The sequence below is a fragment of the Crinia signifera genome, chromosome 3, assembly GCF_055691185.1.
Source record: "Crinia signifera chromosome 3, ASM5569118v1, whole genome shotgun sequence".
NCBI classification, from domain to species: Eukaryota; Metazoa; Chordata; class Amphibia; order Anura; family Myobatrachidae; genus Crinia; species Crinia signifera.
Genome location: NC_139219.1, coordinates 234,156,795 through 234,228,883, shown reverse-complemented (window position 1 = coordinate 234,228,883; position 72,089 = coordinate 234,156,795). Strand labels below are relative to the sequence as shown.

Here is a 72,089-nt window from a genome sequence, read left to right as displayed (position 1 = left end):
CGGGAGAAATTGGGGCACAGATTTTGGGGTGCTTTGTCTCCTTCATTCCTTGTGAAAATGAAAACTTTTGAGCCAGAACTGCATTTTTGTGTAAAAAATGTAATTTTTCATTTTCACAGCCCAGTTGTACCACAATTGGTGAAACCCCTGGGGGTTTGAAATGTACACTATACCCCTAGATGAATTCCCTGAGGGGTGTAGTTTGCAAAATGGGGTCACTTGTGGGGGGGTTCCACTGTATTGGTGCTTCGGGGGTCTTGCTAATGCGACATAGCACCCACCATTCATTCCACCAGAATCTGTGCTGCAAAATCCAAAAATCACTCCTTCCCTTCTGAGTCCTGCCATGCACCCAAATGGTATTTTTTGGTCACATATGAGGCATTGCCGTACTCGGGAGAAATTGGGGCACAGATTTTGGGGTGCTTTGTCTCCTTCATCCCTTGTGAAAATGAAAAATTTTGAGCCAGAACTGCATTTTTGTGTAAAAAATGTAATTTTTCATTTTCACACCCCAGTTGTACCACAATTGGTGAAACCCCTGGGGGTTTGAAATGTACACTATACCCCTAGATGAATTCCCTGAGGGGTGTAGTTTGCAAAATGGGGTCACTTGTGGGGGGGTTCTACTGTATTGGTGCTTCGGGGGTCTTGCTAATGCGACATAGCACCCACCATTCATTCCACCAGAATCTGTGCTGCAAAATCCAAAAATCACTCCTTCCCTTCTGAGTCCTGCCATGCACCCAAATGGTATTTTTTGGTCACATCTGAGGCATTGCCGTACTCGGGAGAAATTGGGGCACAGATTTTGCGGTGCTTAGTCTCCTTCATTCCTTGTGAAAATGAAAAATTTTGAGCCAGAACTGCATTTTTGTGTAAAAAAATGTAATTTTTCATTTTCACAGCCCAGTTGTACCACAATTGGTGAAACCCCTGGGGGTTTGAAATGTACACTATACCCCTAGATGAATTCCCTGAGGGGAGTAGTTTGCAAAATGGGGTCACTTGTGGGGGGGTTCCACTGTATTGGTGCTTCGGGGGTCTTGCTAATGCAACATAGCACCCACCATTCATTCCACCAGAATCTGTGCTGCAAAATCCAAAAATCACTCCTTCCCTTCTGAGTCCTGCCATGCACCCAAATGGTATTTTTTGGTCACATATGAGGCATTGCCGTACTCGGGAGAAATTGGGGCACAGATTTTGGGGTGCTTTGTCTCCTTCATTCCTTGTGAAAATGAAAAATTTTGAGCCAGAACTGCATTTTTGTGTAAAAAAATGTAATTTTTCATTTTCACAGCCCAGTTGTACCAAAATTGGTGAAACCTCTGGGGGTTTGAAATGTACACTATACCCCTAGATGAATTCCCTGAGGGGTGTAGTTTGCAAAATGGGGTCACTTGTGGGGGGGTTCCTAACTTTTAGCATCTTATGGTGCCTAGAAACCTACATGGTGCCTAAAAAATAATCTCATAAAAAGGAGGCTCCAAAATCAAGTAGGTGCTCCTTCTATTATGAAGCCTGTGGTTTGGTCAACGTGCACACTAGGGCCACATATAGGATATTTATGAAAACAAAAGAATTGGGGGAATCAATTTTTAGTCACATTTCTCTAGTAAATTCTACTGTGTTCCTTAGAAAAATGTATTAAAATTGAAAATCTGCAAAAAAAATGAAATTTTGAAATTTCTCCTACACTTTGTTTTAATTCCTGTGAAACACCTAAAGGGTTAACAAACTTCCAAAATGCTGTTTTGAATACTGTGAGGGGTGCAGTTTTTGAAATGGCATCATTTATGGGGGTGTCTCACATACAAGTCCCTCAAAGTCACATCAGAACTGAACTGGTCCCTAAAAAAATCAGTGTTTGAAATTTTCTTGAAAATTTGAGAATTTGCTATTCATATTTTAAGCCTCCTAGTGTCCAAAAAAATTAAAAGGAGGTTTAAATAATAATGGCAACATAAAGTAGACATATGGTCTTTGTTAGTTATTAACTATTTTGAGTGGTATGATTATTTGTCTCACAAGCAGAAAATTTAACATTTTGCAAATTGCTAAATTTTCAATTTTTTTACGACATTTTGGTATTTTTCACAAAAAACCACAGACTGTATCGACCAAAATTTACCACTAACTTGAAGTACAATGTGTCACGAGAAAACAGTCTCAAAATCACTGGGATAAGTAAAAGCAAAAAAAAGTTATCCCCACTTAAGTGATACCTGTCAGATTTGAAAAAAAGGGCTCTGTCAGGAAGGCAAAAACAGGCTGCGGCGGGAAGGGGTTAAGTGCCTGATACTCTATTACCGGCCAGTCAGCTCCTGGCTGTCCATTTTTAAACCCAGCCTTTAACTTACCAGTCAAGAGCTGATTGGCTGGTGATAAAGTACCAGGCCCTTTATCACTACTCCTCCCTTATTACTGCTTCATACATATACCCCTCAGTTAGAATAACCACAGTGATTGATCATTATATGGTCTCAGAAGGAAATGTAATGATAATTTACTGTCAAGTCTCTCAACATTTGCCATCAATGAATGTATTATATGTGCCTAATCTTGACAAAAATCTTTTCTCTGTAAAAAAATAAATAAATCCATGCAAGGGCATATTGTTAAATGTAATAAAAGCATTATTGCAAGTAGGAAACACGTTTAGAAAAAAAAATCAACTATCTAGGTGAAATTGTAATGAAGCTGTTAATACTATGAAGCAGGAACATTCTACCTCTATTCATGTATGGCACCATCATCTAGGGAACAGAAATCCAGAAGCTATAAAAATACTAGCCCAAAAATAGAATGGAATTGGTAGAAAGATTGATCCCTGCACTCACATGATAAAATGTGTAAGCTGCAAAAAGGAAAATGACAAGAAAGAGTTTTCAAAACCCAGTAACTTCAGAGCTAAGACGTGTTTAGCCCTAATTCACACATATGTATGTGGACCTATGAAAAATGTGACCCAAGGACAAAATAAATATTTTATCACATTCGCTGATGATTACTCCAAGTTCACAACACTTCACCTGCTGTATGGAGGTCTCGGAAAAATAAACCTGAAGAATATTTTGTTCAAGTAAAGAACAAATGTGGACGTTTTCCTAAACCCTACTCGTACATGCAGATAATGGGACAGAGTGTACAAGTGGCAAGACACAAGCCATTATAAAAAGAATTATGTTCCAGATACCAATACCATACAATCCAGAGGATAATGGTGTCAATAAGTGAATGAGTCTGACACTGTGAAAGTGGATTAAGCTTGCTCTTTGACGACTGCCTACTATTTTAAAAATCATTTATTGTGAAAAGCAATTGAAAACTGTAAAGTTGAAAGAAACCTGACCTACAACATATAATGTATTTAGAAGTAAAAGACTAGTACACTTTCCAAAACGATCAATGTGTCATGTTCGTGCAAAGGTAGAAATGTAAGATACAGTGGGGTGGATTTACTAAAAGGGTGGTTCTATTTCAGATGGGATGTTGGTATGGGCAAACAATAACATTCTATCTATTATCTTCTAAAATGTGCTAAATAAGTAGATTCTGATTGGTTGCCCATAGCAACATCCCGTCTGAAATAGAACTCCCATCTTAGTAAATTTACCTCAGTAAATCATAAAAGTGTTACAGAAGTCTTCAAAGAAACAAACTAGGTTACAATAAGCAGAAGTTTTGTTCTTGATGTAAATTCAATGTATCAATAATTTCATGGAACTACACAAGTAAAAAAGCATGAGGAATAAATAAAAAAAAAAATGATTTTTTTTTTTACTGAAGATGATCCAGTTGTACAAAATGTTACTGAAGATGATCCAGTTGTTGTTGCTGAAGAGAGAAGATCACCTTTGCCCTCAGTCAGAAATCTTCTAGGTGGAACAAGATTATACCACAAACCGGTATCTTGCTCAAACAGCACTGCGATCTTGGAAATGCCTACCTATAAAAAAAAAAAGAAAAATTGATTAAAGCTGCTTTATGGAGTCTCTCAAACTGGTCCAAACAATTGGATGTGGGTGGGTTTTTTTTTATTTTATTTTATTTTTTTCAGATCAAATTTGGCTCTGTAGGTAAAGTTTACAGATTTGAAGATTAAATTTTAGTGGCGAATGTCCATCCTCAAAAAGATGATGAAAATTATGATGCAACTTTTTGCTAAATAGAGTACTTTCAGAGCATTGATCTCCGTAGCTAAGAAATATGCCAATGAGACATTATGACATAAAAATTATTTTTCTCAATGGTGATATACTGTAGAACAGGCATTCCCAACCACGGTCCTCAAGGCACACCAACAGTGCAGGTTTTAGTGATATCCAGGATTCAGCACAGATGGTTTAATCAGAATCCCTCAGATACTAATTAAGTCACCTGTGCTCAAGTCTGGCTATCTACAAAACCTACACTGTTGGTGTGCCTTGAGGACCGTGGTTGGGAAAGCCTTCTGTAGAAGAACTGGTGATATAGAAGAAGACCTGTACATCGTGCAAATGAAGGTTACAATATATCAAAATTGCCAAAAAAACATAATTTTTGTAAACTCCAAAAAACACAAAATGGCCTTAGAGATATCAGCAAGTGCAAGGAATTATAAAATAGAGATGCATTTGCAGATCCATTTGCAAAAACCAAACCATTGAATAGTTTTTTCCATCTGAGTAAGTCTAAGGCTTCCACTAATATGCTCAAGAACCAGGCTGGAAATGGTCATCGTTAACATCAGAGGCACACCCAAAAAACACACCCAGTAAAAGCATTGGGTGAAATTTAAAAAGATGAAAGAGTCAGAAAGCGTGAGATTTGGTAAGAAATTTCTAGATTTTTTTAAAGCGGCAATCATGTACACTTCAAAATCATACTGGTTTCAGCCGTTCGCTGGACAATTCGTTGCGGGACAGGAGGTCCGGGGTTTGCGAGGGTGCTGAACCATGGGAGCGCCTAGTGTTTTATGGGAATGCGGGTGGGCCGATGCCTGACAGGGGCGGGTGGCTGACATCACAGGACATCATCCGCCTGCCTCGTCTTCGTCCTAGCGCTAGTAAATAAAAGTTAGTCTAGAATGACTTTTATTTGCAAAAGTAGGAGAAATCATTTGATGGTTGGTGACCATCGAATGATTTCTCCTGCTAGCAGAAGCATGGGAAGGGATGTGTTCTCGTACACATCCCCTCGCATGGTACCAAGGGAAGATTCCAAGCATATGGTACAGTAAAAAATGTCAATTAATTTAGCATCAACAGAAGCTAAATACATTTCAATGGCCTATTCCTGTCTAGAAGTTGTTTGGTTATGTCACCTTATTCAGGATTATGGAGAGTCTGACAGTGTTGTTTGTTCCCGAGGACAATCAAAGATGTATAAAGTTTGCAAACACTGAAAAGATAAACACCATAACCAAACATGTTGATTTTAAGTATCATTACCTTCATGATCTAGAGCAGAGGTCCTCAAACTATTTTGCTCTGGGACCCCATTAAACAATAAAAAGAATTACCGGACCCCAGCAAGTTACTGCATCATCACATCACATGTGTATTCAGCAGACAGCACATGCATGGCAGCATTGTGGAGGCACAAAATGATGGGAGGAGTCTAAAATAACAGACAATTCAACAGATTTTTCAGACTCCTTGAATCACTGACTGAGATTAGAAAAGTCATCAGCCTGATGGTCAGCAACATGGAGTCGCGACCCCATGCTGAGAAGGTCGGGACCCACTTTGGGGTCAGGACCCACAGTTTGAGAACCGCTGATCTAGAGGGATTTTGCTACATACAGTGAGACTGAAAATAAATTTGCAAAATTAAATTCCAAGACCAAAGTTTGAGGACAATATATCTACATGTGTCATTTTGATATTGCTGTGTTCATTATAAATGCTGATGTCACTCATAACCGATCTGCTGATCCTATAGAGTGCTAAGAAGGTTCCTCTGCATCAAAAACTCAGATTATAGGAACATAAAAATAGCACAGCAGTTTTATACATGCTCCTCACATTATTGCTAGCCTATATTTGTTTCTGAGGCATAATGTAGTCATGCAATTCATTGTGCTGTCCCTCAATATCTACTTCTTTGCCTTTATTACAATGGAATCTCTGTTTATTTACTGATATATTTTATAAGAGAAGTAATCAGTCCTATCCATGCTAATTGTCAAAGTCTCCCAGTGGGCGGAACCGGTAACGCCGCAATATCCATTAGTCTACCCAGCTTCTCTGGGTGCAGCATGTAGAGTGTGAAACTTGAGTTCCACCTTCCAGCTCCCTTATGGCATGTAGAACAGTGGGAGCCAAGAGCAGTTGAGGAATGTTGCAGTAAGGCAGCCGCCAGGTGAGTGATCCTGTGGGAGGGTAGGTTGGCTTAAAGTGCAGCTTCAGTATTTTGGTATAAAATCACAAGGAAACCACCTGATTTGTAGCACACACCTGTTCTGACGCACTTTCTGATTTCCAATAGCGAACATGATTTTATCATCTTGTAAGTATTATATCTTCTGTTTCAGCCTTGTTTTAACTCGTCTGGTAGTGCATTTAGTATAGTTCTCTGCCGCTAAGCAAATGTCTAGCTATACTATATAAAACTGTCAGGTCCATGTACAGTTTTGTTTATCCCATCCATGAGCATACCAGAAAAGGCAATAACGTTGGGCTCTCTACGAAGATTACACTGTGGGAGGTGAGCCATAAAAGGACCCAAGTCATTTGATGGAAAACATACACTTGTGTAGTAGTATTATACCCTGCACAGAAAGATCCACTTAAAATATATCCTGCCCGTAGATGAACCATCCAAGGCTCCATCTGTAGTGCACTGCGCAGGTTGCTACTGGCAGGGTGTGCAATCAATGGAGGTACACATTACAAGAAAATCAAATCACATGGTGGGACAGAAGTATAAAAGCAAGAAAAAATGTCGAGCTCGCCCTGTATAGGGAAGGGATCTAAGGGGGCGCTTGGTAGGTGTGGCTTCCCAGCAGATGCTATGTGACAGGTTAGTTACTCCTGTATAGGTATAGAAACAGAAAAACAAAGGTGGTAGCAGCGCTAAAAAATAATTTAAAAGAGTATTGGATGATCTTTACAAAAGTTTTACTTGAATTAAAAACAAACACACGAACACAATAAAAATAATTGGCATGTATACAATATAATTGATAATGAGTGCCCAATTCCACAATATAGCAGAAATAGGACAGTCTGTTCCTAGTATGCCCAGGTTTAACTAGAGGAAAACATAGTTACCGCTCCATATAGGTTGGTTATGGAAATGTCCTGGTATCCACGTGGTCGGCCCAAGATGGCACAAATAACTGCAATCCACTGGAGTTGATCTAGGACAATTAGATGGATAACCTCAGGTACCTGGGTGATGAAGTTTTAGAATGGTGTGCGGTAGTGTTCCAAGTTTTTAGTGTCCCAAGATGTTGGAAAGGAACAATGGGATCCTCTGCTGGGCGGGTCCAGACTGCAATCCAAAGTAGCGAAGGTGGCAAATGGGGCAACAGCACCTCTGACACGTTTCGCTGCTACTGCAGCTTTATTAAAGGTTTAGTGCTGTTGGTGCATGGCTGGGTATATATACCTTTTACAATAAGGTTACATGACCAATCAATCAAGCTTAGATCATCCGATTAGCAAGTATAATAAAAATAATAGTATGATAAAATAGGAGGCAGACCATATAATACAATAATAATATAATGATATTAATAGATAGACGAAAGGGACAGAAGTATGCCGTAAGAAAAAGAAAAAAACATGGTAGTCCAAATCCAGGCTAAACTCCAGTTTTAACTCTGCATCATTTCACCTCTCGGCATGGTGGGCGTCGGCATGATAGGGGGGCAATATTACAGCATGAATTGCATCTTCTCGTCCCCTGACTAGGGGCAGTTATGGGGTACTGCAAGGATTTCTGGAGAGTTGATCTTTCCGAGGGTGGGGGGACCCAAATTGCAATAGTCTGTAGGAAATTAGGTGGGTCTCTGATGTCAGAGTTGACCACACCCAGCCTGATTCTGATATAAGATTGGTGGAAACCTTAGACTAGTGCAGATGGAAAATACTCATCGATGTTTTGTTTTTTGCATACACATCTGCAAATTTATCACTATGTGCGATGTACATGGAATTTTGCAATAGACATTCATTCATTTTTTTTCCTTTCTTTTATTGAAGCGCAAAAAGAAAAACCAATACAGTAATTTTGCATACACAGTGCAATATTTGCTTGAAACAATCATACTGTATGTGAGAATAACTCATGTCAAAACAATAATGATTCAGTGGTCGTGATTTAGAAAGGCATGACAAATAAAGAAAAGAGTAGACAAATATAACAACAATAACGTGGTGGGTCTAGGTCCACAGCCAAGCCAATAATCCCAATATGTATGGGCCTAAAAGAGGGCATCAAGTACTAATGCTACGTAGCATCAACAGAAATCACAGAGTCTTGCATACAAATTCGGGTTTCATACCAAAGCGTGTTCCGGAAGCATCTCCACATCTGATCCTTGGGCAGCAACTTTTGGATCATAGGCAACTGCTTTTTCTCTTAATAGCGATCCATGCTGAACAAGGCCCTATAACAGCTGCTCAGGGGGAGATGTGTTCTTTATCAATTTACTGTAATTAAAAAGATCTATAGACCAAGAAAGGCAAATACAGTAAGTATACGGAGTTACATTAATATTTTGAACCAATTAGTAGCCCAAAGTGTTGTACATGTGCACCTGTTAGCTGCCTTATCCAGAGAATATGATCTTCTGCAAAATGAACTAAAAAAAAACAGTAATTACAGTTTAAATTAAGTTAACCCCGTTCTCTAGATTAATTTTGTGAGATTTAGGTACATTTATTTATCAATCTGTTAAAATTGCCTAGTACTTTCTACTGCACTAATTGTTGTTGGATTTAAATTTTACATCCCGAATCCACGTGTTTTTGCCCATCTTCGGGCAAAGCTGTGGGCATTTTCACCTGGTTTTTAGTCATTTTTCACCCATGCCTTTTTGCCCCCAAAAAGAGCACAATAAGGCATGGTTGAAAATGACTATTAAAAGGCAAAAAAAAACCACTTGTAATTGAATACACAAGCATCAAAATAGTCACCTAGGTGAAAAAAACAGGACAATTTGAATACCCACCTGTCTTGAAAAATATACCGTCCCCTGTAAGCAGGCCTTTAACTGCCATTCCCCTGAATGCTGAATGTTTTTTAATCTTTAAAATAATATTTAAAATGGAAAATGATCATCATCAATATCACATTGAGCCATTTCCAATTCACCATGAACTTGTAATAGGAAAATAAGAGAAAGCCTAATTTCTGCCTTTGCTATCATTACACTGCTCTCACATGCGTTCAATCACTTTTACCTCTACAACTGGCAGTGACATCCCTAATGCATCTGAACAGCCACATATTATGTGAACAGAACGTCTGACCTGATTTTCATGGGTGACAGAGCAATATACAAGGAGGTCAAACCAAGTCATCCAGAAATGCTAGCATTTTTATGGCTGAACAGTACACTATGTATAAGAAAAAAAACTATTTTAAGACGCCAACTGCTTAGTTAATAAGGCCTGATCTGGAGTCAGCCGCAGTAGTGATGGCACACACACAGCTGGCTGGTGCTTTTAATCTGTGCATGCGTCCCAGGCGCACCCAGGTGCACAGAGCATGCTTCCCGATTGCCAGAACTTAGAGACACAGTACATAATAGGACACACTGTGGATATTAGTAGGTGTTCCTCGGAGGTAACAGGAGGTGGCTAAGCCCAAATGTGTGTGCTACTTAACCCAGAGGAGTAGCTAGGTGACATGGTGCCCGGAGCAATGCTATGTCCCCCCCCCCCCCCCCAGTAATTTTTCCTCTCGTCCCCCAATCGCACAGATTGAGAAACTGCAGCTGCAATAGGACTGGTGCATATTCTGAAATTGCTGCAAGTGGGTGTCTTGGTTTTGTAAAAGTTGGACATGTGTCCAGCTTCATGTTATTGTGATGGTGACTCAACTAAAGCTTATATCAGCAATTAATATTGCCAATCAGACATATCTCCATAATTACTAAATGGAGGAGCAAAGCAACATTGTGCAACACCAAGTTTATTATCTAGCTTGAACCTGAAGACATTTAAATAAGTCTAAGGTTCCTTAGACTTTCCTTTCCCCAGGAAAACCCACCGCTCATGATTTTTGATGAGCATGTTGCATTGAATTTGCTGTGACACTGCGCCCCTGCGGTGCCGACTGCCCTCTGCCACCACTTGAGCCACAGTGGTGTTTTGTGAGGTTTGGACACATTTTAAGTTTTGCTGCATCCTAACCATAGTGAAAAAGTGCAGCAAAGGTACCGCCGTGCAGCCATTCAATTCTCCGGGCATGCACCTTGCCATCTGTACAGCTTCTCAGAGCATCTTAAAGATGTTCTTGGAAAGGCTGAGCTTCCCTGTGGGCACAGTCTAAAGGAGGCTCCAGATGTTATGGTTTCGGGAGTTAACCCGCAGCCGTGACTGCTGTTTAGGACAGCCACAGCGACACCCTACTCTACCTCTGTTGACCCCCAAAGCCAGGTAACCGGTTCCTGCAGGAGCTAGGCTTCGCCTGTAGCCGCCACGTTTGGAAGGGCGAGTTAAGCCCGCCCTGGCTCCGGTGCAGCCAGGAGTTATGATGGTACAAGGAACCGGGACCTCCTAAGGGTACAGCCAAAAGGAGATCTAGCTACGGGACCTAACTGGTATTTTAACAAAAAGGCAACTTGCCAACCTGGCTACGCTGCTAAGCGCCAGCGACCTAGTCGCTAACCACCAGCGACCGAGTCGCATACACAAAAAATACACCACACAAAAAGGCACACCACACGGAAGATACAATGGGGGTGACGATAGAACGACACCTATAAGGAGAACTGAACTGGGACGAAGGCCCAGGGCACCTCTTAAGAACTACAGAGGATGCCCCCAAAACTAAGGATAATCCCAGGGCTGGGAAGCGAATGCCAAAGAATAAAGCAGGGCCCCAAAAAGGGGTACTCACGCGGACCAGAGGGGGGTCCCAGACTGGGAACTGACAGGACAGGACTCAGTAAATGCTGAGCAGAAGGGAGACCGGAAACCACTGTGACAGGTGCTATAACCGGCAGGGGTATGCTGGGCTGGCCTCCTTATAAAGGAGTAACTACAGCCCAGCCCGCCCAGCCGAACGAGAGGCAGCTGTAATCACAGGAGGACTTCCTCCCCTGTATCTGTTAATCCGGAGGCTTCCGTCGCTGTCCCCGGCGGCGTCCACCGTTGCTAGGCAACGGAGCTGCAGTATCCGGCTGCCTGAGCTCCCCGGCGTCCCGGGTTGCTAGGCGCCGTGCTGCTGTATTAATCCTGCGCCCGGCCGCCAGAGCGTCTGCGGTTGCTAGGCAACCTGGACGCCTGGCGTTGTGACGGGGAGGACGTGCGGCCGTGGAATGCCGCCGCCCCGTCACCGCCGCTGCACGCCCGCTGCGTGCAACAGTACCCCCCCCTCGAGGAGGGGTTAACAAACCCCTATAAACAGCTTTATCGGGAAATTCCCGAAAGAACTCTGCTTTGAGTCTTGGGGCATGCAGATCTCTGTTCGAGACCCAAGACCTTTCTTCCGGCCCATATCCTTTCCAATGGACTAGAAAGCGGAGAGACCCGCGTACCACCTTGCAGTCCAAGATTTTTTCCACCAAAAATTCAGAGTGACCATGGACATCCACTGGTGATCTACCCTGCACCAACCTCCGAGGAAACTTCTTGGAGCAGATGGCTGGTTTGAGTAACGAGGAATGAAAGGTATTGGCAATTTTAAGAGATTTGGGGATAAGAAGTCGAAAGGCTACTGGGTTGACCCTCCTTATAATGGTGTACGGACCAATAAACTTCGGGCCAAACTTGGTGGACACTTGTCGAAGTTTAATGTTACGGGTCGATAACCACACCCTATCACCCACCTTAAAATTGCACGGGCGTCTCGAACGATCGGAAAAGACTTTTTCCCGAAAGGCAGCTCCTTTGAGGGCTACGTGAACTTGCCTCCATATCTCTCTGAGCCGGGCCGTGGTTGAAGAAACGACAATACGACCCTCTGGGCCCAGTGCATTAGCCTTGGGATGAAACCCATAGACAGTAAAGAACGGAGACATCTTTGAAGAGGAATGATACGCGTTGTTATAGGAAAACTCAGCGACGGGAAGAAAGTCTGCCCAATCATTCTGAGTCTTAGAAACAAACATGCGCAGATACTGCTTCAAGGACTGATTAAGTCGTTCCGTTACCCCATTGGATTGGGGATGGTAGGCTGAGGTTAGACTCAGTTTAATCTTAAGTGCCGCACAAAAGTGCTTCCAAAAACGTGCAATAAACTGAGGGCCTCGATCCGACACGATGTCAGAAGGCAAACCATGGAGCCTAAAGATATGGAGAAGGAACAATTTGGCCAGACCACTAGCTGTTGGTAATTGTGGCAATGGGACAAAGTGAGCCATTTTACTGAAGCGGTCAATGACTACCCAGATAACCTGGAACCCGTGAGACATGGGCAATTCAACCACAAAATCCATGGCAATATGTGACCATGGTCTGGACGGAATGGCCAAAGGAACCAATTGCCCCGTCGGAGTTATCCTGGGAATTTTATGTCTCGCACATACCGGGCATGACAAAACAAAGTCCCTCGTGTCACTAGCCATGCCGGGCCACCAGACACTGCGAGAGAGGAGTTCCGAAGTCTTTTTGACTCCCTGATGTCCTGCAATTCTACTCTCATGAAATTCTGCCAACACTTCTCTTCTCAAGGCCTGCGGGACAAACAGACACCCATCGGGTTTCTGACTGGGCGCCCCATCTTGAACCCCGAGAAGTGAATCCTTCAAGGTCTGGGTAAGACCAGAATGTATAACAGATGGTGGAAGGATAGGCACTGGGGAAACCCTTGATTCTTGTCTGGGTATAAAGCTGCGGGAAAGGGCATCCGCACGAATGTTCTTTGATCCCGGCCTATAAGAGATAAGAAAATTAAAGCGCGTAAAAAATAATGCCCACCGGGCTTGTCGGGCATTTACACGCTTGGCAGACTCCAGATATTGCAGGTTTTTATGGTCAGTAATGACCAATGTCTGGTGGCTAGCTCCCTCCAACCAGTGTCTCCACTCCTCAAAGGCCCACTTAATGGCCAGCAACTCCCGATTACCCACATCGTAGTTGGCCTCTGCCGATGAGAATTTTCTGGACATGTAGGCACATGGGAAGAGGAATGAGGAATTGGAGCCCTTCTGAGATAGCACAGCACCTGCTCCTACCTCCGAGGCGTCAACCTCAATGATAAAGGGTTGCTCTGGATCTGGGTGTCTGAGGATGGGAGCTGTCACAAAAGCATCTTTTAGTGCTACAAACGCCCGCTCCGCTTGCGGGGTCCAATTGGAAGGATCCGCTCCCTTCTTTGTGAGGGCCACGATGGGAGCGACTACATCGGAAAAAGACCGGATAAATCGTCTGTAATAATTTGCGAATCCTAAGAATCGCTGGATGGCCTTCAAGTTGGAGGGACGAACCCATTCCAAGACTGCCTGCAATTTTTTGGGTTCCATGCGAAAACCGTCTGAAGAAATAATATACCCTAAAAAGGATATCTCAGGCACTTCGAATTCACATTTCTCCAGTTTAGCGAAAAGATGATTTTCGCGGAGTTTTTGCAGGACTTGACGTACCTGGGCACGATGTTCCTCTAGCGTACTAGAATAAATCATAATATCGTCCAAGTAGACGACCGCAAACCTTCCTAAAAAGTCCCTGAGGACATCGTTGATAAAGTCCTGGAAGACAGCAGGTGCATTGGATAACCCAAAGGGCATCACTAGATACTCGTAGTGCCCTGTTTGGGTACTAAAGGCTGTCTTCCACTCGTCCCCGGCTCTAATACGTATGAGGTTGTACGCTCCCCGAAGATCAATCTTGGAAAATATCTTGGCGGAGCGCAACTGGTCAAAGAGAACCGAGATCAATGGTAAGGGATAAGTGTTTTTTACGGTGATTTTATTGAGGACCCTGTAATCAATACAGGGCCTTAAAGACCCATCTTTTTTAGAAACAAAGAAGAACCCCGCGCTTAGAGGGGATTTAGATGGTCTGATGAACCCTCTATCCAGATTCTCTTGAATGTACTCGTTCATGGAACGAGTCTCGGGACCCGACAATGAATAGAGTCTGGCTTTCGGGTATTGTACTTCTGGCAAAAGTTCGATGGCACAGTCGTATGGACGGTGAGGTGGTAATACCTCTGCCTGTCCTTTGGAGAATACGTCGGCAAAATCTAAATAACTGGGGGGAATCCCCTCCAAGGTAACGGCCGCCGCCCGAATGGGGCAGTTAACGCAGGACCCAAAACACTGATCGCCCCAGCGTATAATCTCTCCTGTTTGCCAATCAATATGTGGATTGTGGTTCTTGAGCCAGGGGTATCCTAGAACCACCGGGACCAGGGAACAAGAGGTTAGGAAAAAGGAGATAGTCTCCTCATGCAAAATTCCCACACGAAGCAGCAATGGTGGAGTCTGGCTTGTGATGGTTCCACTAGGAAGAGGGCCGCCATCTAGACCCCGCATAATGAGCATTCTATCCAGGTCTAACTGGGGAATTCCCAGCCTAGAAGCAAAAGAAATATCCAAAAAATTTCCAGCCGCCCCGCTATCAATAAAAATGGATACGGGGTGTTCAGTGTTATCTACTTTAAGGCATGCTGGTACCAATAATGCATTACGAGAGGAAATAAGCTGGAGACCAAGATGAACCCTCTCACAATTCACTTGGTCCGTGCGTTTCCCGGTTTGTTCGGGCAAGTACGCAAAACATGTCCCTTGCTGCCGCAATAGAGACAAAGTCCTGCTGACATCCTGCGGGCTCTCTCGTCTGGAGTAATTCGGAAGGCCCCTATCTGCATGGGCTCTTCTTCCTCTTCGGATGGCACGTAACCGAGAGAGGTGGGTCGGAGAGTAGAACTTCTCTCTGACTTCCGTTCCCGAAGGCGACGGTCAATCTTTATGGAAAGCTCCATAAGCTTATCAAGAGTGTCGGGAGAGGGGTATTGAATCAGGCTATCCTTGATTACCTCTGACAATCCCTGCCTGAACTGACTGCGCAAGGCCGGGTCGTTCCAACCGCAGTCGTTGGACCATCGGCGGAATTCCGTGCAATATGCCTCCGCAGGATTCCTTCCTTGTTTTAAGGCCCGCAGGTGACTTTCTGCTGAGGCCTCCCTATCAGGGTCGTCGTATAGTAACCCTAAGGATTTGAAAAAGGCATCTACTGATCGAAGGGCCGGATCGTCGGGTTTAAGCCCGAAGGCCCAGGTTTGTGGATCCCCCTGCAGCAATGATATGATCAATCCCACCTGTTGCTGCACGGAACCTGATGACCTAGGCCTGAGACGCAAATAAAGCTTACAGCTTTCTTTAAAATTAAAGAAATCTTTCCGGTTACCGGAAAATCGGTCCGGGAGGCTCATCTTAGGCTCGGGAGCCGGAACTGAGGGACCCTGAGCCAGCTCTTCTTGGGACTTTACCCGTAAGGACAGATCCTGCACCATCTGGGTAAGGTTCTGTAGCTGGTTGGCGAAGGCCTGGGCTGGATTGGATGGAGTAGGATTCATGATAAGGAGCTAAAGCAGAGAGGCACAAGGCGGACAATGCTAACAGAATCAATCCCCTAATACTAAACCCTCCCTCTTTGACTATGTTTTTAAGGCCGGTTATAATGTTATGGTTTCGGGAGTTAACCCGCAGCCGTGACTGCTGTTTAGGACAGCCACAGCGACACCCTACTCTACCTCTGTTGACCCCCAAAGCCAGGTAACCGGTTCCTGCAGGAGCTAGGCTTCGCCTGTAGCCGCCACGTTTGGAAGGGCGAGTTAAGCCCGCCCTGGCTCCGGTGCAGCCAGGAGTTATGATGGTACAAGGAACCGGGACCTCCTAAGGGTACAGCCAAAAGGAGATCTAGCTACGGGACCTAACTGGTATTTTAACAAAAAGGCAACTTGCCAACCTGGCTACGCTGCTAAGCGCCAGCGACCTAGTCGCTAACCACCAGCGACCGAGTCGCATACACAAAAAATACACCACACAAAAAGGCACACCACACGGAAGATACAATGGGGGTGACGATAGAACGACACCTATAAGGAGAACTGAACTGGGACGAAGGCCCAGGGCACCTCTTAAGAACTACAGAGGATGCCCCCAAAACTAAGGATAATCCCAGGGCTGGGAAGCGAATGCCAAAGAATAAAGCAGGGCCCCAAAAAGGGGTACTCACGCGGACCAGAGGGGGGTCCCAGACTGGGAACTGACAGGACAGGACTCAGTAAATGCTGAGCAGAAGGGAGACCGGAAACCACTGTGACAGGTGCTATAACCGGCAGGGGTATGCTGGGCTGGCCTCCTTATAAAGGAGTAACTACAGCCCAGCCCGCCCAGCCGAACGAGAGGCAGCTGTAATCACAGGAGGACTTCCTCCCCTGTATCTGTTAATCCGGAGGCTTCCGTCGCTGTCCCCGGCGGCGTCCACCGTTGCTAGGCAACGGAGCTGCAGTATCCGGCTGCCTGAGCTCCCCGGCGTCCCGGGTTGCTAGGCGCCGTGCTGCTGTATTAATCCTGCGCCCGGCCGCCAGAGCGTCTGCGGTTGCTAGGCAACCTGGACGCCTGGCGTTGTGACGGGGAGGACGTGCGGCCGTGGAATGCCGCCGCCCCGTCACCGCCGCTGCACGCCCGCTGCGTGCAACACCAGAGGTGGGGCTGCAGCACAGTCCAAAATTCAAATAGGGAATACCAAACCAACTGCCAGTGAGTCAGATTGGAAAAAAAATTGATGGCAGATGGTGTGGCTCCCCTCTTTGAATTTTGAACTGTGCCGCCTCATCTCTGAAACCTCCCCTGGGGCACACTGCTGCACTGTTACACTGCTGACAGATACTTAAAAAATGCAGCATATTTAGAATCCATAGGTGAGCCACTGAGTACTAGTTTCAGGTTTATATCTAAATTATATACAGTTTGAACTTTTGCGCAAAGATGACCAGGATAGGTATAGAGGCCCTTATTCTGGTCCGCATCAGGGCTGCGTTTGCACAGGGACCGATGTTTCTGTACTGCACATGCGCATTTCTGTACATGTGCATATGCAGGGTGCTTGCACCCACAACGAACAGACTGTTTGGCTGGTGCACGCACCCAGGACAGCGAGCAGCGGTGGAGAGGGGCGGACGGGAAGACCCAGCATTTCCTGCGCTTTCCCACCGGATGTCAGCTGCCAGCGCATTTCCTTCCCAGCATGCACACATATGTAAGTGACTTGAGAGTCACTTTTATATGCCTGCACCTTCCACATCTTTCGATGGTTGGTGACCTTCGAAAGATGTGGGAGGTTCCCCCTGCCCTGCGAATGGATGTTACTGTGTAACATCCATTCGCAAGCCTCTGCAAGTGATTTGCCCTTGCGAATAGGTGGCCCCAGCCAACTATTCGCAAGGCGGGGTTCGCAGCCTTGCGAATCAACCAGAATAACCCCCAGACAGTGTTTAAAACAGCCAGAGTGTCCTCCGTAATTTGAAGGCAGATGTTACGTTAGAAATAAACAGCACACAACACCTGCTAATTGATTTATTTGTACTTGCAGTCCATGAACACTGGCTTGTAGGATGAAGGGCAGCGGTGAAGAACATGAGCATGAAAACGAGAGGCAGCTGAATGAATGAATGCATCCATAATTACTTTGTCTTCAGAAGCCCCTCTTAAAGCAATTAGGTAGCCCTGATGACCTCACTGCACTCACAGTGGTTTCCTTAATTGCCTGCAGCTATTTTGTATCAATAGCTCCCTTGGGTATATTTTAGTTTACAATGTTTGTTTAGCTAAACTTCCATAGCCCTAAATAGGGAAAATAACAAAATAACAAACATTTTATTATTTATTATTAATAATAATATTAATAATAATACTTATAATAATTTAAATCTATATATAATCATTGATTAAAACCTATTTAGGCATTGAATAAATTAGTCAATGATTGGCAGATAGAGGGCGAGATGGACTAAGCCTGGAAAAGTGATAAAATGGAGAGTGATAAACCACCAACCAATCAGCTCCTACCTGTCATTTTTCAAACACAGCCTTAACATGGCAGTTTCGATCTGATTGGCTGCCGGTTTATCACTTTCCATTTTATCACTTTTTAAGCTTAGTACATGTGGCCCTATGTCGCCCAGCTAACAAATTGCAATAAGTCATAATTATGTCTGCGGATAGTACGGGTATTGTATGTTGAACACAATTCCAAGCGGCCCGTGTAGTCACGCTGAGTAAAATGAGGAAGCAGATCATGAAAAGGGTTTTCTCCGTTCTATAATTATAGAGGTTGAGCAGTTTTGGTTTCATCCAAGAGCATTGTATGGAAAAGCTGGCCACAGAATTGTGGTTTCCATTGCTGCCAGCTTTATTTGTACTTGCAAGTTGACAACAGCAACCAGAAATGGCAGAAAATATGATGGTCTATGTAATAGATTGCTGATAGTGAGCCAATTTTTTCATTAGGAGTTGCTGATGGGTAACTTGGGTGCAGAATGTAATGATTGTCCGATTAACCCAGGAATAAGGAAAAAAGGTTCGCTAGGGACATGTGATTGTTTAATTGCTTATCAAAGCTATAGGAAAACCCCTATCACTGCAATGTATTATTAAATTGTCTCTGAGGAGCCAAATATCACTGGCCCTGATAAACAAAGGTTCATCTACCATGTCACTTGGCCACTCTCAGTAAATATACGCTGTATAAATGCTTCACATATGTGCAATGAAACTGAATACAATAGCCAGCAATACGTGTTGAACACTATCACTGGCTAGCCAGGGCGTAACTACAATAGGTGCAAAGGGTGCAGCTGCTATGGGGCCCAGAGCTGAAGAGGGCCCATCTTTGCTGTCTGAGTAATATGTTTTACATACATTTATCACCATCAGTCGCTCAATAGGGGGCCCTTACAAACTTTTGCAATGGGGCCTACGAATATCTAGGTACGCCTCTGCTGGCTAGTTTTAGTTTTTCAATAGCAATGTTTGATGTACAGTATAGGGTGCGCCCATTAGTCAGGTTCAGTCTGGCTGGGCAGGAAAATGGGGATTGGCCCAGTGTGGAGGACTTGAGAAAAAGTACCTGAAAATAAAAATCAGTGCACGCACCTTTACAATTGCCTGCTGTGCTGCCAGGCACCCCAGCTGCCACACTCACCGTCACAGGTGCAAGACACACCTCTTTTCTGCTTTTCTGCTGCTAGACATCCCATCTGTCTCACCCCTCTCCTTTCTACAACATTGGTCCCTACTGTCAGTATTCCACATACTGTATATAAAGTATATTAAATAAAATAAACTTTTTTCTTATATTAGCTGACAATTATACAAACACCAGCTGTAACTCACCAGTGCTACCAAGCCATCTATTGCTGCTGGCTGCACTCCTTTGGTGGCACATTTTCATGATGGGTCCCTATTATAGACATATTTTCTGTACACAGCATTAATGTATCTATAATGAGTGTAGTGTGTATGGTACATGGGTCTCTACGATCCATGGAGGCAAACACTGCATACATCTTTATTCATAAAAGGCTAACTACTCCTCGCCTCTATGAGGTGAAGTACCGCCATTTCCCACTAGAGGCCACGCAATGGACCAAATTACTCCGTTGTGTGTTAAAAGATGTCATGGCAGAAAGTGAAAGCAATTTTTTCAGCGACATTGATCAGTTTCGAACTTGCTGGATATGGAAAGAGGGAGCTGTGAAGACAGAGGTTGGAGGTAGGAGCAGATAAAGACTGGTGGTGGGGAGTTTGTGGGATGAAAACTGCCACAGCTCAAAGTGAAAATAAAAATGATCACAGCTCAAAGTGAAAGTACATTGCAGAAGCCGTCTGAGACCCGGGAGTCCCTCTGCGCATGCGCAGAGCACCAGGGCTGGCCACGGGGCATGCTGGGAGGGATCCGTGATGGATCCCTCACACAGCTCTGCGGTAAGAAGCCCATAGGCTTCTACAGGGACTTGCCAGCTTTTGCTGGAGATTCCCACAGCAGCGCTGTCCCTGCGGAGGGGGGTTAGAGAATACGGAAATGCGGTAAAAACCCAGATAACAGGGATTTTACCGCATTTGTTTTACAGCTTCCACCCTATATCTATTATCTACTAGATGGTGCTAAATAAACAAGAAGAAGAGGGCGGCGAGGACCAGCGGACAGCAACAGGGAGGGGGCGGGGACTGATGGGGAGCTCCGTCTGAAAGGGACGTCTGAGCATCTCGTGCGCGCACATCCCCTTCCGGCGGCTGGCGGTTGGCGTTTGACCGCCAAACCCCCGCTAAACGAGAGCAGCTCCATCTGTATATACCAGCTAGTGTCAGAACTTGTAAATGGTTGGCCCAGGTGCAAAAATATAATACCTTCCTCCACCCCAACCCAAATTCACAATATACGACACAGCAGTGGTTGACAGAGTGGGCTCATTACTCCCCAGGGGCACTTACTGCACCTATAGTAGTTCCGCCTCTGATACCAGCATTATTAATGGTGGTATGTACCTGATAAGTGGCAGAGTGTATTGCATCGAGGCTGCTATGCATAGTACGCCCTGCCTTTTACCGGTTACTCAGATGAGCAACTCTATCTTTAATATTTCTCATTCTGAATCAGATTATTACATTGCTGTATGACACCGGAAATTGGAGGGCAGTAATAGAAATATGAAGTAATACTTATCTAATTGTGCACAATTTGTCAGTTTAAGGAGATGATTATGGTATGTGGCTCCCATTGGGTTGGTATGAATGGGTTGCATTGGGGTGGCACACTATAACATTTATTTAGCAATTTTTAACAGGATTACATTTTCAACTAAAATTACACATTCTAGCATTTTTAACCCTTTGAGTGTAGTGAATAGGTCAAAAGGTGTGAAAATTGCCCAAGGAAACTTTTTTCTTCATCATAATGACCTGTAATGTTTACCTTATATAGGAAATGTAATCTTTTTTACACACATTTTTTTTATTTTAATTTATATAACAAATGTTAGCAACAGGAGAGAGTCTTAGGGCATGGCCAGCAGCTCCCAGAGTGCTGGGCATGCCCCAACAGTGCCGGCAAGTGGAAGGTATGGCTCGTGAGCATGTCATTCATGGAAAGCCACACACCCTTTTGCAGAGGCCACACCAGTTGGATGCAAGCAACTTTCTGCATGGAAGAATCCTGGTAGGAACGTCCATAATGTTGGGAGGATTGCATACACCAGTTGGACAAAAGTTATTGGGTACTGACAGCAAATTGATCAAGGAGATTTGGATTTATTGATATCAGTATGTTGTAGGTCAGCCAGTTGAAGTGATTACTGCAGGCACCCTTTCTGGCAAACTGTCCCAAGTTCTTGGACAGCAGCAGGTTGTGACACTGAAGAAAGTTGAGTCTGTCTAGAACACAACTGTAGCTCCAATTCATCCTATACATTGTCAGTGGGAATAAGATCTGGACTCTGAGTTGGCCAGTCCATCTGGGATACCAAATTTTCTGTAAAAACGGACACATAGCATAACACCATGCTTTACTGTATCTACTGTACTTTCTGGCATCAGACAGTCTCCTGGTGAAACACATCCATCTGATCTGAAAAGTTTTATACCTTCACGAACACGTTTCTGCTGTAGGGGCTTGTGTGGGAGTGTCCAATCAAAGTAATTAGTTTGTGCAGTCTAGAAGTCAAAATGCAAAACCAAAAGCTTTTATGGAATCACAGACAAATACTGAATAGAATGTCATGCTTTGCAACTGCAGTATCCAGTAAAATTTTACAAGCAAGGCTAGAACAGAACATCACTGGTACCCATTACAAAGTTGGGTAGTTGAAGTTGCTTTAGGTCCAGGTTTATCTACACCCCTTGCATACACTGCAGTTCTACTCTGAAGTACAGGTTGCTGGCATCAAATAAAGGTTCCTCTGCTAAGGTTATTTGCTTGGTTGCTAAGTATCCACTAATGCAACATATTCAGAGAGCAGTTTAAAGATTGGACAAGTTTGTAAAGCATTTTACCCTTATCTTCTAAGTCCCACTTCAAGATCCTTCTAAGCCAATCATTCCTTATCAATAACAAGTGAAAAAGGATTGTTATCTTGTACTGTTCATATTCACAATAATGTAATTGATGTGTACATTGTGATTGTGTCTCCATGAAAGAATCTGGGTTAACACTTTCCTAAGTATTCTCTTATTATATAAATAATTACCATACACTGTGGTTTTATGTCTATGTATGCTTACATGTGATTATCCTAACACATCTGATTGTGCCTTTCCTTACCTTACCTTTCCTTACCTTTGCAATCAGTCAGAAAGTAAGATCTTTCAGATAGGCTACAAGGGTTATTTATGAAATTTGGCACATGGAGAAGAGTGGATAGTGTGGTAGGGACAGTATCAGCAGGATCTCAGGGTTTAAAGCAGCAGCAGCAGCAGCAGCAGCAAGACTGGGTACTTGTTTCCTAGCACGGCCACAACGATCATAATCGCGGTCATCGGGGGTAAAATCGGGGCCATCGCGGGCATCGCGGCCGCTAAAAAATCGGGTGCGATGGGCCAGACGCGATGCCCGCGATTTCCCCATAGAGAACAATGTTAAATGCGCTCGCCACGCTTCGGGCTCGGTGGCTCGCTGCGCTCGCCACACTATTCTATTCTCACTCCACGCCCTAGTGGATAGTAAGGCATGAAAAGGTCGGAGGACGCGTACCGCCGCCCCTCGCGGGCTCGCTGCGCTCGCCACGCTTCGGGTTCACGTTGATGGCGGGGTGCCGTCAACTACTTTTGGGGGGACATTTCAATGTTCAGGGGTGTTTTTGGCCCATTTACTATTGTTCCTATGCTGATTTGGGTAAATTAATCCATTTAACATTGTTTCCTATGGGAAATCGTGGTTATCGCGGGAAAATTGAGGCATTTAACATTGTTCCCTATGGGGAAATCGGGGCATCGCGTCTGGACCATTTAAGCATTTTTAGGTGCACACGACGCGACCGACCCGATTTTTCACTGTTTTCAATGCATTTCAATGGAAAAATCGGGGGCATCGCGTCGGTCGCGTCGCAGGCCACTCAAATTACCCCCGATGGCCAAGATTTTCATGGCCGTGCTAGGAAACAAGTACCCAAGACTGATAGGTCCATTACATGTTTTTCCTAAGATCTGATGTGAATCAGTGTTTGGCTAATTAACAACACCTAATTAGTGGCTGGGCAATAGGTTTGGGCAGTACTATTTTTCTGGAAAAATAGGTTCAGGAACTCCAGGTCTGGGGGTGGATCAATTAAATAAAAAAAAAAAAACATATATAATAGAGAGAGGGAGAGAGATATATGTATATATTGTATTTAGAAACAAAGGCACTCACAGGTGACTTTAAAATAAAACTTATCGGTACTTGTGTAATATCTGAAAAAATCGGTCTCATTGCATGCGACAAAATCGCAAGCGATGCGATGCGATGCGACGCGACCGACCCGATATTTACATTGGACCCAATGTTAAATGGCCCCTCAGACCCGATTTTACATTGGGTCCGTTTTTACATTGGGTCCAATGTTAAATGGCCCCCAGACCCGCGGAATACATGTTAAGTAATCCGCTGCGCTTGCCACGCTTTGGCCTCGTATTCCGCGGCCCCTCGCGGGGCTCGCTGCGCTCCCCACGCTTCGGGCTCAGTGGCTCACTGCGCTCGCCACACTATATAAACTCAACTCCGCACCAACGTGGATAGTGGGGGTATGAAAAGATCGGAGGACGCGTACCGCTGCGGTTGGTGATCGTGGCGTGTCTTTAACAATGGGGGCCATTTGACATAGTAATTACCCATCAGGGTGGGTAAACAATTAAAAATGGGGTCTGGGGGGCATTTAACATTGGGTACAATTTAAAATTGGGTCTCAGGGACCATTTAACATTGGATCCAATGTAAAAATCGGGTCGGTCGCATTGCATCGCATGCGATTTGGTCGCATGCGATGTGACCGATTTTTCCGACCCGATGAAAAAAACGGGCGCCCAGTTATTACACAAGTACCAACTTATCTTATGAAAAGTAAATTTTCCGTTCCTGATGATGTCATATTTAATTGGAGGTTTCCTGCTGGTTCCTGCTGAAAAATAGCACTGGGTTTGGGGTGTGAGGACTATGCTAGGAACCTCTGGATTGTTTTACCCACTTGTGAAGCCTGTGTATTGCCTGCTGTAAAACCTGCCCAAACTATAAGATCCTGTATGCTGTCTACCTGCTGGAAAGAAAGACTTCATGTTTTGTTTTTTCTTATCCATTGTATAGGTATCCTTTCACATTACGTACTGGAAAGTCCAGGCTACAGTCTCTGGCAAAATCACCTTAATTAATTATAGCTTTTCCAAATTTCTCGTAAAATTCAGATTTTTTGCCTCATTTGTAACTTAGGGCGGGATGTACTAAGCCGAAAATGTGGTAAAACCCCCATTTTACCGCATTTTCATATGTACTAAAACCCCGCCGATGCGTCAACGCAGGGCAGGGTATTGCCACCTATGGGCTTCTATCGCCGTCTGCCATCCACCGCAGCCTCCCTACCCTCAATCCCCGGCTTCCGTACTGCTCCTCCTCCCCCAGCAGCATGTTACAGCCAGCCGAGGATATCCTTCTGGCTGCAGGGGAGGAGGAGATGCCACATAGCCAAGGAGGTGATGGAGACCCCCCCACAAACCACATTAATGGTATCGCTGGGGGCCTCCGTCACCGCATTGCGATGCCAGCTGCATATGTTAGTACATATGCGCTGGCATCGCGGCGGCCGGGCAGCGAGGGGCGGAGATGTATATTAATACATCCCACCCTTAAGGTAAACATGAGACTAAAAGAACATTAAGATTTTCTTCATTACTTGTGGCACTTTTTAACAGCATCTAGAAATCCACCCTCTTGTATAAGGCATACCTCCCAACTTCTCCGACGGTCGACATGGAGCCAGAAGACGACACAGGACCAGAAGACGACACAGGACCAGGACATCAGGGCTACCTACGGGAAGAAGATAGGTAAGTATTAGTATGTGTGGGCTTTGTATGTATTAAAGTTTTATTTTAAAAGTGTGTCAGTGTGTTTTGTGTACTATTTTTTTAACTGTGGAACTACAAGTGCCAGCGGGCCCTTTAATGCCCAGCAGGCTGGGACTTGTGGTTCTCCAAGTCCCAGCTTGCTGGGGAGGCTTGCTGGCACTTGTAGTGCCACAGTAAAAAACAATAGTTTAATCTATTTTTTACACCATAATCAGCCCGATGCCCACCGCACAGGGGCATCGGGGACAGTACCAGGCTTCAGCCTGGTCAGGTAAGTCCTGGAGGGGGGGACCCCTTCATTAGGGGGGTCCCCACTCCCCCAGGGCCCCTGGCCAGGCTGACTGGTCGGTAGGGTTAATGTTTTGGCCGCGGGACCTTATATAATAAGTGTCCCCCGGCTGTGACATTACCCTGCTGGCTGGTTGTGCCTGGGACTGGTTCTTGAAATACGGGGTCCCCTAGTCATTTTGTCCCCCGTATTTTGGGAACCAGCCCCGGACCTGAAGCCTGGGGCTGGTTGTTAAAAATCAGGGAACCCCTATTTGTCGGGTTCCCTGATTTTTAATTACCGGCTCCAGGCTCCGTCAGCCTGGTGCTGGTTTCGGATGTGGGGGGGACCCCACGCCGGTTTTTTTTTTTATTTATTTAATTTTTCTATTTTTTTACACTGAAGCCTGCACGGATCTGACTGATCCGTGCAGGCTTAAAGCAAATAGAACAGGAAAATGGTGTTCTATTTTCCTGTCGTATTTGCATGCCTGTTTTACACCACTAAGCAGCCGTATTATCAGTACGGCTGCTTAGTAAATCAGAAACCACCATTCTTTTGAATGGTGATTTCTGTCGTATCCTATCGATGGTGTAGGACATTCGTATTTGTAAATACAAATACGAATGTTCCATCTTTAGGACTACGAATTGTTGTATTTTTGGGATTGTAAATCCCGAAAATACAAATTCGTAAAAAAAAAAGGTGTATTTCTGCCTACGAATACACCTTTTTTCTACGAATCCATTTTGGTAAATGTCCCCCATAATTTCAATACACCACCCTCACCACAGCCAGTTTTAAAATACACACCAACCTCCCAGAAAGAAACGAACATACTGTACCACTCCCCATTAAAAAGATATACCACCTCCCTCTATAATATTAAAACATGTTCATGCCTTTACTAGCACTTGTCTAAAGAGTGACAGAAATAGCGAAATCACAATCCCCTTGCATTTTGATGGACGCGGTCATTTGGAGGTGGACACCTACCATTTTCTGGGAGTATCTGAAAAAACACAGACATGCCCAGACATTTTAAACAAGGGTGTGTAATGTCAAAGCCAGCCTCCATCAGCCTGTCTCAGTCGCAGAGTTGTGCAGGGGTCAGACTTACTCACATCTGCACAGACTGGTACATACTGTATCATTAGATGGCGGGTAAAATGCATGTGTGACAGTATTTTCCACAAATTACTCGCAGATTTGTACATGGCGGTTTTCACTCTGTCTAGGAGGTGGCTAAGTACTCACAGTCATCTGCAAATTGTCAGATCTGAGTCCGGTATAATTTCAAGTTTAGCTGAGCAATAATCTAGCTTGCTCAGTGTTGTATCTTGGTGAACAAATATAAGTGACGGTACAAACATTATAAGTATGGGAAATGCAATTTGCTTGCTATAAAAGAATAGTGAAATTAAAGGGTTTGAAGAATTTCTTTAAGAAAACTGCTCCAAAGGCCCTTTAATATATTTAAGAGAAACTACACGCTCCGTCTGTCCGTTGGACTGCGGGTGGTAACCCGAAGACAGACTTAGGCTAATTTTCATTTGTATACTGAACGTCCTCCAAAATACCACCACAAACTGAGGACCCTGATCAGATATGATATCTTAAGGCAGCCCATGAAGTCGGAAAACCTGCTGCAGGAAACGAACAGCTAGTTCTTGTTGAGGGAATTTCTCCAATGGTACAAAAATGCGCCATTTTGCTGAAATGATCAACTATAACCCAAATACAAGAATGCCTGGAAGATCTAGGAAGATCCACTACAAAATCCATAGAAAAATGTGTCTACGGTTTCAAAGTAATGGGTAACGGTTGTAATAGCCCAAGTTGTGGTCCCCGAGGGTTCTTACTTCTCGCACACACTTCACAAGAAGTGATAAATTTTTTCACGTCCTCCAACATGGTTAGCCACAATACTGACAGATAAAGTAATTCCATCGTTTTCGCAATACCAAGATGACCTCAAAACTGAAATCTAAGGGAAGACAAGATGAAAAATAACTTAATAAAACTAGGTTACCTGGAAAAGTAAGCAATAAAAATGCACACAAAAAACAGACCTCGTCGCAGACAAAAGAACAATAGCAATCTCTTCACAAATAAGAACCAGAGGCAACCTTGCCGCTATTACGCAAGTACCAGAAGCGATCTCATTGCATACAAAAGAAAATCAGTGACCCTGTCGAACCCTTAATAACGAGAAAACATAAAATAAACTCAGACACCAAATATACATAGAACAACAGGATACAAACAGAAGCCCCAATGTGCAGAAGGCCCGCAGGACTCATGACACCCCGGAGTAAGTGACTCATGGACCGGAGGTACAGACGACCAAGAACACCAGGAGATGCAGCTTGCTAGGAGCTCCAGCTGGGAAATGCACCAAGGAGCTGCACTGTGTGCAGCTAATGCTAAACATTCACTAGGAGCTCAACATAAAGTAGCACCGGCATGGAAGAGCTGATCAGAATCTCTAATGAAGGGTAACCAGCTAAGGAAATATCCAGTGCAGGTGGACTGCTGCACACTGAACCCAGTCCTGGTTGCTGAGCAACAGCTTCATAACAAAACCAGCAGCAGCACACCTGACATAATGGGTGCAGGGTATCTGGTGTACTACACACTATGCACCCATATATATATAGTTATATTTGTCCTGGGGGCCATTTTACCAGTGATTTCTGCATGTTCTGTAGAGAAGTCCCATATGTGCAGTAGACCTTGGCACAAAGAGGAGGCAGTCAGCATGGAGCCTGCACACTGGCCATCTCTTTTATAAAAAATGCCCCCTATCAAAACAAAAGTAGAATGGTTATTTGAACCTAAACCTTACATAGAGAATGGAATATGTTCCAATCTTCTGCACATGCACATTAATGTTTGTTTTACCTTTATACAATATATAATACTGGGGAAAATGTTAGAGCTTAAATACAATGTTCCATCCAACATGGAAAAGCACATCAGACCACTCACTATACCTCTCAAGATAGATAATTGCACAGGTTTCCTAATGGACCCAGACACTTCACTGTGATAGACATCTGAAGTTCCATATATTAGCGTAAACGAATAATAACAAGTTAGATTCCGGGGGTGTTCATTTCCATCTTCATGTAGACCATGTGGGAGCATCGACTCTACGTCTGTTGTTATGTTCCTTTTACACCAGACACCATATTCAACAATAAAATGAAAACAGTCTGTTAAGATTGGAAAAAATGTTTATTTTACAATGGGCCTAATTCAGAGTCGATCGCAAATGCAAAATCTTTCTTAAATGGGAAAAACCATACTGCACTGCAGGTAGGCCAACATATGGCAAAATAACAAAAGTACAACTTTATAGGTTTAATGTTATATATATATATGACCCTCTTATCCATTTATATGTTTAAAAATAATGCAAATTAAACAGCTTTTTCTTACCTAGTTTTTCCTCCTGTTCTGTATCTGCTTCACCCTATTATATTACAACATGGTATTCGTATACAGTATAATAGCACAACCTAACACCCAAGATTGGTATATACATATATTGTTGTGCAATTATATATGAATACCATGTTGTGATATAATAGGGTGAAGCAGATACAGAACAGGAGGAAACAATAGATAAGAAAAGGCTGTTTAATTTGAATTAGTTTTAAACATGTAAATGGCTAACAGTGTAATGCTGCTTTCACACTGCAAAACCTGCTTAGACTAGGTATTTAAAATGTTTTTTTTTTTAAATGGGTCAGAGCAAGTTTAACCCCTTTCACATCGCATGTAAACACCTGGTCTAAAGCAGGTTTGCGGTGTGAAAGCAGTGATGGGCAGTGACCTCTTGGAGGTACAGAGAGAGGGGATCAGGCACCAGAGCCTGCACCTAAACTGCCAGCAGGAGCTCCCGCACTGCAGGCAGGAAGGAGAGCTACAGGATGCTGGAAGGGTAAGGGTAGGGGGTCTGAAACTGAGCATTAGCTGGTCCGCTCTGAGCCAGCGCAGTGCATATGTAATGAGCCGTCCACTCATTACATATGCGCATATGTAACGAGCGGCCGGCTCATTAAATATGCACTGTGCTGGGGATCAATAGTGCTCACTGTTGCCTGGGTACCATTTTAGACCCATTCAGACAGCAAAAAAAACGGGTCTGAAATGGGTAGAACCCTGCTTTTTTACCTTTCCCCAAAACTTTTTTTGGAAATGGTAAAATCACTCTGCACCTTTCCGCACATATTACCGTTTTAAAATGGTTAAAAATCTGCAAAATACCAGTTTTTTAGTGCGGTCTGAAAGGGGCATAAGTGAATAAGTCGTTTTTGTGTAAAAAATGTGTGAGAGAGTGATGTGCTGCCATCAGTGAGGCAGGCATGGGCTGCTGTCAGCGTGGCAAGGGTGGGCTGCTGTCAGTGAGGCAGGGATGCACTGCTCTGTGTCAGTAGTCTCTGTATTACTTATACCCTCTATACACATGGGGCGATCCTGCTTAGCGTTTTGTCCTAAGCGATATAGGGCAAGCAATTTCCCCGGTGTCTAGATCACCCTTACACACGTAGCAATGTGTGTATGGGTGATCTGTGCTAACTCTAGGCAGATCGCTTATAAATTTAGGAAAAATAACCCAGTGTGTATGCCCCCATACTGCTGGGTTTGTTTACAGATGGTCATGTGACATTTGGGGGTTACACTAGGATCTGCGTGGTCATTGGGAAGTAATGCATGGTCATGTGATCTAATGGGCTAATAATGTTACTGAGTTTTCTATCATTATACCATGCTATTTTAGCATTCAAATTTTACATAAACACACAAAATATACTGTAATACTGTAAACAGAGAGAGAGGGCCAGATGTACTAAGCTTGAAAAGTGATAAAATGCAGAGTGATAAACAAACAACCAACCAATCAGCTCCTACCTGCCATGTCACAGGCTGTGTTTGAAAAATGACAGGTAGGAGCTGATTGGATGGTGGTTTATCACTCTACATTTTACCACTTAGTACATCTCGCAAAGAGAGAGAGAGAGAGAGAGAGAGAAAAGAAATGACTGTGGATTTTATAAGAGGTCAGCACAAAGTTGGGACAAAAGGATAGGAGATAGAGGATCCTCACAGTAATATATTCAGGATCAAAAATACAAAGGACAAGGTCATAGAGGTTGTGCAACAAGTCAGCCCCGCACTGAATGTCTGGTTCTCTAGTATGCACCACAGCTAAATCTTGGTACACGCTATGTGATGTTTGTCCTAGCAGATGGTGTGATGTACCACAAGACAACAAGATGTGGATCTCCACAGCGCTACCTCCAGAAATGTTCTTGATCCCCTAAATGTATGTGGGTGGAGAGAAGAAAATCTCCAATTGTGTGGGGAAAATAGAACAACACAAATTTGTATAAAACCACAACAATCCCAGTGTCACGGCTAAAGGGCTGGATGGAGTCGTGTGGTGCACAGGAACTGGAGACGGACCAGGAGGAGTAGGATTGAAACGTGCCGGTTTAATAACGGATTTCATAAATGATAAACTACACTCAAATACTTCTTTAAGTGACAGTTGGATAACTTAAATAGAGTCCAGCACAATACTAATAACGGGCAGGTAAATCTGGAAACGTATACTTGATGAGCCAGAGTACATAGAGGAAGATCCGGAAAGAGGTTGATTTGATGATAGAAGAAATGGATCCGGATGACTGAAAGATGATGGAATGAATGAGTTGAATGAAGGAGGACAGCGGAAAGCTGAGCAGGGTAATTCTGGGACACAAGCAGGAACAAGCACTAGGTAGGACTTGCAGCATTGGTGTCAGGAGAAAACTTCCTTGTAGAAAGATGCAGGGAGCAAGGCACCAGAGTCAGGAGAGAAAGAGTCAGGATCCAGGAATCAACTAGGAGTTGTGAATGACTCCAAAGACTTATTGCACTGACACTGAACAGCCTAGGCAGATCCCCTATATCCCCAGGGGGCGGCTGCCATTGGCCGTCAGCGCAGGAAGAGGAGGGAACCTCCACTCTGGGCCAATCTGTCTCCTGCCCTCAACCAAGATGGCGACGCCGGCCTCCCGACGCCGCTATCTGCAAGGACGCCGCTACCCGACGCTCCCCTGCTGCCATCCCTACCTGGAGCTGCCCCTACCGGCACGCCGCAGCCTGGGACCTGCACCCGCTAGCCGGCGGCGGGCGCGGACGGGTGAGTACTGTACCCGCCGCGCTCCGTCGCGGCTACGTGTGACAACCAGCGATACATTTTCAAAATTAATATTCCTCTAATATTGAAAATGTATCGCTGGGATTGTTGTGGTTTTATACAAAATGATTTTTACCATTGAAGCCATGTTTTAGCAAAGACCGGGACTTGTTAGGTATAAATACCCCACTGGGTGCACTTTGTATTTATACTCTTCACCCTGAGGAAGAACTTTATTAGTTCGAAACGCGTTGGTGTTTTAAGGATTATTTTAACTCTGGACTGACCCCCTATCCACTTGTGTGCTGTCATCTACACTACTTGGACTTTATCTCTTCCATTCCGGGTGGGAGAGGAACGTTCTTGTGTAGTGGGAGGGTGAATGTCCTGTTTTTAAGGAATAAATATCGGTGTTTTGGATTGTCCATATGGTCCTGTCTTTTTGGATGAGAAAATAAAAAGAAACCTTTGGATGAAAATAGGGCATTGCCTTCTGGTGAGTTCTCATTTTTATATATGTTGACAGCCTATAAAGAAACCGTTATGGGAACATCTCCTAGCTTGACTAGGTGAGTCACTCCGAGATTCGGAATTGGTGGAATCTAGTTCACAGACCTATACTAATCAGAAAATTTTTGTTGTTCTATTTTCCCCACACAATTGGAGATTTTCTTCTCTCCACCCACATACATTTAGGGGATCAAGAACATTTCCGGAGGTAGCGCTTTGGAGATCCACATCTTGTTGTCTTGTGGTATATTTTTTTGGGTGTGGTATCCCAATCCTTGTGGTATTTCCAGTAGCAATCTCTTTTGTGAGCGCAAGTAACTTGTGTCAATTTTTTTGTACTCAGATGGTGTGATGTGATGTAAGGATACATACTGTAGCAAGTGCCATACATTCTGTCCCTGGTTAAGGGAAGTGCAATGTATTATTACAGCATGCATGTAACCGCATGCTGTATTTCATCCAGTTATACAACTTGACATGCAGAACATCAGATGAATGAGCAACCATAGTAAAAATGCAATTGCGATTACATACTATATGACAGTGGTCTCCAACCTTTTTTGGAGTGTGAGCTACTCGCGGCAAAGTAAACCACCCGAAGAGCTACTAAAATTAAAAGAATTAAAAAATCTGCCTAATAACCAAATAATGCCCTTTACACATTATGGCACACGCTGTAATGCCCCTGACACACTATGACATATACACAATGGCGTGCGCGCGCCAAAAATTGGGGGTAGCCACATGGGGGGTGCGTCCATTGATAATGGGGGTGTAATACACATATGCCCCCAATAGTGCAGTGCCAGATATATATATGCCCAAATAGTACCAGATACACATTTGCTCCCATGGTGCCAGGTATGCCCCCACAGTGCCAGAAACAGGAATACCCCCATGGTGCCAGGTATGACCCCATGGTGCCAGTTATGCCCCCACAGTGCCAACAATGCCCCCACAGTGCCAGTTATGCCCCCACAGTGCCAGCAAGTATGCCCCCACAGTGCCAATAAGTATGCCCCCACAGTGCCAATAAGTATGCCCCCACAGTGCCAATAAGTATGCCCCCCACAGTGCAATGCTCTCTCCTCCCCGAGGGGCAGATTTACTAATACCACGTTCTCATTGCCGCCCCTGCAAAAACCCAGGTTTTTGTTGCTGGGTTTTTGGCGGGGCACAGATCATTGCTCACAGTTCATAATGCACCTTAGACCCAGGAAATTCCTGTGCCTGCCCCATTCACACTGCTTCCCCTGATCTGCCCTGCCAACAAGTGTGAGGAATCTTATGCTGCGTTCTCATTGCCGCCCCTGCGAAATCCCGGGTTTTTGTTCCCCTGTTTTTGGCTGGGCATAGAGCATCTCAGCTCTACAGACCCCATTCATACTGCACCTTAAGGCCCATACACACTGGGCGACTTTGAGCTGAAAGTCGCTGAAAACAAAGGGGGGTTTGGGTACAATCGCACAAGACCGTGTATCTTACAATTGTGTTGGGTTGTTGTGAGATACAAGAGTGGCCCCCTGTCCATAGTTATAGCAGCCTTGTTGCTTGTATAATTCAGGGGTGTGCTACCACTGACAAATAGCATAATTCACAAAGAGAAGAGAGAAAAGATTTGTCTTGGTGTGGTGCACCAGTAGAAGAAAGTGAGTCCTGAAATCTAACTTTTATTGTTTTAATTGTAAAACACGTGAAATATATAAAAAAACACATATAAAACATACAGATGGGGGAGGTCCTTTAGAAAAAAGCACATGCGAGCGTGCCGCGTGTGCTTAAAATAATTTTAATTATGTTGTTAGACAAGTATGAAGCAGCTTAATTCCTGCAGTTTCACTGCTAAGTATTTGTGTCAATTTGTAACAAGAAAGAAACATGTTACCATTTGTACAGGATGTTACTGTTTATCATTTATCCAAAGAAAATGAAAGTGCATGTTCTGCAAGCACCTCTGAGAAACTTCAGTCCTTATATTCCTCTTAGCTGAATTTGCATGAGGGAACTGAGACCTTATTGCGTATTCTGTCAATCACAGTATCACACACAGTCAGTATATGGGCTCAACTTTATCACGGTGATACCTCTTTTTTATACACAGGTCAAAGTTCAATACTGATTATACTTGCTGCAAGAGCTAATGGTATCCCGCAGCAAGTGAGTGGATGATACACATATATCAGTGGTAACGATGGTCATATGCAATATTAGTATATTTCTCAGGGTGCTAATGTATATATTTCCTGCGATTAGGGCTGAGCTCAGAGAGTATCAGGGAGCGCTGATTTGTAATTTATTGATAGCTGACAAATTGTCTTGACACATTGGAACAGATATATCTCCTGGTCAGCATCCCTGATTACTGTATCTGAAGCCCAGAGATAGGATGTTATTTAACACTCGTGCCTCTGTTGTATTACACAGTGAGGTATATACATTCATTGAACAGGAGGCAAAGGGTTATCGAGTTGGACTATTCATATGGCAAACTGACATGCTTTTATGTAACTAGATAAAGGACAAATAGTTAGCCCTGAAAAGGGCTGAGTCTGGCCGGGTTGTCAACATGTGTATTATCGCATAACATATGTAGAAGCACACGGTAAGTAAACGCTCGCACGGCTAGGGTGCCGATTGCGCGTTTTCGCTTATCCGCTTCTTGCCCTGAAGAAGCGGATAAGCGAAAACACGCGATTGGCTATACCAGCAGATGAGCGGCTTTCAGGACGGCTTTGCATAGTTCTCCGCTATGCAACGCCGTCCTCCCCCCGCCTCCGTCGGCCCTGGGCAGGAGGAAAGCCGCTCAGTGTGTTTGCACTGAGCGGCTTTCCCCGCAGCGATGACATCGGTCATCGCTGTCCATACACGCTGAGCATAGTCGCCCAGTGTGTATGTACCTTTAGACCCGGGAAATTCCCATGTCTGCCCCATTTACACTGCTTCCCCTGGTATGCCTGCCATCAAGTGTGTGGCATCTAAGAGCAGCTTTGATTGGATGTTTAAAAAGTATCTTTGATTACTTTTGGTTTAAAAAGCAGCTTTGAGCAATGCAATGAACTTGCTTTTTTGCATTTTGTGAGAAAAACCCAGGTCTAACCTGTTCACACACCCGTGTATTACCCAGGAAAAACACTGCAAAAAATCTGTGTGTAATTCCCGGGGCATAACACATGGGAATTTCACAAAGACCCTTTCACACAGAGACGCGACATGGGAAATTACTGGTCGCCCTGGCAAATACCCGGGTTTTTGCGGCAGTGAGAATGGGGTATTAGAAGCAGCTTTGATTGACTTTTGAAAAAGCGGCTTTTACTGGCTGGCTAAGATGATGTAATTTAAAGGGGACTCTTTTTCCCAGCACACTGAATTGCTTTAATCATGGCCGACGAGGTGCTACTGAGTAGCTTGGAGTTCCTGGTTTATTGCACTATTTTGCAGTTTCATACAGCAAATGAGAGCTTGCTGCAGCTGCTAACATTGTGCTACTTTGCACAGTATACTTTGAAGAGGAGGAAAGCGCAATTTATAGCTGAGAGAGAGAGTGCTCAGCTTCATTACTTGTGCAGGAGAAGAGCTTTCATCATGTCCAGCATTACCTCCATATTGATAGTAAGCACAGCGACTACCCGGTGAACATGGACCAGAGACCGCAGTCATGGCAAAGTGTTTTGGTCTACAGTGGAGGGTTATGAGGATGACCAGTGGATCGAACACTTTCTCATGTCACGTAAGACCTTTCAATATGTGCGGGACCTTATCACCCCTGCACTTTCTAGGCAGACCACAAACTGCAGAAAACCCATTTCACAGAGAAAGAGACTAGCGATAGTGTTGTGGTGGTATACTACCCCTGGAGAATACCGCACAGTTGCCTGCTTGTTTGAAGTGGGAAGATCAACGGTTTGCACTTTAGTGCATGAGGTTACGCAGGCTTTGCTGGAAGGCCTTTACCATCGCTTCATCACCTTACCTCAAGGAATGCGACTAGATGACATCATCACTGGTTTCCTGCATCGTGGATATCCACAGTGTGCTGGAGCTATAGATGGACTCACATACCTATTATTGCCCACACTGACCATCATGCTGATTACTTTAACCGCAAAGGCTGGCGCTCTATTATTCTACAGGATGTAGTTGACCACAACTATTGGTATAATTTTTTTATATATATATATTTAACTGATTTTTATAATGTTTATTGTAAGACAATTCTAAACACTTTTTATTTTGCAGTTTCACTGATGTCTTTATTGGCTGGCCTGGTCATTCGCATGATGCAAGGGTTCTGGCCAATTCCGAACTATACCTTAAATTCTGAGGAGAGGCAGCATGGCTGGTTGTTTCCTAGGGAGGTAAAGATATATGTTTTTGGAGTTGACAGTTTTTTGGGTTAATGTTTGTGTAAGCAAAATACCACGTGTTGTTACTAACTTTCTGTCATTATACCTGTTCGGTAAGTGGCATTATTCTCTGTAAAGCACCACCAGATGGCCATACTTGTACTCACACAATTACATATTCAAACTCTTCTCTCACTTTACAAAAATCCAAGATCATCGATGGGGTAGAGATCCCAGTACATATCATCTGGGATAAGGCTTACCCATTACGTTGATGGTTACTGAAAGGGTTCACTCAGCGCCATCAACTTACTGCTGAACAAATTCACTTCACCCATACCCTCAGTTCTGCAAGGATAGTGGTTTCAAGGCCATTGGCATTGGTTAATGAAGCAAAATGACATTGATACCAGCTTCATGCCTCATGTAGTTGCTGCCTGCTGTGTGTTGCATAACATTTTGTGAGTTTCAGAAAGAACAGTTTGGACTCGAGTGAACTGTACTGGAGTCTGAGCTATCAGACCATTCTGCAGACTCTGGTATGTATGAGGGGACAAACACCTTTGTTGATGACATTCGCACTACCATCATGGCAAACCTATTGTCATCAACCCAGTAGGGTTATTATTGTAAAAATCTGCTAAGACATTTCAATGTTTTTGTACATATTATATTCATATGTACAATAACGTGCTTTTCTTTGAACAGGTAGTGAACTGTGTGAACATAAATACACATTTTGTAAAAAAAAAAAACTTAGGAATATAAAAAAATGGTCAAGCATTATCAAAAAATAAAATCGCTAACATGCCATATATACAGGCTGGACAGACAGGCAATAAAATGCACCTTTACATAGTGTAACTAGATCTACAACTGTTGGTAACGGTGGTACTAAAGGGTTTGTGCAGCGGCATTTTGCTCCTGATTAAGTTGAGCAGCCACATACTCATAGCAATGTGGGGGAATTGATGGAGGGTGATGTGATTTAGCCGCATACGCAGGGCAATTCATTGGTGCTGTGTGGCAATGTTTCCTGTGTTTGGGGGTCCAAAATTTAGTTTCCCTCTGAAAAATGGCTATTCTTCCTTGTAGGGGTCCACGACCCCCATAGAGGGAGAATAGAATAGGTGGCGAGCATAGTGAGCCACTGTGCCCACAGCGTGGTGAGCACAGCAAGCCCGCAAGGGGCTTTGTTGCGCTCGCCATGCTGTCTGAATCCTGCCAGTCGGGATCCCGACATCGGGCTAATGACTGTCGGGATCCCAACTGTCATAACCCTATACCACACCCGAGAAAAACAAACACAACACATTAGTCCATCAAGCTACAATATTTTTAGTTCTCCACCTTTGAAAAATACATTGTTGGTGTCCATACACTAGCAACCTACCATAAGAACTGCCAGGCCATGCTGCGACAGATGTGTATTTAATTTTTTTTTTTTTTTTACTGTGTAACATTGGTGTGTGCCAATGAATAAACTTATACTTATAAAGTATTAAATAAACTTACTGTTGGAATGTAACTGTGGATGATATGGAATCTCAATTTGTTGCATCGCTCGAGGGTCTCCACTAGCTTCAGGTGTGGGTGACATTCCAGACACTGAGGCGCTGGGGATGCTGGGGACGCTGGACCTGCTGAAGAATGTTGAGACTGAAATTACGTATTCAGGATATCATCTTGCACTGAGTAGGAATCCATGTCACAACTGTCTGAGGCCTCAATATCAATGGGTGATGCTGCAGCATGTTCATTGCACTAACTTGCTGCACTGCCAGCAAAACAACTAGAGGAGGACAGTGAAATGGGGTTAGCCAGGGCTGAGTTCCCACAGATGATGTTGCACTGCTCATAAAAGGGCCGTATGGACTGGCCCTTTTATGAGCAGTGCAACATCATCTTTGGGAACTCAGCCCTGGCCAACCCCATTTCACTGTGGCACCACCGCTCTTCCTCCGATTAAGGGCATGGAACTTGGAGTACTGCTTATAAAGTGCTTTGAGTTTGTTCAATACCTGTTGCTGGGTTTTAATGATGCCAAGGGCAGACATGATTTTGGAGATGTTCTAGAACACTGTCGAATCCTTGACAGTGCCAGTCATTTGCTTTTTGATCTCCTCCTCCCCTCTCACAGCCAGCAGCTCCAAAACTTCCTCAACCCTCCAGTGCACATCTCTCCTCCCCTCTATGCATTATTAAATGGATATCACATGTAACCCAATCTCATTCCCCCATCAGCGTGCTTTTTAGCATCCTGTGTGAAAAACCCAGATCTCGCCTGTTCATATTGCCGTACACCCGTGTATTTACCTGGAATAACCCTGCAAAAACCCGCGTGAAATTACCAGGGTATTACGGGAATTTCACTCACACTGAGACACGACACAGGAAATTACCGCTTGCCCTGGCAAATACCCGGGTTTTTGTGGCAGTGAGAATGGGGTATTAGATGAGAGTGCTATTGAAGATGGGATGTTGCCCATAGAAACCAATCAGATTCTATTATAACTTACTGTATAAGGTGCTAAATAACATCCCATCTTCAAAAGAACTCCCATCTTAGTAAATTCACCCCGGAAAGTCATGGCTGCACCATTATCCTGTACTTTGCTCTTACTCATGAATTAGATATTGATTAAACATGTGTTTCTGAATGTAAATATAGCAATAGGCTTTTCGATACCTCCCAACTTTTTAAATTGTGTAATTGGGTCTCCGGTGAACATGTTGTCCCGAAAAGTGTAGCCTCAGAAAAACAGGGCATGGCTTTGTGGCAATGTCACATTCGCAAGCCATGCCACCCTTTGCTGTCACTATGGGGGCATGCCCGGCACTTTGGGCCTGATTCGCAGCAGTCATTCGCTGCTTAGCGAGCGGCTTAACACCGCCCTGACTAGCTGGGAGGTGGGGAAGGAGCCCGGAGTGTAAGACAATACATGCTGGGCAACAACACACCCCCTCCATCCTTCCAAATGTGGCCCTATCTCCTTCCAGAAAGGGAAGAGACCAGGGAATTACCCAGCTCCTCAGCCTCCCAGTCCAGGCCTGCAATCATTGCACCCCTCTCAGTAAAGCTCCACACTGATATAATCCATCTTCCATTGAACTAATCAGAAAAATAATTGATGAGTCTGGCATTGTTGTAAGGTAAGCTTCTCCTTGATTACAGCCTTTGTGAAGCTAACTGGGGGTCACGGATTGAACTATAAGATTAGCACTTTCCCATAAAGGGAGAGCGTGCTGAAATTAAGATCTCTACTCAAAGTGGAATTCCGAGTATTAGGAAGTATTCCCCTAAGGTAGGTACTGGTTGTCCCATGCACTCTACTACTCTGTCTTAAAACTCAGTGTAAACTGTTTGTAGGCCCTGCAGGTGTGGGCCTGCCTTGTAAGATTTAAAAGCTGCCAATAAGAATGGAGCAATTGAAGCATCGCCATTGGCAAAGAAGGTGAAATAACTTATGAGGCCATTAGGCTGTAATATCTTTCTAAACTTCTACATAGTATACATAGTATAAGGTTGCTAAGAGGATTGACATTCCATTTTCTGTGAGTGGGATATAGTGGTAGTTACAATGGTACAGTACTGCTGGTGTGCGATGTTATAATGCACTGGGGGCACTCTAATATAGGGTTGTGCACCCGAACATTTTTCAAGTTTTGTGTTTCGGCCTTGGATCTGGATCACCTCCATGTTTTGGATCTGGATTGGTTTTGCGGGTTTTGGTTCTGGATCTATATTTTTTTTAATAAAATCATAAAAAGAAAAGATTATAGAATTTGGGGTATTCTTTGTTCCTAAAGTATTATTAACCTCAATAATATTAATTTCTACTCATTTCTAAGCTATTCTGAACACCTCACACCTCACAATATTGTTTTTAGGTCAAAAGGTTGCACCAAGGTAGCTGGTTAAGCAACAGAAGAGGACAGCACAAACACTAGACCGATACTGCACACTTATACCCCTTGCAGACAGAAAAATCCTCAAATTCCTGGTTATTCCCGGATATCTCAACACAGGAAGGGGTTTTTGCTTATGACCTTCTTTCACACAGCACATTAGACCCAAAAAATTCTGGTGTCGACCCCTTTCACACTGAACCTGGGTCAGCCCTGCAATGTACCTTGTGTCATAAAAAATAGACGTTTTTTATGGCACACACAGATGAGGTCATGAAAAGTGGGTGGTGACTGCACACTGCATTGCATTAAACATGGCTGACGAGTTGCTGAACCCGGAGGTCATAAGTGCTCTGTGTTTTTTGCTGTTTACAGCAAATCAGAGCATTATGCAGGTACTTACACTGTGCTTCCAGGCACAGTGTTATTCCAGGATAAGAGAGGAACAATTTCTGGTGGAGAGGGCTTCCACTCGACGCAGGAATTTGTGCCAGAGGAGAGCCATGATTTTGTCCAGTGTTACCTCCATACTGAGCCAATCGCGCAGCGCCATGCTGCACAGCTAATAAGCACATTTTAAGAAGATACAACTCCTGGTTCGGAGCCTTTCACACAGCCGGCAACCCGTGTTGGACCCGGGTTGTTTTTTCTGTCTGAAAGGGGTAGGAGCTGCACTTCTGGACTGATATGGCACACTCAGCAGAACCCCTGGGCCGATCCTGCACATTAAGCAGCACCCCTGTACGGATGCAGCACACAGGGCAGCACCCATGGACTGATATTGCACACAGGGCAGCACCCCTGGAATTATACGGCACATTTAGCAGCTTCTCTAGACTGATATGGCACACTTAACAGCACCTCTGGACTGATGCGGCACACTAAGCAGCATCCCTGGAATGATACAGCAGACATACCAGCACCCCTTGACTGCTTTGGAACAGGGCAGCACCCCTGGAATTATACAGCACACAGGGCAGCACCCTTGGAATTATACGGCACAAAAAAGCAACACCCCTTGACTGATAGGACACACAGGGCAGCACCCATGAAATTATACATCACACTTTACAGCATCCTTGGAATTATACGGCTGGCAGCACCCCTAAAATAATTTGGCACACTTAGTAGCAACCCTGGAATGATACAGCACAAAGGGCAGCACCCCTGGAATTATATACGGCATACTTAGCAGAACCCCTGGAATTATATGGCACACTTAGCAGCACCCATGGACTGATATGACAAACTTAGCAGCAACCCTGATATGGAACAATACACAGCACCCCTGGAATTATACAGCACAAAGGGCATCACCCCTAGAATGATGCGGCACACAGGGCAGCACTACTGCAATGATATGGCACACTTAACAGCACCACTGGAATTATACAGCACACTTAGGAGCACACCTGGATTGATATGGAACACAGAGCAGCACCCCTGGAATTATATGGTACAGTTGGAAGCACCCCTGGAATTATATGGCACACTTATCAGCACCCCTGGAATTATACGGCACATTTGGCAGCTCCTTTGGAATTATAATCCATATTTGGCAGATGGAATTATACGGCACACTTGGCAGCATCCCTGCAATGATGCAGAACACTTAGCAGCACCCTTGCAGTAATTTTTTTTTTAAATAAAGCAGTCCCCCCACAGCCTCCCCCTAAGTAGTTTCCCACAGCAGCCCCCTTAGTAGTGCCCCTTAATAGTCCCCCATAATAGTCCCCCATAGCAGCCACCTGCAGCAGACAGCACAGACAGGTCCGTGCTGTCTGAAACCCAGAGATGGAATGAATATGGCGCAGATCACGGGACTTATATAGAGTTTAAATCTTGTGAAAATCCAACAATGAGATGATTGTGTTCAGCCTTGCTTTGGATCCCGAAAATGGCGCAGAAGATTGAGTCTTTGTTGAGTCGGCCTTGGATGAGGTAAATTCAGGGGGATTGATTTCTCTAGGGATCAAACAAGCTCATCTCTACTTTAATGTGGCATAATCCTAACTGGGGCACTGTAATGTTGTATAATGCAAACTGGATGACAAAGGAAGTGCAACGCAATATGAATTGGAGGATTTTACCATATATGCTGAGCCATGGTTATATTTAACCGGGACTGTTGCGGTGCCTTGAGGATCGTGATTGAAAACCTCCACACTTCAGCCAATAAACTGGGCTGGTTGCAGTAATTGCCGGTACAAAGCCATAATCAGCACTAGGCTATGACAGGCAGGTCTAGGGATAATTAAATAAACAATATGTCAACATTTACAAACTTCAGCATGGTTGGATCATGTCAACACTAGAATGTTAACATTTTTTTTTTCAAATTTTAGCCATAACCTACCCCTAAAAACAAGGTGCAGTTCTGGGGTCGACGTTCTGACTACATCCGCACAGGCACTAGTATGCCCTAATCCAGACCCCAACGGAACCTTTAGTGCCACAGAAACTGCAGAAACTTAAGTTACTGGTAATTCCTCAAACCAATTTATTATAGAAGGAGGGTTTCACCTGTTGAGATCCAAGGTGTAGCTCAAACGGGAGACCTGCTGCTACTAACCAATACATAGTAACTTCCAGGGGCAGATTGGGAATTAAAACCAGCCCGGGAAATATCTTGAAGCAGCCCTAATGGGGGGGTCTCTCAAAAATCTATATGCATACCTCCCAACATTGTCCATAGCTAAAGAGGGACTATCCTGCGATGAGGGCACGCACCTGATTTTTGGGGGGGGCATGATGTGATGATGTGGGATCATGGCTAGCGGCTCTCTGAGCTGCTGGCTATGTCCCCAGCACAGCATCTACTTTGCGGACTGTGGGGCTGGGGAGATAGAGACAGGGGGACTCCCAACTGCGTGCAGCTGCGCATGTGCAGCAGCGCCATTTTGAAAGCTGTAAAAGACAAGGCTGGTGGTGGCCATTTTTGTTGTGGATCATGCGGTCGTGTGGTCCATGGCCCAGCCAGGGGGGTGAGCGGCCGCTTCATGGCTCTAATAGGCCGGGCCCACTTGAAAATAGCCCACTTTCCCGCCCCCGGTAGCTTCCCTATGACTCATCCGGGACCTAGGAAGATGGCTAGCAGTGATTGGATGTACACAGTATGTTATAGTGTTTTGTTATGGTTCCAGGCTTGAATCACTACTTAGGCAAGCATAACCTGCCATTGCTGTACTTCAAATACATTTACACAATGCTTCTGTACACTGTTCCCTTTCAGATGCAAAGAACAGGTAAATACAGAAAGCATAATACGGAATCAGCAATATATATTTATTAAATTAATATTTTACCTTCAAAAACAGGCTTAGGGTTCCAAATCTAAATGATCCCCATTGTATTTTATTTTCTTAGTCTTTATTCCTATGAAATGACAGAAACACAGAGTCATAGTTTTAAATGCTACTTAAAGAAGGAGGTAAGAGGGGCTGCTAGTTTAATTAATAGATGATCCACTAGAATCACAGGGAAAGGTTTGAGTTGTAGATAGTGGCCTCCCTCTGAGCCTCTCCTGGATATAATGACAGAGCTGTGCTTCATTACTGGCAGCTGAGGGCTAGGGTCACTGGGAATGGATTTGCAAGGCCCTCATTGAGGGATCACTACACGCTGAGAGGAGCTGGCCATGCTCAGGGACACCTGGTCATTAACATTGCTAATTAGCAGCCATTAATCAGGACCCTCGTTTCTTATTCTCTGTATGTGTGTGCGTGTTTTGCTGGCTCAGGCCAACCAACTGAATAGGAAGATTGTTTCTGTACCTCAGAACGAGGTGGAATGAAACTAGTTCCCATCAACTGGAGATGAAATGGTTTAAGGGAAAAGGTTAGACAACAGTTTAAGATGAACCGGGGGGAGACTGCAAGGCAAAGAGACCAGAGCATGACAAAATTAGGCACCTTTAATTAGCAGCATATTCTCCCCATCTTGCCATTGCTAATCAGCGTGTAAGCTTCTGGTTTGTTTAACAGGAGTGTCCTCATTTCTAAGTTTATATATGGAGTAATCTGGCAGGCGATTTTATTTTCTGTCAAACTATTTCCCAGTTCGTGTTTCTGGTTATTTCCCTGCGTACATAACAAATAGAGCAATTATCAAAATAACAGTTTGGAATCAATAATGAAAACCTGCCAATGTGATTTTTTTTTCCCTTTTCCACTGTGGTTGTTTCTTTGAACAAATAAGTATGATACACAATGTATCATTTTTTTTTGTTTGTGCTGAAAAATTATATACTAGGATTGCATGGCAAATGGCAAATGTAGTTATTATTACAGCACAATAGTGAATACATGAGTGGAATGTTAAAAAAAAGCATGTGCTGTATGTGTGTTTGTGTGTATATATATATATATATATATATATATATATATATATATATATATATATATATATATATATATATATATAGTTAGTGAATAGCGATATACAGTTAATATTTATTTCCACTTTAATTTTGTATTCCCCAGATGTATTTATACAGTACCACAGCAGATATTTGTTGCAGTCTAATTTAGGCCACGAAAGTAGCCCCCCATAGAATTTTATGGGCACTGCAATATTTAAGCTTACCATACCCCATACTAGATATATATATACTCAATATCATTAATGATGCGCGCCCTTGCGCTGATCTAAGCAATAGATCACTTAGAAATTAATCAGTGATCGCTTTGTGTGTATACCCCTGAGCGACTGTGATGTGTAGTCCCGTGCGCCACCATCGCCTGACCACGTTTATACTGCATGCAGTATACTACAAGTGTTCTATCCAGAGAACACAGGTCAGCACAGATCGCTGGTGCATCGCATGTATGCCAGCGATGTGTGTTCAGCGATCTGTGCTTAAGTACATCGCTCAGGATGGGGCTCCCATTGCCCCGTGTGTGGGGGGCTTAACTCTGATCTAAAGGTGCCCATACACTGCCTGCGATGTCTCGCAGCAGTGTACAGACACCCGACAGCCTGCGAGCCGCTGGGACCTTCCCGGCGGCAGGGACGCATACGATCCATTGTGATGGATTGCGTGCATCCCTGCTTCCTGCCCGCCCCAGAACAGGTGGTCGGACGGCCAGCCGGTCTGGCCACCTAGTCTGGTCCGATGTGCACATCACCTTGTATCTCAAGGAGATCTTAACGCTCTTCTTCAGGATTTAAATTTGTCTTAACAACAAGCTGAACTTTTAAGTTCCAGGCTCGAAGGATGGTATCTACTCCTCAAACTCCTCCAAGATGTAAGACTATGCAGTTATTGCACCCGTCATAGTAGTTTCAAAGACTACAGGGTGAGATTTAATAGGATGAGAGATTCAAAACATGAGAGATTTGGTAAGAAATCTCCAGTTTTTTTTAAAGCGGCAATCATTTACACTGCAAAATCATACTGGTTTTGCAGTGTAAATGATTGCCGCATTAAAAAAACTGGAGATTTCTTACCAAATCTCTCACTTTCTGAATCTCTCACCCTATTAAATCTCACCCTACGTCTCTGAAGAAAAAAGGTGTAGCACATGCCACTGATATAAAAGAGATGTATGAAAATATAAATTTGCTGTTAAAAAACCTCTATGCGATCTAGGTAGATCGCTTAGAAATAAGGGAAAAATAACCCATGTGTATGCTCCTTAAGGTCATTGTCTTATTGCTTGGTTTGCAATTTTGTTGCACTAAATTCAGCAGTTTCCTGTCTGAATGGGACAGCAGGGATAGAGGATCTTACTAAATTAATAAACAATGGAAATTTTCGGGGCTCAGCTACATTGCCGCAGCGGACTGTCCCGGAAAATTTCTGGGCTTACCACTAATATAGAATAGGTGCGCGCTAGTGGTGTCCAGGTGTGCACCACTGGCGCAGCACCTCTAGAGCCCCAGTCCCCCACCCCTATCACCGTAGCTCCGGCGTACGCCGGAGCTCCCCTGAACCAGCCGCCATGCTGCCATATGCCACTCATTTTACAGCAGCAGTGACATCCGCAGCAGGCTCGGATATGTTCAGCGCGGCTCGGGGGGGACTCGTGAGCGCTCAGGCACCAGAGTCCTCCCGAGCCGCCGCAAATATCCTTCAGCCTGCCACCGACGTCACTACTGAATGTGACAGGCAGCGGGGGGAAGCTCCGGCTTTGCGGAGGTGAGAGGGGATGGGGACAGGGGGGCTTACAACGTCCTGTGGTGGGTTTTGCTGGGCCTGGTAGGTTTGTCCTGCCCCAGCAAAACCCACCACTCAAGGGGTTAAATACCTCTTTAGTGGATACTTAAAAAGTGTATTTACCTCCACAGCATATTAAATTTGGACTCCAATAAGTTGTACAAGCAATTGATAACTCTGATGCAAATATACAATTGAAATCGAAATTCCCTTAACCCTTTGAGTACCAACATCTCTGGGAGAGATGCGCAAAATATCCACTAATAATGCCAGCATTGCTCACATTTGTTACATAACTTCAAATAAAACATGTTGTGTAAAAAAGTTTATATTTCCTATATAAGGTAAACATTACAGGGCATTATGATGAATAACAAAAAATATTGGCAATTTTAACAAATATTTTGACAAATTCACTTGCCACTCAAAGGTTTAAGTACTGTAAGTGATGCAAATATGAAACAAGGAATTTTTAGGGCAACAAATAAGGTCCATATTGGATGATGAAAAAATTCAGGATCTATTAAATCCACTGGAAAAAGGCAGCCTGGTTGTCATTCAAAAATATTTGTTTTGTTGGACATCATAAAGCAGAAAACTATACCCAAAAATCATCATCTACATCAATTGAGAACTTTTTAGGTCAGCCAGAATGAGGTGTATATTTATCATTTAAACTTACATAAGTACTAATCAGCAGCGGACTGCGGACTGGACCGCCGAATCGGCCATAGCATTTGTGCACACATCCATGCACGGGCTGCCTCTCTCGGCTTGCAGGAGAGAGGGGAATAGCGGTATGTGATGCCCCCCTCTCTCCTGGACCTCAGCGACACACAGAGGGAGCTGCTGGACTCGCCGTGGGAGGTGGAGCCTCCACCTTACAGAAAGAAATCGGCCCACCTGGCCATCGGCCCCTCTGGCATTTACCAGTTTGGCCCTGGTACTAATTCAGTGAAACTTTAAGCAGATGTCAAACAAGCACTGGCTTGTGGGAAAAACACTGACTGCATAACCCAAATCAGCATGAAAAATAAGTTTAGATTCAGTTTAGTTAGTTCTTGTGAAAGACACAGTTTGTTCTTATTGATCAATGTAATGGGTACTTTGCAGCAAAGGGTGCAGTAACAACTGATCCTGAGATAGGCCTAAATTCTGATAGCTTTTTATTTAGTATGTATGTATGTATCAGAATCAGAATCAGTATCTGCTTTATTGGCCAGGTATATTTGCGTATACTAGGAATTTGTTTTCGGTTTGTTGTGCAGCAGCCAGGTGGGTAACAAGTATACAGCATACAGTAAAAAAACAATAAACAATATAAACAGGTGGGGGAACATGTACAGTCATATATAAAGTTATTCTGAGGGGACACCATGTTAGATTATGTGCAAAGGGTTATGGCATGACTAGACAGTGAGGAGTTCATGAGTTCATGTGTCAGCAGGTAAACCGCTTGAGGAAAGAAACTTTTTAGGCTTCTGGTGCACCTGGTGGGAATAGCCCTGTAGCGTCTGCCTGATGGGAACAGGTTAAACAAGCCATGGCCAGGATGTAGTTGGTCCTTGACTATCTTCGTTGCTCGCTTTTTTGCTCTGGACCGGTACAGGTCCTGGACAGAGGGAAGGTCTGTCCCGATTATCTTCTCCGCAGTTCTGACTTCCTTTTGGAGTCTGCATTTGTCTCTCTCGCTGGCGGAGCTGTACCAGACCAGTATTGAGGAGCACAGTACAGACTCCACAATTGCGGAGTAGAAGAGGAGCAGAAGCTTCTGTGGGATGTTGAACTTCCTCAGTTGCCTAAGGAAGAATAGCCTCTGCTGCACTTTTCCAACAATAGTATCAGTGTTGGGCCCCCATTTAAGGTCCCGGGAGATTGTGGTTCCTAGGAACTTGAAGGAGTCCACTAGCGACACCACACTGTCAGCAATTATTAGCGGAGTAACTTCAACAGCCTTCTTCCTAAAGTCCACTACCATCTCAATGGTTTTGAGTGGGTTGAGCTCTAGATGGTTGCTGCTGCACCACTGGGCCAATTGGTCCACTTCTTGTCTGTAGGCCGATTCGTCCCAGTCCTTGATAAGACCAATGACGGTAGTGTCATCGGCAAATTTTATTATCTTTACTGATTGCGCCTCTGAGGTGCAGTTGTTGGTGTACAGGGAGAAGAGCAGGGGTGAGAGTACACAGCCCTGGGGGGCTCCTGTGCTGATGGACCGCACTTGGGAGGTGAATTCCCCCATTTTCACAACTTGCTTTCTATCATTCAGAAAGTCCACAATCCAGGAACACATAGCTTCAGGGACTCCTAGGCGGACTAGTTTGGGGTGGAGGATGTTGGGGATGATTGTGTTCAAAGCCGAGCTGAAGTCAACAAACAGGACCCTTGCATAGGTACCAGGCATTTCCAGGTGCTGCAGAATGTAGTGCAGGCCCAGGTTGACTGCATCCTCAACGCATCGATTAGATTGGTAGGTGAACTGGAGGGGGTCTAGCTGGTGGCCAGTCACAGCTTTCAGGTGGTTCAATACCAGGCTCTCAAATGTTTTCATTATCACAGACGTCAGAGCTATCGACCGGTAGTCATTCAGGTTTGTAATAGTTGATTTCTTGGGGACTGGAACAATAGTGGAGCTTTTGAGGCAGGAGGGAACCTTGCGTAGCTCCAGTGATTTGTTGAAGATCCTGGTGAATATGGGGGCAAGTTGACCCACACATACTCTCAGGGAAGATGGTGACACCCTGTCAGGACCTGGCGCTTTCCTTGGTTTGGCCCTCTTGAACATCTCCTCCACCTCTACTTGGGTGACCTGGATTGACTGGAGTTGGCTGTCGACATTTGGGGCAGCACAGAGGGTATGGTTTGGTTCACAGTGGACTACTTTTTCAAACCTGCAATAGAAGTTGTTCAGCTCATCAGTGTTTTCTTGTCGCTGGTTATAGATTGCATTCCTTTGCACACAGATACAGGGTCATTACTATGTATGTATGAGAATTTTTTTTTTAGCTTTTTTGTTTGTTCCCTTAAACTGGGTCACACCTATAGATTTTATTTCCAATCTGTCTGGTGGCAAAACAAATCTAATAATGTATGGGAGCATATGACAATCAATTGTTGGAAAATGACAAAAACTATTGTTCTGATAAATTTGTGTAACTTGTAACCTTGCATGGTTTGCTTTGATTTCCATGCCTGGAGCTTAGTGCCTCACTCCGCTAGGCACATTATTATATTCTCCCTCTATACTGATATGGATGGTGAAGAAAGATGGTTTAAAAAAAAATCATGAAATACTCTTGTCGCCCTTGTCATGTGTCTACTTAATTGGCTTTTTAGCTGGGTGAAATCACAGGCGGGATTCAATGTCCCACCTGCAGTGGGATGAGAAAGGGGCGTGGCCACGAGCTGTGGCCGGGAAGAGGCGAGCTACAGCCGGGAGCTTGTCACTTCCTGGCCGTTCTCGGCAGAACAAGCCCGACTGCTTGTGAAGTCAGGCTCATTCTGCAAGATCCCCTGTTCAATGCTGTCAGGGAAGACAGCATTGAATAGGGCCCGCAGCCATCTCCCCCATCGGGATCGAATACCCCCCTAAATCTACAGAAAAAGAATTTCAAACAGAGATATCTTAGCGCTTATACAGGTTAGTACTTCCCTTTGGGTGGGTAGTTCTTTTCAAGATTGGATCTTCTGATATGAGTAGGTCCAATTCTTTAATAGAGAGTCCTCATATTCACAAATCCCGTGTTAAATATGGGGAAAAAATACATGAAACAATGTTTTTAGAAAAAGTTCCAAGACACATATGTCAGAATCTTGAGCTGTTTTTTTCACCCATGTGATTGGGCCTATGGAGCTTGTGTTGACAGACCCGCCACCAATATATGAGGGTTTTCGTACCCAACTCACATGGATGATGAGCAACAAACACCTATCAAGGTATCTTTATGTATGGGATGATTCCCAAATGATATATATTCAAATCGGACAGTGCAAAATGAGGTGCATACCCCAACTCACTCAGCAAGGTGTTAGTATGTTCCCATCAAGGTATCTTTTAAGGAGACCAGGGTAATAGAATTTCCACAAGACACTTTATTTAAATCGGACAGTGCAAAATGAGGTGCATACCCCAACTCACTCAGCAAGGTGTTAGTATGTTCCCATCAAGGTATCTTTTAAGGAGACCAGGGCAATGGAATTTCCACAAGACACTTTATTAACATCGGTCCTCCAACAACAGGATACACCGTAAAACAAACAATAAAAAATGGTGAGGACCACAAGTGGTTCCAGATTTTTTAGATCAGGCAGATGTTTGAAAAACAGAGTCTACAACCTGGGGTGGTATCCGGACTCGCTTCCCAGGCCGCCTTGACTTTGAGCCGTGTTCTCCAATCTGGATCCAAATGGTGTCCTTCTTCTCTGCTTCCCTACGCGTTTCGACCCTACCTGGGTCTTTATCAAGGTGTGCAGAGTGTTCTCAATAAAGGGTTTATATACCCACTAGACAGGAAGTACAATTCCTTCCTGTTTCCTGTCATGCATTCTAATTAAGCAATGCAAACAGTACAAGTACTACAAACATTACATGGTGTCTTCACTTATATATATTGTTACATTTGGGAACCACTCATGTAATAATATCAATCATATAATGAAGTACTAACCTGTATAAGCGCTAAGATATCTCTGTTTGAAATTCTTTTTCTGTATATGTTGTTGGAGGAGGGGTGTCTCCTCACCAAACATTGAGATTGTCTTTGGCTGCTGCGCCGGAAGAAGTGTCTCATTCATTTCCCTCTTTCTGTATATTGTAAACCCCCCTAAATCTGTCCTTTATACCCAATGAATAAAGAAGAGACAAAATAGCTGGGTATCTTGGACCTTCACATCGAATCCCCCAATACTTGCCTGAGAGGCACTGGGGAAACCAGACCAGCATGAGACACAGCAAGAACATGCCGCAATACTTGTAGGCTAACAACCTCATAGTCCAGATCAGATCTGAGCTATTTTTGAAAGTTAATGAGATGTTGAAATTATTCTGATTCAGTGCATTACAAAAATTTTATAAATCTTCCATGAATCCTATCCAGAAGAATAGGATGATGTCTGTATACTGGTACCAGGCCACCAGATTCATATCCATAGCTATATTCTTTGCCTAATAAGCACTAAACAGGTTGGCATTGCATGTGACTAACTTGGATCCCATTGTGGTACCTTTATTACATATAATATTGTCTATCAAAGAAGAAATAATTGTTGTTGAGAAGTAACTCAGATCCTTCAATAATAAGTTGCTGTCTGTCATTGCTATATTTACTCTGGCCCAGGAACTATTGCCTCAATCCCATTGTGATGAGAGATTTTTGTATAAAGGGCAAACAGTCTTTAGGTCGAAACCATTAAGGTCAACCTACATTGGGTCATCCACTGAAGGTTGACAGACCTTAGGTCAACACAGACAAAAGGCTGACAGTGTCAAAAGGTTGACACAAGCTTTAGGTCGACATGGGGAAAGTCAACAGTCAACACTATAGGTATCTGGGGGGGTGGGGTGGGGGGCTTGGGTTTAGTTTTATGTACTTTAGGTAGTGTTTAGATACTTGATATGGTGGGCTCCTTGATATTGAGCAATTCATATTATTATTTTTTTATACAGTAGTGTTTCTTTTTCCAATTGAGTAGTTTAGTGAAAATGTTATTGTTGGAGTTGGATCTGTCCTCAATGATGATATTACAGATGGACCATATTTCATCTAGAGAAGGGCCCAAATCTAGAGAACAAAGTAATCAGGAGTACCTCTGTCCTCAATGATGAGATTACAGACGGACCATATTTCATCTAGAGAAGGGCACAAATCTAGAGAACAAAGTAATCAGGAGTACATTAACAATTACCAACACTCATCCGGTAAAAAACAAGGGCTTCCATGGATGAGAAGTCTTCCCAGCATGTAAAGAGATATAACCCTCTACCTCCAAGTATACAGATTTCACAGTAGGAGGAAAAAGCTCCAATTTTACTTCATGGCATTTCATAGTAGTACTGTATATATGGTAGGCAGGGCCGGACTGGGACCAAAAAATCGGCCCTGACATTTTGAACACACAGGCCCACCTGCTGTGGCCACACAGGCCCAATCTGACGCACACAATGCCAATAGGAGTAGCGCCTCTGACACACATACATTGAATGCTGGATTAGCATGCCCGTCGCACGCAATGCCTGCAGTAGTAACGCCCCTTTGACAATGCCTTCAGGAGCAGTGCCATTTACGCACACAATACCCACAGGATTAGCATAGATAATAATACCCCTAATGCCCCTTACATACCCAATGCCCACCATAGGAGAAACAATGAGAACATATAGTTATTGGAGAAGGTGGATATACATTAAGGTAAGCTTCAATGAGGATGGGAAACACCCTCGCTTACTAATTTAGTGCACTGGGAGCTGCACATCGTGGAGCAGGAGGGTGCAGAGTGAAAAGCACTTCTTCCTATAGTATATATAGTAGCAGCACTGGGGATCGGCGGGGGAGCAGAGGTGCAGTCACACTGCTGCTCTGCCTGTCAGTGTGACAGCAGCTGGTGCAGCAGCGGGTGAACGTTTGTGTGGTCTTTAGCACTTCCGTGGTCTGCTGAACTCACTCTTCTCCTGTGCAGAACAGCCGCCGGTGCCACTATCCACAGCCCCGCGTTTGCCAACAAGCATGCGCAGTCCAGGTTTTCTGCGATGACCCTCATCAAAGCAGGTCACCTCACATCATGACATTATATGTAAATTATTTTGCTGGCCACGCTCAGTGCAGGGATGCAGGGACGCCGGCAGACAGAAAAGTTAATATAAAAAGCTGGCGAAAATCGGCCCGCCTGGCCATCGGCCCTTCAGGCATTTGCCAGAAGTGCCAGATGGCCAGTCCGGCCCTGATGGTAGGTAACATATAAACAAAGAAACATAGAATTTGACGGCAGATAAGAACCACTTGGCCCATCTAGTCTGCCCCTTTTTTAAACCATTTACCTCAGTTACCTCAAACCATATTTGATCCTTGTTTTTTTGTAACTGGAACTTGATCTATATAGGATGAACCAGTAGGGCCTTTAAGAAATTATTTAAGTGAACGTTAAGAAGGGACTAACAACAAATTCACTGTCCAACCATTTTAGGAATAAACACCACTGCTTCACATCACAAAGTTTATGGCTATAGAGAATATTGGAGCTAACTGCAAGGACAGAAATGGAAAAAAAACTGATCCATTTTGAAATGTGTTGACTATACAGACTAAAAACATTGTCCCTAAAAGTCTGAACCAGGACTTTGAAATTAGGTGGTTTTTAGAATAACCACACGTTTGCTCAAAATATTTCCACCTATAGGATCTACTGTATATCTAATTTTATCTATACAGGGATATTTATTGTCACCTCTACAGTATATGACCCTTTCTAATTATATATCATACCAATTTCTTGCCTAATACTAAAAATGTTAAACCTTTAATTACTTTACTATTATTCTCTATAAAGTATTATTTGTTACTATCTTGGATATGTATGAATTTTCTTTTTTTAAGAATTATGTCCACTTAGTTTGTGTTTTTTTTTTTAATCTTCTTTGTACCACATATTTATTTATTTATTTATTTATTTGATTATAGTGTTATATTGCCTCATGGACAGCACTGTTAATACAGGTGGAACCATTAAAGAAATGCTCAAACTTCTCATCGGTACTTTAAGAACAAAGTCAGTCAATAACCCAAAGACCACGTCACTTCCAGGCGGAAGTGTGTGCCACGCCCTCCACAATGCATTCCACAGCCTCCACAATGTGTTTCAAGGCAGAAACAAGCAGGCTACAAAACACCCAGAGGGCTCCACGTTTCAGAAAATCAACTTTTGCTATGAGCAGAATCGAATGCATAATAAGGGGGAAAGAGACGGTGCTCTCACCCCTAGGAATTCGGCATAGACCCAAGAAACCAGACACTTCCTGTCTGCACAGCACTTTTCAACTAGTCTCAATCTACAGTATACATATTTTATTTATAATAGATATGTTTTATACATATAGTGGTTTAGAAATGTATTATATATAGGTTTTACTTTTGACCTGGATGTATTATCCCACATACTACAGATAGAGCTGCCTTAGTTTAGCGGGGTCCCCGCCTCCTCCCCGTCACTGTTCGCTGCTCCCCGCCACCTCCCTGCACCCCGCCTAACCCTGCCCATCTCCCTGAAGCAGAGATGGGCAGGGTTCCCTTCCCCCCGCTGCCCGAAAACTGGGATGCATGTCTGTGGCGTGTCCCAGTCTGATGGAGCGCCTCTCCACAGTATCTCACCAGGGGGGGCATTCTGGCAAGCTCCGCCACTGGCTGAGAGACGCTCCATCTGCTATTTATATTCAGTCTGTAATCCTGTTTGTCCTACTTCCCTGAGGAAGAGCTTGTTGTTCGAAACTCATTGGCGTATGACCATCGGACCTCCAGGCACTGGGTAAACGTGGTTCCAGCTTTTCCTTGTTGTGAAACTAATGGGTACATTTACTGAAGGATGTGTATTTAGAAGTGAGAGATATTGCCCATAGGAACCAATCAGATTATTATTATTATTATTATTATTATTATTATTATTATGTACCTTTCTCCTTCTGGAGGATAATAGCTAGAATGTGATTGGTTGCTATGGGCAACACCTCTCACGTAAAAATACTCATCCTTCAGTAATTTTACACCCAAGTGAGCTGAGCCCGAGGTTCTGGAGACTTGAACTACATAATAACTACATGCTCCAGTTTCACATATTTCGGTTAATGCCTCCATTTTTACCATTGTAATTAATATGTTTTATGTATGCCTGTTTTTAGGTTATTTAGATTTTTAAATGAGGAAAATAAATATATTTGTGAATGTTATTGCACTATTTTGGATTTTTTTTTATCCCTGTTGATACCAACATTCTATGTAAAACACATTTTCAGTAGATGAGCACAGTAGTTGTCTCTCTTACACTTAATACTTACAGTAATAGTGCCACATACACACAAAAGACCCACAGTAGTAGCGCCACTTATGCACAAAATGTCCACAATAATTGTACCCCTTTCAGTAAATGTCCACATTAATAGTAGCACTTACACACAAAATACCCACAGTAGTATTGACATTTACACTTAGGGGGTTATTCTGATTCACTCAGAAAGGCACAATCACTCTCTAATGGACAAAACCATATGCACTGCAGTGGGGCATGTTACATCAGCTGGTTTTGACCATTAGAGAGTGAGTGTGCCTTTCTGAGTGTATAAGAATAACCCCCTTAATGCCCACATTAGTATTTCTATTTACACACAAAATGCCCCTGACACACACACACACACACAAGCAGCTGCCGTCCAGTCCAACTCTATGGCTGACAAACAATGTCTAGATCGGCAGCCAATAGGTGCTCAAAGCAATGATTGACAGTGCACATAAACAATGACAAGAGATAATAAGATACATTTTAGTACACACACAAAATATTGAGCGTACTTTTAAAATCACGCACAACAGTTTAGTGCAACTGGAACAATGTAGGAAAAGAACGATCCCAAAGGGTTCTGTCATTTATTTCACATCTACTGTATAAATACGATGCCAGCAATACATTGTTATGAAAGAAAGGAGTTAAGTTTTGGCTACCAGTCAACAATTCTTGCAATTCTTCATTCTAACACTCCTTGGCCACCGGTGTGTTAAAGCTTATGGTGGATTTTGTTCCACTGTATTTTCTAAGTATTGAGTCACTTCTAAATACCCCCACAGCAGCAACAAACATTGTAATCCAGCAGTTAATGAATCTCAGCTTTTCAAGAGGACTCTCACACAACACTTGACTCACAATTGGGACAAATAATTAGAATGAACAAAATTAATTTGAGATGGCCTAAAGATTAAATTGGACTAAGTATTCACCAAGGTATTCTAAATGGACAAAAGATATGCTTGTTAAACTAACGTGCAATTTTCTTCAACATCTGCTCCTTCATACCTTCACAATAACAAACGAAAAAGTACAAGTTGCTTCACGTGCAGACAAAGTTTGAAACAGTGAGGATCAAATGGTGGATAAACCCCAAGCTATAGAGAAATGCAACTGGGCTGTAAAATCCATAATATGATTTCAGCACTTCATGGGAAAGTTTAATGTTGAAGAGAAAACTGCACAATGAGCAGCTGAGAAAAAGTTGCATTCTGGCACAGAATCATGCAAATGGGGCACATTCTTCAGTATTCTCATGACAGATTGCCTCTGAACCCACTGAGCCAGGCCGCTGAAATGCTAATGAGGGGAGATGCATCAATGATCTGTGTCATCCCGGAGGCTTGGGAAGGGGGCTGCACAGAAAGAGAATGGGGTAGCAGACTATTTTTTTTTGTTTTGTTTTTTTAAAGAATGCTGATTGAAGTGTATCTTACATATATACCTAAATTACCATATTTGCTAAAGAGTACAGCACAAAACCTGCTTTTAGGGGGAACCTGATGTGGCTAATATCATCTTAACAATTCTGCATTGCTTGTGTGTACAATATTCAGGGAGAACAGTAGCACTTGCCAGAACTATCTTGTGGTCACCAGCAGACCAGAAGCCACTTCCCTAATTGTAACGTTAATCACCTTTGCAAATCATTGACTTCAGCTTTCCCTGTAGTGTGCTTTCCTGAACATGCTGAACACACATGCGGAGCCATATAGGAAGCTGAGAGCAGATGTAACAGGTATCAAAAGTAAAAGTAAGTTGATGACACATACTGATAGAGGTTTCCATACTGTATGAACAGACATAGAAACGATTAGTTACACCTTGTACAGATGGGCTACATTGTCATTTTTTTTAAAGGGTTTATTTACATTAGCACTTAAACCATGCATGTGAAAAATGTAGACAAAACCTTGTACTTTGTCCTCCCATTAAATGAACATTTCAGACGTATTCTTGCTTTTAACATACTAGCTGTAATGCGTGAAGTTGTATGGCTTCTAATCATTCATTTCTTTTCTCCCTGTCTGGACTGTCTCCTTTCTCATTCCCTTCTTCTTTCTCCCACCCCCACTCTTTCTCTTCCCTAACACTTTCTCTCAACCTCTCACACGTATACTTCCTCCTTACGTCAATGCAATATGGTCTCCCCACCTCTCCCCCACTTTTTTTGCATCCCCTCTCACCTGTGCATCTCTGACAGCTCATTCAAACTGTTATTACATTCCAAACTGATGATACAGGGCCAGATTCTCTAAGCTTCAAAAGTGATACAATGGAGAGTGATAAACAGCCAGCCAATCAGCTCCTACCTACCATATCACAGGCTGTGTTTGAAAAATGTCAGGCAGGAGCTGATTGGCTGGCTGTTTATCACTCTCCATTTTATCACTTTTGAAGCTTAGAGAATCTGGCCCACAATCTTTATAAGCAGGTGATTGGGTACTTGTGTAATATCACGGCGCCCATTAAGTATTTAAAGTACTGTCTTATTCAGCGTAGTAGGATCACATCGCATCGCATGCGATTTGTGTGCAATACGATGGTACTTGTGCAGTTTCACGGCACCCCTGCCCGCGAATCGCATCGCACGCAAATCGCATGCGATCGTATGAGATTTAGCACCCCCCCATTATCCACGTTTAGCACACCCCCACTATTCACGTCACCTCGAACCGTGGCGAGCATACGCGGTACGTGTCCTCCCGACCTGTTCATACCCCCACTATCCACGTTGGCGTGGAGTTGATTTTATATAGTGTGGCGAGCACAGAGAGCCCCATGAGGGGACGCGGAAAATGATGTGTATTCCGCGTCCCCTCGTGGGGCTCACTGCACTCGCCACGCTTCAGGCTCAGTGGCTCGCTGCGCTCGCCACACTTTATGAAGTCAACTCCATGCCGACGTGTATAGTGGGGGTATGAACAGGTCGGGAGGATGCGTACCTCATCCTTCCGCCACACTTCGGGGTGACGTTGGTGGGTGTGTGCTAAATCGCATCACATGCAATCGCATCACTTTCTGCGGGCAGTGGCACCGTGACACACAAGTACCATTACATCACATGCGATCGCATGCAATGTGATCCGATTATGCCAACTCCATTGCGCAGACGGGTGTCGTGATAATACACAAGTACCGGTGATTGTTTTAAATAGAATACTGGGAAAATGTTAAACCTTCTAAAGAGTGGACACATTTCCTACAGCAGCTAACCATCTTCTGCCTGTCTTTTTTAGGGGGGAATATATCAATCCTTTAGCTGGATACACACTAGATAATTCGGACCAACATATCTCATCCGTCCCCAGCATCATCCTTCATTGGTCCTGCATAAAGCAGGGTTGCCTACCTGACCCTCTGCTTCAGGGAGAAAATGCTCTGTACCTGGACTTCCCTGGTAATGTATGATTGCCAGCACCTGTAGTGAAACGCCTTTCTTATCAATTACCTAGCTCACCACAGGTGCTGGCAATCATACATTACCAGGGAAGGCAGGAACAGAGCATTTTCTCCCGGAAGGAGAGGGTTAGGTAGGCAACCCTGGCATCAACCATATGAAAAGTAAAAACTCTGCTGGAACTGAATATCCTCAGGCCATAAAGCCAGAGGCGACCATCCTTTTACACCCACATTAACTTAACAAACCTATTTTAATTAATCCTCAAGCTGAGTACACACTGGCACCATGGGCATTCCTTCCGACATTGAAAAAATGCCCTTGAGCAGGGCTGTATTTTGGTGTCCGAGTGCCCCTGGTAATCTAAGAAACTGGTGTTCCTCCTCAGGGGCACAGAGAGGGAGATTCAGGGAGACTGCAGCAAGGACACAATGGAAACTACAGGGAGAGTGCGTGCAATGAAGATAAGAAGGAGCTACAGTGAGTTTGGGGACAGGGGAGTTACATTTCTATTCCATGGCCGCAGGTGAAATCCACTTTTTGTCCAATGCCCCTGGTGAGTACCATCCTGACCAGTGAGTAGATACGCCCCTGTGACACAGTGAACTATAATATGTATCTACAGTATATGATCTATTTTCTGAAGAGAACCTCTTTTTCACTTTGTGTCCAATGATTTCCCATAAAAGTCCTTGTTCTTATGGATAATATTGTAGGAATTCCCATTAGGAAAGTTCCAGGGAAATTCTCTGGTTTTAAAGATTTGTCTATGAAAGATATTTTTTATAGGTATATCAGCTACATTGTACAATATATTTTATTTGGGTACTTGTGTACTTTCGCGGCGGCAGTAACGTAGTCAGCGCATCGTCCCTGTCAGAATCATTGTAGTGTTCCCACGGCCAGCATAGTCAGCGTCCCTGTCAGAATGTGCATAGTGTTCCCGGGGCTGCTTAAGTAGTTAGCGTAGTCAATAGAGCGTGTTCCCACGGCCACTTAACTAGTTCGCGTATTCAATCCCTGTCAGAATCAGCGTAGTGTTCTCGTGGCCCGCGTAGTTAGCGTCCCTGTCAGAATCAGCATACCGCAGCACGGCTAGCCGGAGCTTACGTAGATAGCGTAGTCAGTCAGTGTTTCGCAGTTAGCGTAGTCATTCAGCATTCTGTCACCACTAATTTCATTGTGTCAGTTATGGCTGCCGAAGCATTAACCATCTTTACCCTGCCGCAGATGGAGGAGGAGTCGGCGGAGGTTTTACAATGCCACCACTTGCTGCCAGAGACACAGACCTGTGTCAATGGGCAACCTATGAGGCTTAACATAAAGGAGCGGATGTGGTGCTGCCACATAAGCTTTGGCAAGAAGGTTAGTCTCCGGGCCGCTCAATGGTTTCAAGGATGTCACCTGACATTTACAGTATGACCCTTCTACGCTTCATATTTTCTTGGGCAGAGGAGCTAACAAGCATTAAGGGCCTTATTCTACTTCACTCTTTCTGACAAAATCCTTCTTAGATGGACAAAACCATGTGCACTGCAGGGGGGCAGATGTAAAATGTGCAGAGAGAATTAGATTTGGGTGAGTTATTTTGTTTCTGTGCAGGGTAAATACTGGCTGCTTTATGTTTACACTGCAATTTAGATCTCACTTTGAAGTAAAACCCCACCCAAATCTAATTCTCTCTGCACATTTTATATCTGTCACACCTGCAGTGCACATGGTTTTGTCCATCTAAGAAGGATTTTGTCAGAAAGAGTGAACTAGAATAACCCCCTAAATGTCAGCGCCACCTCATGATTTCCAAAAAAACCTCTGTGATTTACAACAACCTTATGCGGAAGGCAGTGGCGTAAGTTCATTCCAGTTGCCTGGAGGCAAGATATATATTGGTGGCCCCCCCCCCCACACACACATACGTACACACACAACCCTATATAACCTTATATAAAATATATATATATATTCTGTTCAGCATATAGATAGATAGATAGATAGATAGATAGATAGATAGATAGATAGATCGATCGATAGAACATGTATATATATATTTTAAACTTCCAGGGAGAGGTGCCCCTTTGGGAGCAGGAGCCCGGCGGCAGATGACTCCATTGCCTCCCAGAGTTCTGCCTCTGGCGGAAGGCATGTACCCTGGATTTGATGTCACAGCTCCCACGCCGGATTGGCGGGCCTGGCAAAATTGTTGAGGTGGATGAAAGTTTATTTGTCCAGCGAAAAAAATCATGTTGGAGGCGTCCTGCCTCAGCAGTGGCTGTTTAGTGGCATATCCCGTGAGACTGGTGAATGTTTCATAACACCTGTGGCCAGCCATGACGCCAGCACCCTGATGTCCGCCATCCAGATGCATATTGAACCGGGTACCACCATATATTCTGACTGTTGGTGCGCGTACAACACTCAACAACTTGAGCAGGTGGGTTACCATCATGCGCGCGTCAAGCACTGCTACAATTTCGTGGACCCAGACACTGGGATTCATACCCAAAACATTGAAAGGCTCTGGGGGACATGCAAGTGGAGGAACAAGAGACAGAGGGGCACTGCGCGCCAATACCATGACTCCTACCTGCAGGAGTTTATTTGGTGAAGAGAACGCTTTCCTTACATGCACTGACTCTGATCCCAATGGCCGACAAATCATCCTACAAAAGGGTAAGAGCCACCACTGCTCATGGGTGGAAGACTGCATTTGCATGCTGCTAAAAGCAGAGTGGCTTCACAAGTGCGCAGTGGATCCGTAAGAAGCAGTGTGGTCTCACAACCATATATGCGTTTTTGACACTCTGAGACAACTATGTCTGTAGTGCTGGCTCCAACAATGAGACAGGAGCTGAGTGCTGCAAGTAAAGTTACAGTGCAGCATTTTGGTGTGGCTAATAACTAGCTATCTTGGTACCTCACAACTGGGCGGCAGGGCCTAGGTTTTAAAAAAAAATGGGCGTGGCTTCATGGAAATGGCTGCAATTGTGAGGCCACACCCACTGGGAGCATGGTCAGTGCTCTGTGAGCTGCTGGCTATGCCCTCTGCCTCTGGAAATAGACACTGTGTGCATGTGCACAGCATCTATTCACCACTGCAAGGCAGAGCAGCAACAGGCAGGGGGATTCCCAAAAACCCCCCTACCTCAGGCCACTGCCCGCACAAGTTGGAATGCGGGTCAGTCACTGAAAAGGGGAGTGTCCCGTGAAAACCGAAACAGTTGTGAGGTATGGTAAAGGGGCTTACGGCCTGAGTAAGATAAAGCAGGAGCGCACTCCACTTCCAACAGATACAGATTGTGTACATTCCGCAACAATGACAGAAACTACGGGTGACATTCTATGGGATGAGATAAAAGCGCATTTTTTTATCTCGCTCCACATCGCCGCTCTTCGCACTTTCTGAAATCGCATTTTTTTGTAATAAATCGCATATTTAATGGGAATGCGCTTTGGAGGCTGAAAAGTGCGATGTAGTGAGATTTGCGGCAAAGTGGTGCGATTTTATGATACATAAAAGTGCGATTTTTTCCGCCGGTCATGTGCGGGTTTTGGACCAACCAGAGTGCGATTTACAAGACTGTCTCCGCATGACTAAGAACCCCCTAACCTATTGGCCCACCTCGGTCCCCTCCATTATGCATCACACCCCCTATATAAAGGGGCACTGGCGCCATTTCACTCTTTGATAGGAAGTAAGGAGCATGGAGAGGAGCAGTGGCAGTGTGAGCAGTGGAAGAGGTGTTGGTGGCAGAGTGAGGAGTGGCAGAGGGAGCAGTGGCATAGGTAGCAGAGGGAGCAGTGGCAGAGGGAGCAGTGGCAGCAGCCAGCCAAGAGGAGCCAGTGGGAGAGGCAGCAGAGGACTGCTGAGGTCGTCCTCCATTACAGGGAGAGGCAGCAGTGTGGCAGGCAGCATGGCCACAGCAAGGCCAGCCCCAGACCAGGCCCTGGCGGACCTGCCCCAGCAGGAGGAGGTGGAGGATCCGCTGGCATCCCCATCCTATACCCAGGACCTATTCCATACCCCAGAGCAGCTGCAGAAGGGCCACATGTCAGAGGTGGAGGAAGATGGACTTGAGGAGGAGGAGGATGAGGAAGACACTGGCATGGAGGAGGAGGGGTACATGGCTGGAGTAGAAATTGAGGAGGAGGAGGAGGTTGAAGCTGGCCGCACAGAAAGTGGCAGAAAGGTGAGATTATCCTACGAGGAGAATGCTGCACTTGTCCGGGCTATCATACCCCTGTTTGACCGGTTACTGGGGAAAAGTCACCACAAGACCACTGCACAGCGCAAAAGGGCTATGTGGAAGGACATCACCCAGGCGGTGAACGCTGTAAGTCACCACAAGCACCTGGTCAGAACCGTCAAGAAGAGGTTCAACGACATAAAGAGACACCTCAAAAGTAAAATCGCCATGGAGTTGGAGGAGGCCACCAAGACTGGCGGAGGAAGCCCCACCACTGTCTGCTACACGTCCTATGAGGTGAAGCTAAAATGAATTATACCCCCTGAGGTCCTGCCTGGCATGCACGTCGCGGATAACGATAGGCAGGCGACGCCACCCAGAGCTGGTAAGTGTGACCACATGCAATCTTAAACATACATGGCAATGTTTTTAAACTGTAATGTTCGCTTGTATTGTTATGCTAAGTAAAGTGCTGCTGTGAAACTACATAGCCCAGCAAGGTCAGACAAAAAAAATTGCCTGCTCCTACTTTCAAATTGGTCATAATGATGGGCCTTGTAGTTCCACAACTGCTGATATTGATCAACACTTTAACATTCTTTCTAGCAGCTTAACATGTATGTGGCCCAAAAACATTGGTGTACTGGTAATAATAATAATAATAATAATAATAATAATAATAATTTAAGCAAATTTCAGGTGTAAAACATATGTCAAATAATGTGGGGACTAAATAATGTAGTCCTTAACCATCTCCTGCTGCTACATTGCAACGAAAATGATTGTAATCTGACCTAGCCATCTCACTTAGTATTAATGTCAATGTTACATGCAGTATCGGGGTACATGTGTAAGTACATAACACCCCTAGGTATGTTCGTCCAGCATCTCAAGCCCTTTCAAAAACAGTACTGAAGAGAGAATGGCCTATATATGCATCAGTACTTACCTCTTCATCTGTATCCACAGGTACTGTAAAACTAGGAACACAACCAACAGAATCCTCTGATATGATGATGGACGAAATGGACATCATTCTAGAACCCGTGGAGACCTTTGTGGCTGAGGAGGAAATACAGACGTCATCACAGAGTGATCTTCCACCAAGTGGGGTGATTCCCAACCCACCCCCACCCACAAAGACACCCCATACAGCAGCTTCTGCTGCACAAGTATCTAACTCCTTGTTAAATTTCAAGGAGAAACAAATTGAGTTTATGGCCTCCCAAAGCCTGCAAATAGGCAACATCCAGGGGTACATGCGTCACACTTTTCTGCAATTAAGAAAAATTTCAAGGAGTGTACGGGTTGGTGTAGGTACTCATGTGCGCATGGCTAATAGCATTGACACCCTATTTGCAAATCTTACTTCTGCTGTAAGGGAACAGAATAGCCATATTGGGAGCCTTGCGCAAAGTATAGTTGCACTTAGCCAATCGTGTACTGCGCAGACCAATGCCTTAATAGGTATGCAGGCACAAATACAGCAAATGGAGGTCAATGTCATAGGTGCACCAGCATCTACACTTAGTAGTGTATCTAGCACCCCAGTAAGTGGCTCGCCCACTTCCCCACCCCGTCGGAGTATTAGGACCCGGGGTGGCCTTGACGCAGGTTCAAAAGGAGGTTTTGCGTGGGCTGATGGTGCCAAAATATAATTTCTTTCTTTTTTACATTGTTTATTTGCATCTACTATGCAATTGATCTTGTTACATCCCCCGACAGTACGAATGTTTGAGTCACAAAAATGCCGGTTGTTTATGACATACTATACTGCAGTAAAAATGTCTAAACGCATACCATTTTGTCTGTGTATTATTTTTAAATCGATTGTTGTGTGAATTATGACATAGTGTAATGGTATATGGGCATGGGATTGCTGAAAAGTAGTGTTGTGTAGTCTGGCCCGTCAAAGGTTGTTGAACTACATATTCCAGCAAGCTCTGGCACTCCTTTTTTGGACTGTAATGGTTACAGTGTGTCAGGGCATGCTGGGATGTGTAGTTCCACAACACCAGTGAGCCATGTTTTAGTGCAAAATTTGTTCATACATGTTGCAAATGTACTTACAAGGTTGATTACAGCAAGGGATAGGTCAGCACCACCAGCTGCATCAGTTGGGCTCTGTGTATTAGGCTAAATGTGGGTGAAAACAGATGGTATTGCTAAATCTATTGTTTGTGAGTACACTTACAGCAAAGGTACATGTTGGAATACAGGGCACATGTGCTTACCAGAAAAGTAGCGCCTGATGATCTCTGTACGCACCAGATTCCCCCTCTGCGTATTCCTCAATACCCGAGGTGTGGTAGGTTGGCCTTCCTGCACGACTGCTGCATGCTCCTCCTCCACATAGGCTGGTTGGGACAGGGCTATATTGTGTAACATGCAGCACGCCTGGACGATTATCACTACTTTTGCTGGGTGGTAAAGCAGCATACCTGATGACCGGTCCAAACACTGTAATCTACTTTTCAATACTCCAAACATACACATTGCGCGTTGCAATATGGGATTCATTATACCGGTGCTGTGCAGGGTCCTCTGGAGAGCGCAAAGGTGTCATGAGTCAGGAAACACACCCATATCCTGAGTCAACTAAAACAAAGATAGGAAGTTATTGCCTTATATGGTAAGGTATGTGCATTGTGCAAACAGGAGTCACTGGGACAAGAGTAATATGCTTGTGAAACTGGAAACACACACATTTGAGCAGGTACAAATAAGGACAGAAAGGGTAATATGTAAAAATGGACTTACCAAGTAGCCAGCCCTCTGGCATTTGTTGTTGGTTGAATCGGTTGCAGAGGGCTGAGTGCCTCAGAATATAGGCATCATGGCAGTTCCCAGGGAAGCCTGCAACTACACTTAGGTTTTTGAGATGAGCATCACATACCACCTGCACGTTCAAAGAATGCCACCCACGCCGATTGACATAGACGTATCCCTGCACGTGCGGTACCCTAATCCCAATGTGTGTGCAGTCTATAGCTCCCAGCACGTGAGGGAATGCTGCGAGTCTATAGAATGCCACCTTGTGGTCCTGCCACTCCAACTCAGACCATGGGAATCTGATGTATGTCCGCCACAACTTCTTTAAAGCAAGTAACACTTGAGTAAAATGCTTAGAGAAAGTGGCTTGTGATACCCCCAAGGACCATGAGGTCACAGACTGAGTGGTGCCTGTGGCCAAATAGTAGAGGGTACACATTAATTTCTGCAGCCCAGACACTGCATAGTTGCCCCCCCCCCCCCCCCCCCGAAAGGGTCCAAATCATCTCTCACCTGCTCATATAAGTCCAAAAGGTTATTGCGGTTCAGCCTAAACATCCCCACAACCTGTTGATCCGAGAGGGAGTCCAGGTACAGCCTAGCCCGATACATGCGGGGGGGGGGGGGGTACGCAGTAGTCGGGGGGAACCTGGATCTGGTGTGCAGCTTCCTCCCTCCTGCGCAGCTCCTCCAAATGGGCCACATCACAAATCAGCAACTCCAAACCACTCTGCTAAATCTCCATGTCTCAAACCCTCACAGGTGTCCTTAATGATGTTGGGGTATATGTACGGGTGTTTCTGAGTGAAATTGAGGCCACCTGTGTTGAAATTAACCATTTGTGCACTTGACCAAAATGAGTTCTGGGCCAAATTGCCCAACAGAACCTGGTCTGAAAAAAGTGCGATTATTAGACACCTTAAAAGTGTGATTTCCGAAAACGCATACCATTAAATAAGCGATTTGTATACTTTTCTGTACGAAAACATCTGGATGCGATAAAAGTGCGATTTTTTTCAACACTTTTAGTACGCATGAGTTATCGCACAGAATATGCGATATCCGTCCCTTAGCACATCCTATTAAATATGCGATTTCAAGGAAAAATGCGGTCGCCATTTTTTTTACTAATAATCGCCAAAAAACACAAATCTCAACCCATAGAATGTCACCCTACAACTACTACATGGTATAGCAATGTACGGCAATTTTACTACAGATTTGAGAACATGAAGGGACAACAATTCACCTCTGCCAAGGCCTTTAAGAAGTCAGTACAAAGAGTTGATGCTATTTGGGGTGAAGCAGACACATGAGGCATGGTAAAGGCTGACCACCTATACACTGTGCGTTCGTAAATCAACAATGAGTTCAGTACAGTATATCATATGTAGAATGTAAGAACTACTGTCACCCATTGACATTATTAAAGAGCTCCAAGTATTTCGCTGAAAGGTAATTAACAGGAGCTCTGTTACAACTGCTCAAATGTACCTTTTATTTCCTCATGTCTGGCTGGAGAGGAAGAACACTACAATTGTTTTAGATGTTTGAACATGAAACTTCCCCTTAATGTTTTAGCTCATGCCACCTGTTCAGTTTATATCTTAGTGAAACTGGGCACAAGGTTTCACTATCAATTATCAGTTTCAAACATCTATCACCTGACTGTATCCTATTTGTTTATTGTTATTAATGTCAGCAAGTATCTACACACAATAAGTGCCACCGAGGGAGGGGGGTACAAATTACATGGACCAGGGCTTGTTGGAGGGGCCTAGGTCTAAAGGGCATTCAGAAACTGTTCTTTTAAATCTTACATTGTATAAACAACATAGCTGCATAACCTCCTGCATTCTACAGGAGACTCTCTGAAATAGCAGCAATCTCCCTCTCTCCCTCATTAGTATATAAATCTCCCTCATTTCACTTAGCCCAGATTACACTGTTACATTTTTGGGATAAAAGGAATGCTCTTAATAACTGCTTTGGGGCTCATCTACATTTGGATATAAGTAATTATAAAAGATTCCTCTCATATGAAGCAGTACACACCCACGCTTGTAGGTGCCATGATCCCGGGATACGGGATTGAAAAATGCTCAATCCCGGGATACCCGGGATCCCGGGATTGGCTTTCCTAATAAAAAACACTCTGACTGCCCCGCATTTGCTTACATTCGGCAGGTGCCGGGTTGCCGGGTTGCTGGATGGGTTGCCGGGTGGATGGGTTGCCGGGTGGGTGGTCAGCTTCATGCTGCCGGGAGCCAGTTTGCTGGGTGGGGGGATGGGTGATTTATGCTGCTGGCTGGCTGGGTGGGCTGGTGGGCTAGCTAGTTGGGCGGGCGGCGTGGTTTCATACTGCCGGGCGTGACCTCTGCCTGCGCAGCGTGACCTCTGATCTCATCACACTGAGAGGTCATGCTGCGCAGTGCAGCTCTGCCGGGTACCGGGAGAAGCCGGGGAGCGTCTGAGCGTGTGCTCAGACGCTTCCCGGCAATAGACTGTGCATGCGCAGTCTAATCCTGAAATCCCAGGATTGGAAACTCCAATCCCGGGATTGAAATCCCGGGGTTTTGGGGGCCAAATCCCGGGATACCGCCGATACCGGGATTGGCCACCTTAGTGTGTGTATGCACTGAGAGATTTTCCGCCCAGTGATTTTTTTATGATTGCTCTGCATGCACACTGGGCAAAAATGCCCAGTGTGTCTGCACGTTTAAAATTACCTGTGGCCCACTTTTATCCAGACTCATTATTAGGAAGTTTTATAGTAACTCTAATGCACTGGCAGGGTGAGGGAAAACACCAATTGTGCCCCCTATTTAAATTACCTACTAATTAGGTTACAATGTCAGTAAACTTACTTTGCCAAATTGATTGCATTTTAATGGAAAATTCAGAGAATTATGATATAAAATAATCTAGCAATAGACACAATAGTGCTTCTTTTTTTATTTATTAGTTTTTATATTTTGTGTTCACTAAAATTGCTGAGTTTCATATTTCTGCAAACCTTTGATGAAATATGATGCGGTTTGATGCCCTTTCATCATACAATTTGATTCATATATATATATTCACCCAGGAGAAAGTTCGGCAAAACTATATGGTCCGTACACTAGAATCCTGCAACATTGTAATTAACCATGTAACTAGCACAACCTTGAGAAGACAAACTGGTCCTCAACAGAATAATCTGTCCCGCCAGTGTCTATCCACCAGGCTTCATCTCAAGAAGTGTTTAAGACAAGGCAATGAAAAGGACCTATAGAAGCTGAAAGTTCCATGTGCTCCTCTCTGAGTGGTCTTCAAGAGCCAAGGGAGGGGGCGGGTTTGAGGATGGAAAATAAGCTGAACAAAAAGTCTTGATAACACTGGAGCAGCCTGGCTCCATAAGACTAATTAATATGACTAGTCCCTGTTTGCAGAAGATCTTGTTAGCAAAAATAATAATAAATTGAGCCCTAGCAGTCTGGATCTGTGCAATTACAGTGTGAATTGCATGAGAGGATTATGTGAAGTGCTCTTGGCACGGAGGGGGGAACCAAGACGCTTCAGCTCAAGTACAGCAAGCAGCTGGTTAGGGGTTCTGCACCTGCTGGCTAGCGGGCTGTTTTTCACCTTTAGATGAAAACAGAACCTTGAATCCAAAATCTACTAAAGAAAGCAGAATTAAATATCAGTGATCATTCAAGGAAAAAAAGAACTTTTTGATTTTGGTTAAATTAAAATTGTTGGGTGGTGTCTAGGAGAGACACAAGATTGTTGGGGGGAAGGATGGAAAAAGGTTTAATCTAAATGTCACAAAAAGACTTAAGGGGATGTAATATTGGCAGAGATTCAATGTAAATTTAAAAGGGTGGAGAGAGCTGGAGATGAGGGGGAAGAAAGACTTCTTTTAGAGTTTCATGCTTCTAAGTCTTTCTGATCAGCATAAGCTGGACTTTACGTTCTGGGAATAGCAATGAGGCACACATTACAGTTTACTCACCAAAATTGTTTGATCATTCTGGTTTCTTATACAGCTGCAACCACAAAGCACTGCTTGACATGGGTGCCACGTAGTTTTGTTTTAAATAATGACGTTGTGTAAACTTTAAAAAGTTTGAATACCAATTAGGTCCTGGTTTGCTTGGATGTTTGTTTTGATTAACATTTCTTGGTCGAACTGGACTGTTTATGAGGCCAAAACTCAGTCTCTTAATTATTTTGTGCTTCGGTTTTTCTGTATTTGCGGGAAAACAAAATCTATAAGTATTTGTCACAAAGTAAATTAAAGTAAAGTTAGAAGAATTCATTTAACTGTAACTTTATCCTTTTTCGCTACAATATCTTCAATAAAACGTCAGTATATCAATAAATAATCAAGTTACTTAGAATAAAGATACTGTACTTTTTTATCTTATATTGTATATTTCCATTTCTCTTATATTTATATACTGTATACCATAAAGAGTCAGCTGGGAAGAATGACAGTATAGCGGACATGTCCATGTTTCCATGGCTGCCGGCAGGAATGGATTCTCCCCTTTTTCTTCATAGCTTAACAACTTGATATACAAAATAAAGAGAACCTACAAAAAAATAAAAAAGGACAAAATTAAGGGGGGGAACAATGAGGGTCAAATTATTCCAAAGTTAAAATTGACCTGAATTGCCATACATACATTATTCATTCCCCAAGTCTTTTTTATTGTGGAGATATTTTATCCCCCTATTCAGATGAATATGAAAACAAGAGCAGATAACCAAATGGCCACATAAATAATGAGAAAAAAGTAGCCACTCATAAGTAATTCTTATATGCAGCTCACTTCTAATTGGCTGATATTCGGCCCATTGAAAACAAGGAAATACCACAGTTCCAGTGTGCAAGATTTGCTAAGTCATGCTGGCTATTGGTGTTCTGCCAGCATATGCAAGAAGAGCATGCCCAACAATTGTTTTTTTATTGTATTGTCTGCACAGACTATTTTTTTCTTGCCCTGTTGCTGTTTACTTTCAATTGAATGAAATTTGAACTTCCCAATTGTATATGCCCATTTTTGAGCACATTTTGATAAATGTATTAAAATCTAGTATCGCACTAGCTATACTAGATCTAAGCACAGTCCCTATAAATTTCATTCTTATGATCAACAGAGAACATAAAATAGTATGAATTTAATAGTGTATCAGAACTTCTGATTAATGATTGGGATGATCCTGAGGTAGTTTGCCCATTAATGTGGCATTTATACTTTGTGTGGACTCTGCCCATTCTCCACTAAGCGCACCTTTGCAATTAAAAATGAGTCATTCTTTTTGTGGTTCATAAAAAAACCTATAGACTGGTTTTATTACTCTTTTGTTCAGTGCTCGAAGTGTGATTTTAAAAGTGCAGATATGAACACACACCCCCCTCTCACTCCCCTAACTCTTCACTCCTGTGCCTCTAAATTCCCCATCACACCTATCTCAAACACTTCTCTCTGCACCGGGATGGGGGTGCAGCATTGCTTCGAAATTGGCTTCTAATGGCTGCCAGTTAATCCTGGCTAGCAGGCCGACTGCAAGGGACCACTGTTTGAATCTGGCACTGATTGTGCACCAGTTGTAAATCATGAACTGCCAACCATGAAAAGCTGCTGCTTCTGGCAGTCTGTGAAGCATGATAGGCTCATGCCAGAAAAATTTAGCATTTGATTTTTTAAATACTTTTACAACACACACAGGGCCTGCTTCACATTCGCTCGCTAAGCGGCGGTCATTCGCCGGTTAGTGAACGGATAAATGTTGCCTGCCAGGTGAATGAATGCCTGCCCCCTGTCGCCCCACGAATCCTCTCAGGAGCATGGAATGGATGTGTACGCTCACACATCCATTACCATGCGAGCGTTCTGTGAATATGTAATGATTTTTCTCCCTTTCACATGTAAAAGTCAGTTTATACACTTTATACTGACTTTTAGTTGGCTCGGAAATGTCCGAGAACGGGGTGGGCGCTGACAGCATGTGATGTCAGCCGCTCATACTGTGCAGGCTTCGGCATGCTTACGTTCGCATGGGGACGCCCAGAATATTTCTGGGCACAGCCACCATTTTTGTAGGCACACCAAGGAAACGCT

At 44.0% G+C, this 72,089-nt stretch overlaps 1 long non-coding RNA gene across 1 annotated transcript; it reads right to left on the bottom strand.

Annotated features, from left to right (window-relative positions):
- Positions 1-21,160: 21,160 nt before the first annotated feature.
- Positions 21,161-43,850, bottom strand: LOC146062676 (uncharacterized). The gene is made up of 4 exons (XR_014471459.1): positions 43,730-43,850; positions 38,031-38,158; positions 25,080-25,163; positions 21,161-21,823 (listed from the first exon to the last, which is right to left on the bottom strand). It is a non-coding gene; the product is annotated as an uncharacterized LOC146062676 (long non-coding RNA).
- Positions 43,851-72,089: the final 28,239 nt, after the last annotated feature.